The sequence below is a fragment of the Leucoraja erinacea genome, chromosome 27 (genome assembly GCF_028641065.1).
Source record: "Leucoraja erinacea ecotype New England chromosome 27, Leri_hhj_1, whole genome shotgun sequence".
NCBI classification, from domain to species: Eukaryota; Metazoa; Chordata; class Chondrichthyes; order Rajiformes; family Rajidae; genus Leucoraja; species Leucoraja erinaceus.
The window spans coordinates 7,342,200-7,403,147 of NC_073403.1; the positions used below are offsets into that span (position 1 = coordinate 7,342,200).

General features: G+C 45.8%; 1 protein-coding gene across 1 annotated transcript; it reads left to right on the forward strand.

Moving 5' to 3' along the window:
- Positions 1-2,050: 2,050 nt before the first annotated feature.
- On the forward strand, positions 2,051-50,628 carry tbx21 (T-box transcription factor 21). The gene is made up of 6 exons (XM_055656958.1): positions 2,051-2,921; positions 33,351-33,505; positions 42,532-42,653; positions 45,372-45,530; positions 47,352-47,413; positions 49,777-50,628. The coding sequence occupies exons 1-6, from the start codon at positions 2,395-2,397 to the stop codon at positions 50,471-50,473; spliced, it is 1,722 nt and encodes a 573-aa protein (XP_055512933.1). The 5' UTR covers positions 2,051-2,394; the 3' UTR covers positions 50,474-50,628.
- Positions 50,629-60,948: the final 10,320 nt, after the last annotated feature.

A 60,948-nucleotide genomic window follows, 5' to 3' on the forward strand; every position in this document is an offset into this window, starting at 1 on the left:
AGCGGTGGGGAGGAGAAGAAAACAAATTCTCCCCACACTCATGATACAAAGTATAACGAAAAATGTTCGACACTAACCCGGCAGATAGACACAAAATGCTGGGGTAACTCAGCGGGACAGGCAGCATCCCGAGAGAGAAGGAATGGGTGATGTTTCGGGTCGACACCCTTCTTCAGACTCAAATTATAAGATGTCGTCGATTTTTTTAGAAAAGTCTTCATTTCGAATTCGAACACATTTTTGTCCAATGGTTAAGACGTATTTGATGTGGGGTGCTGCACTATATACCAATATTGCTCATTTCCTTCATCTTAATCATTAATGAGATTTAGTACTACTATCTACAAGTGTGTTCCTTACAACATACAGATTGCCAATCGACATGTTGGTGGCAAATGTGAATGGGGGTTTCATGAGCAATTCGTTGATCCAAAACATCTCCAAGTTCAAGAGAGCTGGAGGAACTCAGCAGGTCAGGCAGCATCTGTGGAGGGAATGGACAGACACTCCTGGGGTCGGGAGAAGGGGCCCTGACCCAAAACATCGCCTGTCAACTCCCTCCGCAGATGCTGCCTGACCTGCTGAGTTCCTCCGGCACTTTGCGTTCTGCTCAAGATTCCAGCATCTGCAGTTCCTTGCGTCTCCATCTCATAACCAGTAGCTGATCTACATTGTTAATTAGTATAACCTGAATCACTTTTTCCACCTTAAGCAGAGTAACAGTCTATCTTTCCGTAGATGCTGTGTGTTTCCAGCATTTCTTGTTTTAATTCACATGTTCAGTATCTGCTCTTTAAAAAAAAAAATATTCATCCACTTTTTAGTCGATGATTTATTTCCAACCCCACCCCTATTATGGCGACCGTTCTGTCTCTTGTTAACGATGGCTCTCTGCTTGTAAATTCATCTGTATTTCTGTAAACGCAGCCGGTGATGTTCTGTATGTTGCTGCTTAACATTATCCCAACCGACCGGGTCACACACAGGTGGAAGTTGATATTTTCCAAATTCACTTCTGATTTTTTTTTTTTTTGGTGTCAATTAAAATCCAGAATTGATATTTCCATTGTATGGAAGTTATTGTGGCATTTACAATTGCAAGTAGAATTTAAGCATTTCAACGTCTAAGAACAGTCGGAACTAAAGCGCTTAAGAAGGAACTGCAAATGCTGGAAAATCGAAGGTACACAAAAATGCTGGAGAAACTCAGTGGGTGCAGCAGCATCTATGGAGCGAAGGAAATAGGCAACGAAATCCTTCGCTCCATAGATGCTGCTGCACCCGCTGAGTTTCTCCAGCATTTTTGTGTACAGTCAGAACAGGCCGACTGGGGAATGTTAATGAAACACGAGGAACTGCGGATGCTGGTTTACAACGCCAAAAAAGACACAAAGTACTGGAGTAATTCGGCGAATCAAGCAGCATTTCTAGATAGACGGCGTTTCGAAAAAGGACCCTTCTACATAATTCATGCCCGGTTGAAGTAAAACCGATAACACGAACATCCTGGGTTGGGATTGCCAACATGGGGTGATCTGACTTGAGATATTCAGAGTCAATTCCAGTTTTGATACACGAGTCGGCCGTAGACACAAAAATGCTGGAGTAACTCAGCGGGACAGGCAGCATCTCTGGAGAGAAGGAATGGGTGACGTTTCGGGTCGAGACACTTCTGAAGTCTGAAGAATGGTCTCGACCCCAAACCAACACCTATCCCTTCTCCCCAGAGATGCTGCCTGACCCGAGATGCTGCTGAGTTACTCCAGCTTTTTGTGTCTATCTTCGGTTCCTTCACACACTTTTCCTCGCAATAATCAGAACCTCTTTTTTCCTTTTTCATGAAGCCATTTGCAGGGTAACGTTTTACAGAAATAAAAATAGGATTAGCCTTAAATTCATGTCCAAACGTTTTTTTTTAAAATTCCAGTAGACTGGAGTAACTCAGCGGGTCCGGCAGTATCTCCGGAGAGAGGGAATGGGTGACGTTTCGGGTCGAGACCCTTGTTCAGACCTGTTTTTTTTAATCGAAATTCATTCGAGGTTTCCTCTCTACTTCGCGCTGGGCGTGGTCTGAGTAAATCTGCCGCGTCTGTACATACGGCGTGAGCCTAAACCAATGAGACAAATACTGCTATGACTACACCAGAGCTACACCAATCGTGTAGAAAAGACCCCGAGGCAGGAGGAGTGTGATCTTTAATAGGAGCTGGTACCTGGGAGATTGAGACAACGAGTCTTTGAGTAACCTGATGGACATTATCACACCTTGTGGTCGCTCCAACAAACTTTGATCGTTTCCCATTGTGTGTGTGTGTGTGTGTGTGTGGGGGGGTGGGTGAATTTTTTTTTTTTTTTAAGTTTACATTTTCTACCCCCTCCCTCTCTGGACAGTCCATGGGAGGAACGAGTCCAGACTCCGGCCCCAACTTTCCCATCGCTATGTTGAACCAGCCAGAGAGCAGCGAGAATTTCAACAAAGACGCCGAGAGGAATAAGTCGATGCAAGACTACCAGGACCTGAGATATGGGATGCAGGATAGGTTCTACTTAATGGGAGACCAGTGCCAGGGTTCCCCGGACTCTGTCCCTCTCCCTTACCCAAGCCAGCACATCTCGGCCGCCGGGATCACCGTGGGCAATGCCAGCAGGTATTTGACACCGGCCTTGTCTAATTGTCCCTACCCCGGCAATAGACCGCAAGTCGCCGGGGTGCCCAGCTACCCGAGCCCAGGAACTGAAGTCTACGCGGCAGGCACCGACTCCTTCTCTGCCCCCTACCCTCACACCTATCAACGGACTTCACTCTGCGCGGTGCCGGGCTTGCAAGCATCGGGGAAGGTGCAGATTATGCTATGCAACTACCAACTCTGGTCTAAATTTCACAAGCATCAAACGGAGATGATAATCACCAAACAGGGCAGGTGAGTGACTGGTTTCTCCCATTTCCCCCAAGATAGACACAAAAACGCTGGAGTGACTCGGGCAGCATCTCTGGAGAGAAGGGATGGGTGACTTGTTTCGGGTCGAAACCCATTTTCATCTCTCCCATCTCGTTTCGGCTTCAATTGCAACGGTTTCAGAGAAATAATGTATTAAATGCCCAAATTATTGCAGAACGTTCGGATATAAACAGTAGGCAAAATGCAGAATATTACTGATATAAACTAGAAACGCCAACTGGCTTTTGCAACGTGAGGAAGCACATTTGCAAGAGAAGGGGTTTCAAGACATTGGATTTCAGGGCGAACGCTAACCGAATCCTGCCTTGTCCCCGCGTTTATTTAACTGTAATGTTTCCAATTACTTTTGAAAACGGCTGAGGTTAAACGGGGACTGATTATAAACCAACCCCAAGGGTTTCAGAATTACACTGCGTTCGTGCGGTTTTCAAACTTGAAAATCTCTTCCGCTTTTTTTTTTAACATTATAGAGATCTTTTTTTGTTTCTTTCTGAATTATCTTGTGGATAAGAACATTTGGGGCAACGAAAAGAAAAATCAGTCACGTAAAGTTTGATCTGATACCACACCCGTCAGAACATTTGGAGCCACCACTTACTCGTTTCCGGGTGGTATTTTTACAGAGTGTTAAACACACACCCTTCCTTATACAGTGTATATATGTATATATATATATATGTATTATATAACAGTGGTGATAATGTTGTTTTGGGGAGAGAGAGGTAGAATTGTTATATATATATATATATATATAGATAGAGAGAGAGAGAGAGAGAGACAGAGAGATAGAATTGAGATCTATATATATAACAATTGAGATATATATATAACAATTCTCTCTCTCTCTCCCCCCACAAGGATATTGACACCACTGTTTCTATTAACATGTGTATCATGTATAGCAGGACGGTTAAACCCACGTCGACAAATCCAGAATACATTGGTTTAAGGTGAGGGGAGGAAGGTTTCATAGGAACCTGAGGGGTCACTTTTTTTGCATACAAAGGCTGGTGGGTACATGGGACGAGCTGCCAGAGGAGGTGGGTACACAAAATTGCTGGAGAAACTCAGCGGGTGCAGCAGCATCTATGGAGCGAAGGAAATAGGCGACGTTTCGGGCCGAAACCCTTCAGAGGAGGTGGTTGAGGCATGTGTAGGAAGGAACTGCAGAAGCTGGTTTACACCGAAGATAGCCACAAAGTGCTGGAGTAACTCAGCTGGACAGGCAGCATCTCTGGAGGGAAAGGGTGGGTGACGTTTCAGGTCGAGTCCCTTCTTTCAGGTAGTTGAGGCAGGTTCTATCGTTGTGTTCAAGAGACATGTGGACATATATGGGTTAAAGCGCCGGCAGGTTAGACTGGTGTAGATGGGGCATGTTGCCTGGCGTCGGCTAGTTGGGCCGAAGGGCCTCTTTCCGCGCCTGTGACTCTGACCCGAAGTCCAACGTTCCCACCCTTTACTCCAAGACCATAACGTCTTTGACCCTGCAAGTTGCCACTTGGTTAGCGTGGGAGTCACAATTCACTTCAGTTAAATACAAAGCGCTGGAGGTGATCCCCCCCACAGATGCTGACTGACCCGCCGAGTTTCTCTGGCATTGATTCCAGCATCTGCTGCCCTTTGTGTGTCTTCGACTTTAATTAGCGGGGAACATGATGAAGAGCACGTCAAACTTGCAATAATATGATGCAATATCTGGATGGAAGTTTGAGAAACATTTCCATAGAATCCTATCCCTTCCACTTATTTATTCCCCGTTGTTATCGATCTAAAGTCAGCTGAAAAAATAACTAGTTTTAATTAAATTTTGGACTGGGAATAACTACCCCACTCTTTCAAGTAATGCCAAGAATGGGGGGTTTCCACACCTTCCAAGGGTGGGGGAGGGGGGGTTAGGGGTCATTAACAACCCCTAATTGAAAACGGCCCTTGTGTACATTTTGGCTTTGAAATTCGCACTGATTCCAATACAGCGCGCATTAACAGCCCGGGCAGCGAATTGGGGTTATGGTGTTTAAGAGGGAACTTGTGGACAATCGAAGGTTTGGCTTTGAAATTCGCACTGATTATGGAGCGAAGGATATAGGCAGCGCGCGTCCCGAAACGTCACTATCCCAGCTCCAAGCAGGACGGGCCGCGACAACATTTTTTGTGTAACATGGTTAGCGCTTGGCGGGGCGAGTCGGCGACAGTTCCACCCAGTTGAAATATGTGAAGCAGTTTTGTTTGAACGTCGAAGGATGGTTTCAGAAGTTGCAGAGACTCTTCCCCCACAGCACGGCTTCCAAAACCGCCCCCCCCCCCCCCCCCCCCCCCCTGCCAGTCTTGTTTACAAAACCGTTCTCGCAGCAGGTGGTGGCTTATTCCTGTTCTAGTTTCTCACGTCATCTTGTCGAGAAATCAGTCTGAAAATGTGTTTATAGACGGGGGGAGAGAAATGCATGATATTGACACCTGTGCCGGGATTACAGAGGCAGCGAATATCTTGTGATCGAGGATAATTTTAAAGTAAGGGGCTGTTAGTTCCAAAACCGTTTATAAACGAATATTATATATAAATATATATCAATATTCGTTCATACCACGTAAAATAAAAGTTTATATTTATATATATTATATTCAGACGACTCGAAACGTCACCCATTTCTTCTCTCCAGAGATGCTGCCTGTCCCGCTGAGTTACTCCAGTTTGATTTCTATTTTCTTTATATATGTATATATATATATATACACACACACACATGGTGCTGGAATTCTGAAACATAAAGCAGAGAATACTGGCGACATTCAGCGGGTCGTCTGGGGATAAACGGTTAACGTGTTAGTTCGATAATCTTTCAGCCACGCTCTGCCTGGCAATGGGTCAGACACATCTAGCTACTGTAGGAGGGACACATGCACTCGGTAATTCAACGTTCACCCGGTTCCGCCATTGACGGAGTCGGGGGTCAAAGTCTGTATGAACTTTAGTAGAAGTTTGTAAAATGTAATCAGTCGCTTGATTAGCCGGAGTAAGTGTTCTGACGAAGGGTCTCGACCCGAAAGGGTCACCCATTCTTTCTCTCCAGAGAAGCTGCCTGTCCTCCGCTGAGTTACTCCAGCATTTCTGTGTCTATCTTAAGTGTTTCATTGTTCGTAAGTGTTCTATTGTCACAGACAGTTTGTACATGTATACGGTCTACACGTGGGTTTAAGATTGAGTGTCTTGTGATGAATGGACTGGTACTAGATTCGGGGGGGGGGGGGGGGGGGGAGTAAACGAGAGAGAGAGAGCGCTGGAGTAACGCAGTGAGTCGGGCAGCATCTCTGGAGGATAGGCGGCGTTTCGGGTCTTCAGACTTTGAGTCAGACTGAAGAAGGTTCCTGACCCGAAACGCCACCAGAAATGTTGCCTGGACCGCTGCGAAAAAAAAGTTACTCCAGCACTTTGTGTTTTACACAAAAACCCAGCATCTGCAGTTCTTTCTATCTACAGGGCCAGGGGAGTCAGGAAATGACAAAAGGGGTAGACACAAAGTGTTGGGAGTAGCCCAGCGACTCAGGCAGCATCTGGGTGCGAGGTCGAGGCCCTTCTTTTAAACCGGGTTAGGAACACATGGGTTTCTTGAAGAAAATAAACACGTTGAACGTACAGGAATTTCCAACACCTGCAGGTTTGTTGTCGAGTTGGTTTCATGTCCCCTTTGATCAGTGTTTTCACTCCTTGCACTTCCATATCTCTATATGTCTCCCTCTCCCCTGACTCTCAGTCTGAAGAAGGGTCACCCATTCCTTCTCTCCAGAGATGTTGCCTGACCTGCTGAGTTTCTCCAGCATTTTTTGTCTACCTGCTCCAAGTCTGGTGATCAGACAATGGTACAGATTAAGGCTAACCATAGCAATAAGTTTCTATCTAGTTTCTGTCAATGGGTTTGAAATATCTCGGACACAACAGCCCCCAAAGAGTTTGGGGAACCAGAGATTGCTCACCGATACTTTTTCACTCATACTGTAGTTATTTGGATAGCTGATAAACAATTCTCAATTCACTATATGGATACCATATAGACAGGTACACGGATAGGGCAGGTTTGGTGCGATATGAACCAAATGTGGGCAGGTGGGACTAGTGTAACTGGGACATTGGCCGGTGTGGGCAAGTTGGGTCGAAGGGCCTGTTTCCGCGCTGTATCACTCTTTGACTTCTATATATTTTAAGACACTTCTCCATTCCGTTTATAGTCTTGGGCACAATTTAGATATCTCAGATCAGTGACATTGTGCGGAAAAGATAAATTACAGGCGCTGGAAAGCTGAAATTCGAGGGGAAAAAGGGGAAATTTTGGAAACACCCAGCAGACAAGGCAGCATCTGTGGAGAGAGAAGAAAGGTTAATGATAACAGTTCCCAGACCAAGAGTTTCCGATCTGAACTGTTCAAACTCTTCTCTTTCCACAGATATGTTGACCTGTAACGAACGTGACATGTAAAGTTCCAAGACTTTAAACGCAGAATAGGGGAGAGAGTTTAGTAAGAAGGAACTGCAGATGCTGGTTAATAATAGACAGTAGACAATCGGTGCAGCAGGAGGCCATTCGGCCCTTCGGGCCAGCACCGCCATTCAATGTGATCATGGCTGATCATCCCCAATCGGTACCTGAGGGGTAACTTTTTTATATACGAAGACTGCTGGGTATATGGGGCAAGCTGCCAGAGGAGGTGGTTGAGGCATATGTAGGAAGGAACTGCAGAAGCTGATTTACACCGAAGATAGACACAAAATGCTGGAGTAATTCAGCTGGACAGGCAGCATCTCTGGGGAGAAGGGTGGGTGACGTCTCGGGTCAAGCCCCTTTTTTCAGGTAGTTGAGGCAAGTTCTATCGTTGACAGTCCCGTCATCCCGGGAATTAACCTGGTGAACTTACGCTGCACTCCCTCAATAGCAAGAATGTCCTTCCTCAAATTAGGGGACCAAAACTGCACACAATACTCCAGGTGTGGTCTCACTAGGGCTCTGTACAACTGCAGAAGGACCTCTTTGCTCCTATACTCGGCTCCTCTTGTTATAAAGGTTGTTATAGACAAAAGGGAAACAGAGTGCTGGACTAACTCAGCGGGCCAGGCAGCATTTGTGGAAAAATGTGGGCCGGTGACATTCAGGGTCGAGGCCCTTCTTTTTCCTTTCCCAACTTCAATCCACCCCCTCATTAGACATCACAAGTAGAACTTGGCATGTTAGTCCAGTCCCTAAGGAGTCTTGATCTATCTCCCCCCCCTCCCCATCCTGAGATGGAAGGGAGAGCGATTCTACATGGAGTTGTTTAGAAGAAGGGGTTATTTGTGCCAACTCAGCAAACATCTGGATATAAACTGGGATTTGAAGTTACCAATAACACCAATACAAATTTATTGTCGCTCCATAGATGCTTCCTCATCCGCTGAGTTTCTCCAGCATTTTTGTCTACCTTCGATTTTCCAGCATCTGCAGTTCCTTCTTAAATACTAATTTATTGAATTAGTCTGAAGAAGGGTCCCGACCTTCAAAGTTGCCTATCCATGTTCTCCAGAGATGCTGCCTGGCTCTCTGAGTTACTGTTGGATTTTACCAGGTTGCTTGCAAAGCAATGAATTTCGCTGTACATAAGTACATGCAACAATAAAGTCCATAGGTTCGAGAAGCAGAATTGAGCCATTCGGCCCATCATACCTATCACGGCAGATCTATCTTTCCCTCCAAAGCCTAATCTGCCTTTTTCCTATAACTAGATCCCCGTACTAATCAATGTATTGTTACTCCTTCACTTTTGTGTTTTGCTCAAGATCCCAGCATCTGCAGTTCCTCGTTTCACCCATTTATTCTTGTGCATATTGTTTTTCAAAATATATATATTTGAATTTATAATGGAATTTGAATTTCGGACTTTGTAACCCAGGAAGTAGAGTCATAGGTGGTACCATGTAAATACAAGTTGTCATATAGCAAAGGCAAAGATAGACACAAAATGCTAGAGTAACTCAGCGGGACAGGCAGCATCTCTGGAGAGATGGAAAGGGTGACGTTTTGGGTCAAGAAGGGTCTCGACTCCGAAACGTCGCCCATTCCTTCTCTCCAGGGATGCTGCCTGTCCCGCTGAGTTACTCCAGCATTTTGTGTCCATCTTCGATTTAAACCAGCATCTGCAGTTCCTTCATAGAGATGTAGCAAAGGCGATTCACTTGCAAGGAAATAAAATGCTGGCAAAAACGAAAAGCACCATTAAGTTATTTATTGGGAGATATATTCTAGATAATGAGCAGAGTGCATAACAAATATAATACATTTCTTCCTAGGCTGATTATTATCAGTAATAAAGATTGCCAGCCTAGATTGCTTAGATTTTCAATTTCAATTTTAGTGAAATTATTAATGCTTGGTTACATAGAAACATAGAAAATAGGTGCAGGAGTAGGCCATTCGGCCCTTCAAGCCTGCACCGACATTCAATATGATCATGGCTGATCATCCAACTCAGTATCCCGTACCTGCCTTCTCTCCATACCCCCTGATCCCTTTAGCCACAAGGGTCACATCTAACTCCCTCTTAAATATAGCCAATGAACTGGCCTCAACTACATTCTGTGGCAGAGAATTCCACAGATTCACCACTCTCTGTGTGAAAAAATGTTTTTCTCATCTCGGTCCTAAAAGATTTCGCCCTTATCCTTAAACTGTGGCCCCTTGTTCTGGACTTCCCCAACATCGGGAACAATCTTCCTGCATCTAGCCTGTCCAACCCCTTAAGAATTCTAAGATTTTTTTTTGAAAGTTTAATCATTGCGTTTGTTTTAAATTCAGTCAACTCAAGAATCTCAGTTTTGGGGAAAGTTAATTATAGGCATCTATGATGACTAACAGCGACAGGTCTTTGTGACAAGCCGCATACATGGTTTCTTATAAAATTGTTTATGGCACTGGATTCGTCATCCATTCAAATAAAAAATATATACAAGACAAGGGGCTGAAATAAAGGTTGCATGCAATGTCACCAGCTCCCCATTTAGACAACGCACCTGCTTATAGGTTACCCCCAGCAAAACATTTGGGAGAAACATTCAACAGCTTGACATTGCTCTCGCCTGCCGCTTCCTTTCTCTCTCTCGCACTACACTATTTCCTCTAAGAATGTATTTCTCTTCCTGCCTGCGTTTTGCTCTCTGCGTGGATATTTATATACATTTTCCCCACCACACCCTCTCTTCTCTCTCTGTTTCCTCTTTGCACCCGCGTTTTTGTGTTGTGTGTACCACTGATATTTTCTTTCCCTAACTCGGGGCCATTCTGCTATACTTTCCACCCCCTCTGTCCGAGATACTGTTTTCTTACTCTGCTTAAAGTTTCCTCTATTTCTCTCCACCCCCACCCCCTCTCTCTCTCTGTTTCCCTCCATCTCGCTCTATCTACCCCCTTTACCATCTCACGTATTATTCCCGAGCCTGCTTGGCTGATTCCTTGTGTACGAATGAATGAGTGAGAAAGAGAGAGATAGGTGCATCAATTTACTCCACTAGAATTCCTTGCTATTTTGTTGTAGTCTCGACATAAAAACGTGTTTAAAAACTAACTCTTGTTCTTTCATCTTCATATTACGGAAATGAATATTAAAACCGCAAGTTAAAAAAAAATAATTGCTTGCAGCCTCTTCAGCAGAGTGTTGCTCTGTCTCCAAACATGTCTCTCTGCTGCAGCAGAATGCAGGAACCGCTGACAACCGCGCCTCCCAGCGAGTAAGGGGGTGGGTAGGCGGAGGAGAGGTGGGGGGGGCAGAGAACGAGTTTCTTCGGACAGTGCATCGGCAAACTGGTGAGGAATTGTTTCTGAAAAGCAAATCCCCGGGGGCCGGGGAAAGAGATCAAGTTGAAATGAGTAACCAGGAGGTGATTCACTGAACTGAGATCATATTTTCTTTAAAACGTAGGAGTTTATTTTAATCCTCTCCTCTTCAAAGAAACCGCCCGTCATCCGATTCCTACAGAGCCGCCTCAAAGTTTTAAAATAATGCTCTGTAGAAAACTCTTTTCAAAAACAACTCCTTCTCAGATTTGAAATTTCCTCTGTTTTCTGAAAAAGTGCCATTTGTCAGAATCCAATGCAGAAACTAAAGACCCATCATTTATATATATATACACACACACACACATATACATATACACACACACACACACACACACACACACACACACACATACATATACACACACACACACATATATGTATATATATATATATATATACGCGCGGACACACACACACATATATATATATGTACACACACCAATGCACACACACACACACACACACACACACACACACACACACACACATGTACACACATATATATATATATATGTATATACACACACACACACACACATATATATAAATTTGGTTTCTTGTGTTCAAGGCAAATTCATTCAGTAAAATTATCTGGCAGTTTTCAATGAATTGAGTGCAATAGTGTCTGGAGAATGGTCTCGACCGAAAACGTCACCCATTCCTTCTCTCCAGAGATGCTGAGTTACTCCAGCATTTTCTGTCTATTTTCAGTTGCAACCAACATCTGCAGTTCCTTCTACACATTGGAGTCTCCTAGTTCGGCTTTAAATAACTTTTAAAAATTAGACAGTATATTCTTTCAAATTGGCTGCGCTTTTCCCAAAATTATTGAACAATTTTGGGTGGTTTGACACTTCACAAGCCGCCTGTTTCGCCTTGTGAGGTTCCATGATGTTAAAACCTACTTGAAAACAAATATGAAGAAGGGTTTCGACCCGAAACTTCGCCTATTTCCTTCGCTCCATAGATGCTGCCTCACCCGCTGAGTTTCTTCAGCATTTTTGTCTACCTTGAAAACAAATGAGGCTGATTATAATCCACAGCGCTATCATAACCAAACATCTTCCACTGAAAAGAGGCAGAAAATATCACTCTCTTTGATCGTGGCAAAATGATAATTTGATGTTGAACTTATGAGTTGCACACATCGATCTTCAGGAGAAAGACACAAAACACTGGAGTAACTCTGCGGGTCAGGCAGCAACTCTGGAGAGAAGGAATGGGTGACGTTTTTTGCTCGAGACCCTTCTTCAGACTTGTCGGAAGGAATTGCAGGTGCTGGTTATACAGCCGAGATAGACACAAAAAATCTGGAGCAACTCAGTGGGACAGGCAGCATCTCTGGAGAGAAAGGCTGACCCGAAACGTCACCCATTCCTTCTCTCCAGAGATGTTGCCTGTCCCGCTGTGTTACTCCAGCATTTTGTGTCTATCTTTGGTGTAACCTAGCATCTGCAGTTTCTTCCTACTCAGATCTTCAGGAGTTTGTCGATAAACAACAGAACTTGACTTCCAAGGGGAAGTCTTTTAGGACTGAGATGAGAAAAACATTTTTCGCACCGAGAGTGGCGAATCTCTGGGATTCTCTGCCACAGAAGGTAGTTGAGGCCAGTTCATTGGCTATATTTAAGAGGGAGTTAGATGTGGCCCTTGTGGCTAAAGGGATTAGGGGGTATGGAGAGAAGGCAGGTACAGGATACTGAGTTGGATGATCAGCCATGATCATATTGAATGGTGGTGCAGGCTCGAAGGGCCGAATGGCCTACTCCTGCACCTATTTTCCATGTTTCTATGTTTTTCCAACTCTTTATAGCACAGTCTAAGTTTGCTTGAAGCGTTTAAATTATTTTAAAAATGTCCTATCCTGAAAACAGTTTTGTTTAGTGTCATGTGTACTGAGGTGCAGAGAAAAGCTTTTGTTGTATGCTATCCAGTCAGCGGAAAGACAGTACATGATTACAATCGAGTCATTTACAGTGTAAGTAAGAAATGTTGTCGTAGGAGTAGAGATTGAAGAGTGTGGAGCGATTGTGATATGTGATTATAGAGCTGCTTCTGTAGCTAGAATGCCAACAGTCTCCGGGGTTATATCTGACCTTCATGTTCTTGCTCCTGAATCCATTGGCACATCGGGGTCTCGCTGAGTGCACAGGATAAGAGACTTTGGGTGTCTGAGGTCCTGGCCAACAGGGGAAACAGAACAACTAGTTATCATTATGGTGGCTTGCACCTTGCTCTGCACAAAATGGTGGCCAAACCCACCCACAGCAACAAATGTAATGAGTTGGACTTGAAACCGTTACATTTCTGCTAGGCATGGTAGAGCATTAATCAAAATGGAAATACTTTCCAATAACATCAAGAAATACTGCCTCTTATTTAATGAATGCAGGAAAATTGTTCCCGATGTTGGCGGAGTCCAGAACCAGGGGTCACACACAGTTTAAGAATAAGGGGTAGTCCTAAATGGCCTACCCCTTGTCCAGAACCAGGGGTCACACACAGTTTAAGAATAAGGGGTAGGCCATTTAGGACTGAGATGAGGAGAAACCTTTTCACTCAAAGAGTTGTGAAACTGTGGAATTCTCTGCCACAGAAGGCACTGGAGGCCAATTCACTGGATGTTTTCAAGAGTGAGTTAGATTTAGCGTCTGTGCTAAAGGAATCGAGGGGTATGGGGGAAAAAGCAGGAAAAGGGGTACTGACTTTGTATGATCAGCCATGATCATATTGAATGATGGTGCTGGCTCGAAGGGCCGAATGGCCTACTTCACCTATTTTCTATGCTTCAATGAATCACGTAGAATTTACAACATGGCAACTGGCTTTGGTCCACCAAGAGGTCCTTATTTAAAGCTGATTCTAATTGTTTGTGCTGTGTTTTTTATTTTTCTCTCATCGTCACCTATCAGCAGTTTCCACCTTTGGGGGTCAGTGTTGCCCAGGTGCTGGATAGTGTGATATGACTCGGTTATTTCTGTCCCTTGCAAGAGGAGTTCATGACGACATTTGTCCATTCAAAAAAATGTATTTTAAATAATCCATTTCTTTCTAGTTTACAGGGGCATGGCAGCATATAACTGTGCCCTAATGGCTGCATCATTTTGAGATCACCAATGTTTTATTCAGTTTAGTTTGGTTTATTGACACGTGTACTGTGGAACAGTAAAACGATTTTTGTTGCGTGCTAACCATTCGGCGAAAAGACTATACATGATGGCAGTTGTGCCGCTGCCGATCGGAACGCCTAGTGATGTTTAGTAGAGTGTTAATTTGTTCATGATATATGTATTTTTATTTCTATTTATTTTTTAATGCACACTGAATGGACACTGGTTGAGCAACGTTTTTTTTGTTTCCTCCGGGTATGTGAAATGACAATAAAGATATACTATATACAATTGATCTGTCCACAGTGCACAGATACAGGATAAAGGGAATAGCGTTTACTGCAAGATTAGTTATTTAAGTTATGACATCGGGTGGAAGCTGCATACCAAATCTCGTTGAACTTCTGTGCAATGACGATAAAATTTATTATTATTATTATTATTATTATTATTAAGTACAGTAAAGTCAGATTAAATGTCGTCAGAGGGTGTCATTTGAGGTAGATGGCTGCCTAGCTGGAGATAGGATGGTTGCCTTGCCCGACAACAGCTGGGAAGAAACTCCCTAGATGTGGAGGGGTGTGCGTTTTCACACTTCTGTGCCTCTTGCCTGATGGGAGAGGGGACACAGCACCCGAGGTCAGGATTGAACAATCCCGTGTCTCTGGCGCCGAGAGGCAGCTTCCCTACAGCGGTGCCACAACGATCAAGTCTGGACAGAAGCATCAGTGGGTATGAGCATCAACATTCACACATAGGCGACTTCTGACTAGGATTAGTGGGTGGGAAATAAAGAGCAATGTAGTTGGAGAAGGTGAGGGCAAATTCAGCACCCGTGGCTCTGACCGTCGTGGCCTAGTGGAGCACCAGCCAGGAATTCAGCCTTCCGCTGATTCCTAAGTCCTCTCAATGATATAGCAGGTAGACATAAGTGCTGGAGAAACTCAGCGGGTGCAGCAGCATCTATGGAGCGAAGGAAATAGGGAACGTTTCGGGCCGAAACCCGTAAGGGTTTCGGCCCGAAACGTTGCCTATTTCCTTCGCTCCATAGATGCTGCTGCGCCCGCTGAGTTTCTCCAGCACTTTTGTCTACCTTCGATTTTCCAGCATCTGTAGTTCCTTTTTATACACATCCTCTCAATGATATGATATTTTGACCGATTATTAGTAATGATGGAATTACCCCAAACTCAGATGGAACAATGGTCTTTTAGGAAAACTGCACCTTCTACATATTACTTCCCGGATGGAGCTTATTGCAATTTACAATCCTATTTCTGTGACAATTTTCAATGGGTGTCCTAATGCTTTTGCATCTCGCCTATGTCCAGTGGGGGGGGGAAGAATGAGGGTTGCCCGTATATATTTGGAATTTTATTCAAAGTAATTCTCCTTTTGTTTTTTTTTTGTTTTTTTTTAAATATTTTATTTTATTAGAAGTAAGTACAGTCATATGGCACCAAAGTGCCTAATATATATTTTCATAATACATTTTATGTACAATTTTTTTTTTTTTTTGTTACATTGAAAAAAGATGAGAATAAGAAAAAGAAGTTTGATAGTAAAGGATAGAACGATGTGAAACATATAGTGTGTGAAGAAAGAAAACGAGTAAACGAAGAAAGTTGAGAGAGAAAATAGAGAAAAGAAAATAAAATAAAAAAGAAAAGGAGATGATTATTTATAATCTTGACCAACCCTCGTCCAGTCCTGAAACAGTTATTTTTTACAATTGTGTTGCACCATATGATTCCAAAAAAACGACGAATGGAGACCAACTCGTTATGAATTGGTCTCCTTTTGCTTTTGAAAATAAAGTGATTTTTTTGTTTTGTTATTGTAAGTAAAGTAACTAACAAAGTCTTTGCAATTGTAAGTATTAACTTATGACTGGCGACCAATGTCACTTTCATTTGAAAACCCGAAGTTGCAACAGATTTAGGTTGAACGAGGAGGCCTTTGGATTTTTGGTCAACTCAGCACACTGAAATATTTTGTCGGAAGAAGCACCTGTTTGGCCAGCTTGCCTAAATTTTAATTAAATGCCATGAAAGGTTTTCATGTGCTGAAAGCCTCCAGTCAGCTTATCATTTTGACCTATTAGTCTGTGCAATGTTGGTGTATGTTGTAGGCAAGGTGCCGTTTTAATTATCCCCTTTCATATCTTGGCACACTTTGCATTTAATTGTTTCTGCAGTATCTGGCTCTGAAACCATCCTCCATGTTATCAGTTCAGTTTAGTTTACTGCCAGGTATACTGAGGTACAGTGAAAGGCTTTTTTATTTATGGAATCTAATATAACTTGCTAAATCTGGATCATTCCTGTTGCTTCTCTACCATAAGTTCCAGATCCATGCACACTTTAAATTGTTGGTACAATTCACACACTTAGATTTATACTTCTTGAAGAAAGGCAGATGTGGAACGCGAGTATTTACGCCAAAACATGATAGTTTCCACATTTCATCACTCAACAGGAAATGCACAATTTAACTTGGCGAACATTTTGGATGTCCTTTGATTCTCAAATGTTTACGCTGCCTTGTAAGATACGTACCCGCTGCTATCTAGTCGCAGTAGTTTCTGCTGATTTCAGGTTCCTAGGATGTCCCACCACACCCTTCAGCTCCGCTCAGCTTCCCCCTTTTATCTCTCGTTAATCATACGAGCGTTGCTTGTGAATGAAAGAGAGGGAGAGAGAGATGATGCGCCGTGGTGTATTGCTGGAGACCTCAGTGTTTATGATTCAAATGCCAAGCGTTCAGGCCATGCCCTTCCCCTTGGCCTCACTCAGATGCTCAGTAGTAGCACGTGTCGGTGTTGTACTGGAAGCAGTTGAACTCTAAGTTACCCCGAACGCTGTCAGGAGACATGTTTATAAACCTGTTCAACGAGCCACAGTACAGTCGGCCCTCGAGCTAGATGTCTAGCTTCTTAGAAGCAACATTTCCCCGAGCTGCATTAAATATGAAATAAATCCCACTTTAGCTGGGCAAGATCTCAAACGACAAACTCCAACGACATTTGATAGTGGTGTGTTTTAAAAGCCGCACATTACACAGCAGTTTGGAAAGTGTAGACTAGATCACACACACTCGCACACACAAAAATAAAATGAAACGTGCTCTTTTCACTATTATTTCTTGCCCAAGAAAATTTCTAAAATGTTGTTGGGCTGGGGAATACCACATGAGTCAGTTTGTGAATTCTGCTACAGTTTTGAAACATGCTTGAATTCTAATTTTGCATCCACATTCTTGAACAGAAATCGACGTTCAATATTTGTTTCCAGTGACCTGCTAACGAGTCACAAGGATTATCGGCGATCTTATATCTGATCATTTCAATAAGCGGCTCAAAATGTTTTTTTAAAAAGTGGGCGTAAAACTGCACGTCATGTTTAGGATGGATGATGGAGTACGGGGAAGTGAATTGCCCAGGAGATAACAGCTGACTTGCAATTGTAATATCTAAATGTGAAGAGATGCTTGAAGACAAACCTTAAGTGTTGTTAACCCTGCATGCTAAAATATTGTGGTCCATACATGCTTTAAAAACAGGAAATTGACACACAAAAAATGCCAGAGTAACAACGGGTCAGGCAGCATCATCTCCTCCTGGAGAAAAGGAATCCCAGACGCTGGCACGGTGGTGTAGCGGGAGAGCTACTGCCACGAGAGCTGGGTTTGATCCTGACTACGACTACTTGTCTGTACGGAGTTTGTACATTCTCCCCATGAGCTGCATGTGTTTCCTCCCACACTCCAAAGACCAATAGGCTTGTTATTTTAATTGGCTTGGCATGAAAATGTAAAATTGTCTTTAGTGTGCGTGGGATAGTGTTAGTGTGCGCTGGTCGGTGTGGACTTGGTGAGTCAAAGGGCCTGTTTCCGCGCTGTATCTCTAAACTAAACTAAAGTAAACTAAGATACTGCCTGACTCACTGAGTTACTCCAGCATTTTGTGTCTATCTTCGATGTAAACCAGCATCTACAGTTCCTTCCGATGTACATGTGTGGTGATGATGATATTTTATTGACACTTGGACTGAGCTAGGTGCAGAGAAATTCTTTGTTTTTGCATAAAAAGTCACCGCAGAATCGCTGGTTGTACAAAAAGTGCTGAGAAGGAATGAACCGCAGATCCTGGTTGTACACCATAGATAGACACAAAATGGTGGAGTAAATCAGTGTCACAGGCAGCGCCGGTGACCCGGGTTCGATCCCGACTATAGGTTTGTACGTTCTCCCCGTTTCCTCCCACACTCCACAAAGACGTACAGGTTTGTAGGTTAATTGGCTTGGTGTATGTGTAGATTGTCCCTAGTGTGTGTAGGATAGTGTCGGTGTGCAGGGATCGCTGGCCGGTGCCGACTCTGTGGGCCGGAGGGCCTGTTTCCGCGCTGTATCTCTAAACTAAACGGACGTCACTGGACCATCATTGCAATTCAGTGCAGGAGGAAGTTATGGAGTCTGCACTGACTCTTAAGTGAAGTACAAATGGGACCTGTGCACGACAAGTTTGACCTGCAAACCGTGGGAGATTGATGACTTCATCAGACGGTGAGAGGAGGTGAGAGGACAAAGCCTCTGGTGTAAACAGCAGATAATCGTATTACTCACCTGGGAAAATTACCAAGTTCCGTAGCATCTCTTTGGGCTCAGATGGAAAGACTTATCTGTTCAGTTTAGTTTAGAGATACAGCGCGGAAACGAGCCCTTGAGCCCGCCAAGTCCGCGCCGATCAGCGATCCCCGCACATTAACACTATCCCACACTAGGGACACTTTTTACACTGACACCAGTCCAATGAACCTACAAACCTGCACGTCTGTGGAGTGTGGGAGGAGACCGAAGTTCCCGGAGAAAACCCACGCAGGTCACGGTAAGAATGTACAAACTCCGCACAGACAAGCACCCGCAGGCAGGATCGAACCTGGGTCTCTGGCGCTGTAAGGTGGCAACTCTACTGCTGCATCACTTATGTTTGCAGATCTATATACTTTCAGCTAAGCTGCTGAGAAAGTTAATGTTCTACAGTTGCAGCAGTGGTGAGGGTATTAAAGAATCGTCCAGCATGTAAACTTTGGATGAAATTCCCTGTCCAGTATCAAGATGTTTTACTGATCAAAGTTAGATCTCAGTCTTAAAAGGCCAAATTGGCAGGTTATAGGAACTACACACTTTCGCAATTACAAACACATGGGAGCCAACACAAACACACACTTCTCACACTGTCATTGGGCTTCGGAACGGGGTACAGTCCCGATCCTCCAACCAACCTCATTGCGGACATTGGACTTTCTTTTGAACTGTTACGCTGCAATGGGTAGGAAAGGAGGGGATAAAGGGGAAGGTAGACACAAAATGCTGGAGTAACTCAACGGGACAAGCAGCATCTCTGGAGAGAAGGAATTGGTGACGTTTTGGGTCAAGACCCCTCTTCAGACTGGTTGGGGATAAGGGTGCACAGACTGGGACAGCGCTTCGTTGGATGGTTGTGACTGTGCGTAAAATTGCAGTGGCTGATAAAGGAACTGAGGGGTTCCGGGATGAGAGTGATGTAAGGGGGGGGGGGGGGGGGACAGGGGGCAGGGGGGACTGGGAGGGTGGGAGCAATGGATGTGGGTGGGGGGGGGGGGGGGGGGGGCACAGAAAAGAGTCAAGAGTGTTTCATTGTCATATTTGAACATAGAACCATAGAAAATAAGTGCAGGAGCAGGCCACCGCCCCTTCGTGATTGTTCATTGTGATCATGGCTGATCGTCCCCTATCAATAACCCGTGCCTGCCTTCTCCCCATATCCCTTGACTCCACTAGCCTCTAGAGCTCTATCTAACTATCTCTTAAAAATCCATCCAGTGACTTGGCCTCCACTGTCCTCTGTGGCAGGGAATTCCATAAATTCACAACTCTGGGTGAAAAAGTTTTTTCTCACCTCAGTCTTAAATGGCCTCCCCTTTATTCTAAGACTGTGACCCCTGGTTCTGGACTCGCCCAACATTGGGATCATTTTCCCTGCATCTAGCTTGTCCGGTCCTTTTATAATTTCTCAGGAAGAACAATGAAATTCTTACTTGCAGCGGCACAACAGAATATGTAAACATAGAACACTGTAAAACATTATAATAAACAAGAAGATAAAAAAAGAAATGTGGGATTGGCAAGATGTTCCTCGCAGACATCAGATTTATAGGACAGTGTAGAAGGAGGGTTTCGGCCCGAAACGTTGCCTATTTCCTTCGCTCCATAGACGCTGCCTCACCCACTGAGTTTCTCCAGCATTTTTGTCTACCTGTAAATTGGTAACGCTGTTTGTACATGTAGACAACGATAATGATTTTTTTGAGTGAGAAAGAACTGCGGAGTCTGAAGAAGGGGCTCGACCCGAGATGTCTTACCTATTCCTTCTCTGCATAGATGCTGCCTGTCCCGCTGAGTTTCTCCAGCATTTTGTGTCTACCTAAAATTATTTTTTGACAGGCACCAAAGGGACACTATGAATCTTGGCTTGGTTTTTGTATTGTATTGTATTCAAATTTATTGTCATTGTCTCAATTTGAGACAACGACAATACTCCCTTACAGGCAGTATCATAAAAATAAAAAAAATAAAAAATAAAAATAAATTAAAAAAATCATTAAAAAAAAATTTGGGATGGGAGCTGATACTAAGTATAAATAATGAGTGGGATGCGATGGGGTGGGGTGGGATGACAAGGCTTAGACAGAAGGGAGTCGTGGGAGATACTGTTGTACTACTGTACTGATCATATTCAGGTCATCCGACCTCAATACCTCTCATCCCCCCCCACATATGTATTTACACATTTTAATCATCAAGACTGCTTCTATCGGCAATGCGACCACATCAGAGAAAGTGTTTAGTGCTGATAGACGGCTAAATAATAATCTGTTAACGCTGCAAAAATACGTTTTTAAAAGAGGAAGGTGGTTGCAGACTAATAATTCATCTTGGGGAGTTCCGGGACCGCTGGGCTCCGCAGGGTGTTGAATGTATCCTCAATAAGGATTTATCATAATTGCATAATAGTTTATTATGGATATATGTTTGTATTGTCTTTATGGTGGTGGGTTCTGGCTTGTTTTATTGTAGTGTAAATATTATTTTTTAATAATTTAATACATCTTTTGGGGGGGGAAATAAAGAAATAAATACATAAAAATAAAATAATTCATCTTGTGAAAAATGTATCCAAAGCATTCAACAGTCTTACGTAAATCTTAACAACGTACCGTTTAACTTCACGGAGTCCCAATACTGTTCTAGCAGTCCAGAGCCTGAGAATGGTCTGAGTGGGGTTTGCACGTACTCCCTGTGACCAGGTGGGATTCTCCCAGGCGCTCCGGTTTCATCCCACATCCACAAGGCATGAAAGGTGGAAGGTGGACAAAAAAATGCTGGAGAAACTCAGGGGGTGAGGCAGCATCTATGGAGAGAAGGAATAGGCGACGTTCCGTCGCCTATTCCTTCTCTCCATAGATGCTGCCTCACCCGCTGAGTTTCTCCAGCATTTTTTTGTCCACCTTCGCTTTGTTCCAGCATCTGCAGTTCTTTGTTAAACATGAAAGTTGGAAGGCTGACAGACCACAGTAAATCGGCATTAGTGTGTAGCTGTGGTAGAATCTGGGGAAAGGAAGTTGGGAAGTGTGGGGAAAATAAAACGGGATTAGAAACATAGAAACATAGAAAATAGGTGCAGGAGTAGGCCATTCGGCCCTTCGAGCCTGCACTGCCATTCAATATGATCATGGCTGATCATCCAACAGTATCCTGTACCTGCCTTTTCTCCATACCCCCTGATCCCTTTAGCCACAAGGGCCACATCTAACTCCCTCTTAAATATAGCCAATGAACTGTGGCCTCAACTACCTTCTGTGGCAGAGAATTCCACAGATTCACCACTCTCTGTGTGAAAAATGTTTTTCTCATCTCGGTCCTAAAAGATTTCCCCCCTTATCCTTAAACTGTGACCCCTTGTTCTGGACTTCCCCAACATCGGGAACAATCTTCCTGCATCTAGCCTGGCCAACCCCTTAAGAATTTTGTATGTTTCTATAAGATCCCCCCCTCAATTAGTGTCAATGGGCACCTCAGAGGTTGGCAGGGGCTTGGTGGGCCAAAGGGCCTGTTTCCATGCCGAATGGGAGATAAGATGGGACGTTCTTGTAGTTGCTTGATTCTATCTCTCCTTGACTCTTGCTTCCTTCCCTCCAGAGATGCTGCCTGTGTCCCCGCTGAGTTGCTCCTGCATTTTGTGTCCACCTTCGCCTTAAACGGGAGTGCAGCGTAGGTTTACAAGGTTAATTCCCGGGAGGGCGGGACTGTCATATGCTGAGAGAATGGAGCAGCTGGGCTTGTACACTCTTGGACTTTAGAAGGATGAGACGGAATCTCATTGAAACATATAAGATTGTTAAGGGCTTGGACATGCTAGAGGCAGGAAATATGTTCCCAAAGTTGGGGGAGTCCAGAACCAGGGGCCACAGTTTAAGGATAAGGAGTAAGCCGGCATTTAGAATGGAGACGAGGAAACACTTTTTCTCACAGAGAGTGGTGAGTCTGTGGAATTCTCTGCCTCAGAGGGCGGTGGAGGCAGGTTCACTGGATGCTTTCAAGAGAGAGCTAGATAGGGCTCTTAAAAATAGCGGAGTCAGGGGATATGGGGAGAAGGCAGGAACGGGGTACTGATTGGGGATGATCAGCCATGATCACATTGAATGGGGGTGCTGGCTCGAAGGGCCAAATGGCCTACTCCTGCACCTATTGTCTATTGTCTAAACCAGCATCTGCAGTTGTTTCCTACACAAGCTGTTTGATGAATCTGGTTACCTCAATGGTTTAAATAGGGTAGAAAATGCCACAGGCAATGCTGGTCCAGTTTTATACAGCCATCATAGAGTCTGTCCTCACCTTCTCCATCATGGTCTAGTTTGGCTCAGCCACCAAGCATGACATCCGGAGGCTGCAGCGAATCGTTCGATCAGCCAAGAAGGTTATTGGCTGCAACTTCCCCCCCCCATCGACGAACTGTACGCTACTAGGGCCAGGAAGTGAGTGGGCAAGATCATCTCTGACCCCCTCTCACCCTGGCCACAAACTCTTTGAACCACTTCCCTCTGGAAGGCGACTATGGACTGTCAAACCCACCACAGCCAGACATAACAATAGCTTTTTTTCCACGAGCAGTCGCTCTACTCAACAGCCAAAAGTCTGTAGCCTCTAGCTATTTTATTTCATTCTTCACATGTTTAAATTATAATGTTTTATTTGTAATTGTCTACTGTATATTGTGCTGTTACTTGCGAGCAAAGCACCAAGGCTAATTACTTGTATGTATACATACTTGGCTAATTAAATTAACTCAATTCAATTCAAAATAATACCACAAATGCAGTCACCAGAGAAGTCAAGTCGAGTCAATTTTATTTCTATAGCACATTTAAAACAACTCTCGTTGACCAAAGTGCATTACATTGGTGGAGGTACTAACATGCTACATACAGTGGTACATAGATCTAACAATACATACATACAGCGCTCCCTCAGAGGACCTCAAGAGACGCTTGTGAGTAGAAATAAGTTTTAAGTCTAGACTTAAAAGAGTTGATGGAGGGGGCAGTTCTGATGGGAAGGGGGATGCTGTTCCATCGTCTAGGAGCTGCAACCGCAAAGGCAACCGTGGTCGCCCCTGAGCTTATGCCTAGACCGCGGGATGTTCAGTAACCCCAAGTCGGCCGATCTGAGGGACCTGGAGGTGGTGTGGAGGGTTAGCAGATTTTTGATGTAGGTGGGGGCAAGCCCGTTAAGGGCTTTGTAAACATAAAGGAGGAGCTTGAAATTGATTCTGAACCGCACAGGGAGCCAGTGGAGAGAGGCCAGAATCGGGGTGATGTGGCCCCTTTTTCGGGTGCCCGTCAGAAGTCTTGCTGCGGCGTTTTGAACCAGTTGCAGGCGGGACAGGGAAGATTGGCTGATGCCGGTGTAAAGGGAGTTGCAGTGATCAAGGCGGGAGGAGATAAATGAGTGGATGATCTTTTCGAGGTCGTCAAACTGGAGGAATTGTTTTATTTAAGTTATTGTCTGAAGCTGGAAGAAGCTCGCTTTTACCACGGCATTGACTTGTTTGTCAAATTTCAACATTGAGTCAAATATCACACCAAGGTTTTTGACGTGAGGTTTGAGTAAGGGGGTACGGCTACCAAGGCTGCCTGCTATTGTTTTGATGGAGTCCGAGGGGCCGAGAAGGATGACCTCAGACTTGCTCTCGTTTAGATGGAGGAGGTTCTGGGCCATCCAACACATTATATCCTCGAGGCAGTGCATAAGGCTGAGTAGATTAGATCGGTTGTTGGGGTTCAGGGGGAGATAGAGTTGTGTGTCGTCTGCACAGCAATGGAAGGAAATGCTGTGCCTTTGAATCGCTTGGCCTAAGGGGAGCATATACAGGGAGAAGAGAATGGAGCCTAGGATGGAACCTTGTGGAACCCTGCAGCAGAGGCTAGCTGGGGAGGAGAAAGAGTTGCCTATGTTAGTAGAGAAAATCCTATCTTTGAGGTAGGAGACGAACCAGCTCAGGGCAGTGCCATCAATACCAACCCCGTACTGGAGACGGGTCAATTAGGATGGTGTGGTCGACTGTATCAATTACTGCGCTGAGGTCAAGAAGGAGCAGGATTGCACAGTTGCCGGAGTCAAGTAGGTCGTTATGTACCTTCAACAAGGCAGACTGCATGCTGTGGTGGGCCCTGAAACCTGATTGGAAAGTTTCCAGGATGGTATTTTGGTGAAGGTAAGGCATAAGTTGACTTAAAATTACCTTTTCAAGGACTTTTGAGAGGAAAGGCAGTTTGGAAATAGGTCTGTAGTTGCTAGGCAAGGTGGGGTCGAGGTTAGGTTTTTTTCAGGATGGGCTGGACCACCGCGTGCTTGAAGCAGGTAGGAACAGCTCCAGTGGCCAGAGAACTGTTGATGATGGCAAGAACTAGAGGGCACAGCTTTAAGGTGAGAGGGGAAAGATTAAATTGGAACCTGAGGGAAACTTTTCATTCAGAGTGGTGGATGTATGGAAGGAGCTGCCAGAGGAGATAATGGAGGCAGGTGCACTTGGACAGGTACATTAATAGGAAAGGTTTAGAGGACCAGGGGCCAAATGCAGAGAAAAATAAGATTAGCTTAGATGGGGCATCTTGGTTGGAATGGACTAGTTGGGGCTGTTTTTGTGCTGCTTGACTCTATGCCTAATTGGTCAGAAGCTAATATCAGAACCCATAGATTGTTAAGGGTTTGGACACGCTAGAGGCAGGAAACATGTTCCTGATGTTGGGGGAGTCCAGAACCAGGGGCCACAGTTTAAGAATAAGGAGTAAGCCATTTAGAACGGAGACGAGGAAACACTTTTTCTCACAGAGTGTGGTGAGTCTGTGGAATTCTCTGCCTCAGAGGGCGGTGGAGGCAGGTTCTCTGGATGCTTTCAAAAGAGAGCTAGATAGGGCTCTTAAAAATAGTGGAGTCAGGGGATATGGGGAGAAGGCAGGAACTGGGTACTGATTGGGGATGATCTGCCATGATCACGTTGAGTGGCGGTGCTGGCTCGAAGGGCCGAATGGCCTACTCCTGCACCTATTGTCTATTGTCATACTTTGTGTAACATGAATTGTTGATGATATTGGCAACAATATCGTTAGGATTTGGTTGAAACCCAGAACATTCACTTCCATAAACGGGACATTTGACAGTGTATGTAGAGATGCTTGAGGGATTCTCAGTTGGCTGGGCTGCTGCCTGACAAAACCAGAGACCCAAGTCCAATGCTGACTTTGGGCACCGTCTGCACCGTCCCCCTGTGACTGCAGGTGCTGGAAGAACCCAGCGGCTCAGGTAGCATTCGCGGAAGGAAATGGATAAGACGATTTTTAGAGCCGGGACTTTTTCAATCCGAACCCATATCGTCGCCTATCCGTTTCCCTCCACGGACGCTGCCCTGACCGGCTGAGTTTTTCCTCCAGGGTCATGTTTTTTGCACTTACTTTGGTCAGGATGGAGACGCTGCAATCTTTCACAAACCCAATGAGATGGTGGTGAGCTTCCCATGGTGGGACTGTGAGAATTCTGCGGCACAAAAAAAATACTGCAGATGCTGGAAATGTGGAATAAAAGCAGATACTCCGCAAGTCAGGCAGCAATGACAGTGACGGCTGGTACAGCTGTTGCCTCACAGCACCAGGAATCCAGGTTTCAATCCTGAACTCTGCTGCTGTCTGTGTGGAGTTTGCCTGTTCTCCCTGTGACCGCGTGGGTTTGCAGGTTAATTGGCCTCTTGTAATTTTTTTTATTTTTTTATTGCCCTTGTAAATTGCCCCAAGTATGTGGGGAGCGGATGAGGGCCGGGTTAGGGCGGTCACGGTGGCGCAGAGGGAGAGTTACTGCCTTACAGCGAATGCAGCGCCAGAGACCCAGGTTCGATCCCGACTACGGGTGCTGTCTGTACGGAGTTTGTGCGTTCTCTCCGTTACCTGCGCGAGTTTTTCTCCCAAGATCTTCGGTTTCCTCCCACACTCCAAAGACGTTCAGGTTTGCAGGTTATTTGGCTTGGTAAATGTAAACATTGTCCCTAGTGGGTGTAGGATGGTGTTAATGTGCGGGGATCGCTGGTCGGCACGGATCCGGTGGGCCGAAGGGCCTGTTTCCGCGCTGTGTGGCTCTATGACCCTGTGACTCTATTAGTCCTAACCTCTGCACTACACATTCAGTAACACAACTTGTGTGTGTTGCCATACCCCTTTGTATCAAGGTAACTGTATTTTCCATAATTGCAGGCTATCCCCCTCCCCCCACCCCCCTTAAGTAAATTCCCTTCCTGACCATATTTTTCTTTCCTTCTGAACCACTTGTAATTTTCCACGTCGAGCTGCATCTGCCAACTCTTGGCAGAAGTCTCATGTTGATTCAAATCCACCTGTTGCTGTTCTTGGCCTTTTTTTTGTCTCTGCCTAGCACTTGCATTAACTTTTGAGTCACCCATCAATGAAGCCCTTGCACTTGTGACTTAATATCTCCTGATCATCTACGAGGATAATAAACAAAAAGAAGTGCCAGGATTCCACTGCACGGACCAGACAAATGATTCACCTGCAATACACGTGACCCACCGCAGTCTTGGAGCTGAAACCTCAAGTACAGAAACCCCCTTGTGCTCTCTGCCCTTCCATTTTTTGAGTACTTTCAACTCCTGTGTGCCTTCAATTAAAACAGTCTGAGTCTCTGGAATTTCCTTCCCTCTGTTTTTGTCTACTTTTAGACACGTACTAAAACACTAGAGCAGCACGGTGGCGCAGCGGTAAGAGTTGCTGCCTTATAGCGCTTGCAGCTCCAGAGACCCAGGTCCGATCCCGACTACGGGTGCTGTCTGTACGGAGTTTGTTTGTTCTCCTCCGTGACCGTGTGCGGTTCCTCCGAGATCTTCAGTTTCCTCCCACACTCCAAAGACGCACAGGAAAAGAAAATCAGCCAGGGAGTTGCGAATCTGTGAAATTCTCTGCCACAGAAGATAGTGGAGGCGAATTCACTGGATGTTTTCAAGAGAGAGTTAGATATAGCTCTTAAGGCTAACGGAATCCAGGGATATGGGGAGAAGGCAGGAACGGTGAACTGATTTTGGATGATCAGCCATGATCACAGTGAATGGCGGTGTTGGCTCTGCCAAATGGCTTACTCCTGCACTTATTTTCTATGTTTGTAGGATAATTGGCTTGGGGTTTGTATACTTGTCTAAGTGTGAATTGTCCCTCGTGTGTGTGTGTGTGTGTGTGTGTGTGTGGGATAGCGTTAATGTGCGGGCATGGTTGGTGTGGACTCATTAATGATTAATATCTCTTCAGCAAGTGACATCGCTTTCTCATTCCTTTTAAATGCAAAGCCTACAAAAGAGGATGTGGCCACAAATACTGCTGTGAAAAGCTTTTGCTGCGTGCTGTCCAGTCAACAGAAAGACAATACATGATTACAATCGAGCCCTTTGCAGTGTATAGATACATGATAGGGGAATAACGTTTTAGTGCAAGGTAAAGCCAGCAGAGTCCGATCACGGAGAGTCCGAGGGTCATCAAACAGGTAGATAGTAGTTCAGCACAGCTCTCTGGTTGTGATTGGATGATTCCGTTGCCTTATAACAGCTGGGAAGAAACTGTCCCTGAATCTGGAGGTGTGCGTTTTCACACTTCCATACCTTTTGCCTGATGGGAGAGGGGAGAAGAGGGAGTGGCCAGGGTGCAACACGTCCTTGATTATGCTGGTGGCCTTGCCGAGGCAGCGTGATGTACAAATGGAGTCCAATGAAAGGGAGGTTGGTTCTGCCAATGTCCGCACAAGTCTGAGAAATATTCTTTTGTCAGACTGCACTAGGAAAACTGGAAACTGGGTCAATACAATAAATATAACACCTAGTGGCGCAGTAGTAGAGTCACTGCCTTTTACAGCACTTGCAGCGCTGGAGACCCGGGTTCGATCCCGACTACAGGTGCTGTCTGTACGTAGTTTTACGTTCTCCCCATTACCCGCGTGGGTTTTCTCCAAGATCTCTAGTTTCCTCCCACACTCCGAAAACATACAGGTTTGTAGGTAAATTGGCTTGGTAAAAAAAATGTAAAAAATTGTTCCTAGCGTGTATAGGATAGTGTTACTATGCAGGGATCGTTAGTCGATGAGCCGAAGGGCCTGTTTCTGCGCTGTATCTCTAAACTAAACCTGAATCTTTTATGATTTTTTACATTCATTTATGTGACAATAATCTAAACTAACTAAACTATTACTTTCAAAAAAAACGCAACGTGCTCGAGCATCTCAGCATCTGGGGGGAACGTAGGTTGGGTGATTTTCGAATGTGATTGTTAAAGATGTGGGTCTCCCCAGCAAGATCATCATGCCCAATTTCCAATTGAGACGGAAATGGTGAATTAGCTTCTAGAAACATCTACCGCCACTCTGTGACCTCCGTCACATCGCAGAGACATAGAGTTCTATGAATTAGATCTTGTGATGATAAAGAAACAAACATAGTCATGAGTCCGGGCACTCCGTGATTTGAAGATAGTTACAGTTCCGTGTGGCCTTGTCCTTTTAGTCGCTGGAAGCTTTGAATTGGGAAATGCTCATTTCCCTGGTGTGCAGGTGATCAGTAGATTGTGGAGGTGAGGGTGGGTTGATGGCAATGCGGGGAGAAATAAAAAAACGGTAGTAGCACAAGATTAGTATAGAAAGATGGCAGCCTCAGTGGGCCGAAGGGCCTGTTTCCATGCTGGGTGACTTTATTGGTTTAGTTTAGAACTACAGCGCGGAAACAGGCCTTTCGACCCACCCCGTGTCTGCACCAACCAGCAATCCCCGCACATTAACACTATCCCACACACACACTAGGGACAATTTTACATTTACACCAACCAATTAACCTACAAACCTGTGCGTGTTCAGAGTGTGGGAGGACACCGAAGATCCCGGGGAAAACCCACGCGGTCACGGGGAGAGCGTACGAACAGCACCCGTAGGCGGGATTGAACCTGGGTCTCTGGCGCTGTGAGCACTGCAAGGCAGCGACTCTACCGCTGTGCCACCGCACCACCCCTATAATCTCCTGTCTATGATCTCCCATTTAAACATCCTAATGAGCCTGTCCCACTTAGGTGATTTTTTTAGGCAACTACAGGCGACTAGTTTGTCGGCACATGTTCGCCGGCGGTCTCCTCATTCGCGCAAAAAAATTGTAGCGTCATTCTGCTCGCCGCTCAATTTTCAACATGTTGAAAAATTGTTCGGAGACAGTGGGTTTAACGCCAATGAGCGTAGCTTGAGCTCCTGACGTGGGTGCTGTCGTAGGTTGTAGCCAGGCTGACGTGGGTCGTCACCGGTTTTTCTGCGACCTGCTACAACTATGACGGTCACTGACAGTTGCCCAAAAAATCTCCAAGTGGAACAGGCCCAGAATGCAGGAAAGTCAATTGCACAACTAACTAAACATCAAAAGCATCCGCTGTTCCTTGTTTCTACGTTCAAATTATGTCAACGTTTACTACTGACAAAGATGAATTCCTACTGGGTCTGTCCCACTTACGCGACTTTTTCGGCAACTGCCGGCACCCGCCGTAGGACGTTGCAGGTCGCCGGAAATTTACAACGTGTTGAAAATTCAGCGGAGACCAGAAAGACGCTACGACTCTTTGGGCGACTGAGGAGACGACTCACGACCATACAGGCGACACCATGGCGACATGTGGCGGGGTGAAGCCTGTACGGTCGTGAATAGTCACCCAAAGAGTCGTACCTTGTTCCGGTTGCCGCTGGATTTTCAACATGTTGAAAATTCTCGGCAACCTGCAACGACCTTAGATGGGTGCCGGCAAGTCGCCGAAAAAGTTGCGTAAGTGGGACAGGCCCTTTACCCCGGTGAATTTTACAATACATAATATCTGTGCAAAATAAGCTACGAAGGTGCTGGAGCCCATGAATAGTTGGGAATACTGTGAACTTCAGTGGTTCCTGTTTTCGCAGAGAGTTGGGTGTTTAGTAATGCATTTCGTTGTCTCTGTACTGTACACTGACGAGGACAATTAAAATTGAATCTGAATCTTAGGACTGACTCCAGTATTTGTGGACTGCTCGCATATTTAAATCGAATGAGTAACTCATCCGCATCACAATGGGGGAAATATATCAGCTTCCCCACCATTGCTTCAGCAGCTTCTCACCTCCATTCCCTAAGAGCAGCATAAAATCAGATGGTCTAAATCTTTAACACCTCGTATCGTTTCATAATAAATAGTCCTACAACATCTATGGTTAAACAAGTGTCTTGATCTCATTGAAGCTTGGATCCACAACTCCTTGCAAGGTATTTTCCATTGACATCATTGACTGTGTCATGGTTTTGAGATATATGGAAATCAAATTGCTGGCCTTGTTTCATTGCACTGAAACATTTGACTGCACGCTACAAGCATTTGAGGACTCGCTAAGGTATGGACAGGCTCTCCGTCCAACATTGTATTTCTTTCTTTAGAAGAGATGGCCCAGTGATTAAGAATTCTCCTGCTATGATATCTCAGGTAGCGACTCACCTCTCCTACACATTAGAAGGGAAATCTTAAGAGTTAGATTGTTGGTCAGGCAAGACTTGCTTACAATTTTGATCCCGGTTTTGACAAACGTTTTTATATAGAAATATACCATTGCATGTTCAAAGAGAATGGTGTATGTGTTTCTTTCAAATCTTCAGCATCCGTCTGTATCATTGTTTGATTTGAAGTAAGTTGACTCAAAAGTGTAGGCAATTCTGAAAAGAAATTCAGCCAGTCAATCTTTAACTTGTTGTGCTGTTTTGTAAAGTGTAATGAGTCTGACACTGGGAATGTGTGTGTAAACCATTAGGTCAGATAAGATAAGACACAATATGCTGGAGTAACTCAGCGGTCTGAAGAACGGTTCCAATCCGAAGGGTCACCTATTCTTTCTCTCCAGAGATGCTGCCTGACCCGCTGAGTTACTCCAGGCAACAACCTACATTTCAGAATTAAACGCTGGCAATTACATGGATAGGATAGGTTTATAGGGATATGGGTTAAACGCAAGCAGGTGGGACTAGTGTAGATGGGCCATGTTGGTCGGTGTGGGCAAGTTGGGCTGAAGGGCTTGTTTCCATGCTCTATCAATATGACTCTTTTGCAACAGTGAAAGTGCCTCACGTTTGTCTAAACCGAGATCAAGATTTTAACCAACAATCCAACTCTTAAAAATATATTATTTTTCATGTGTAGAAGGAGAGGTGAGTCACGACCTGAGATATCATAGCAGGAGAAATCTTTATATATCACTGGGCCATCTCTAATTAAAAAAGAAAATACCATTCTGGAGAGACTGTCCATATCTTGACCAGCCGTCAAGTGCTTGTAGCACATAGTCAAATGATTTGGTGTAAAAAGCGAGGCAAAGCAATTTGGTCACCACTTCAGATGGTGATGTTACAATATTCAGATTACACAGGGAGTGTGTACGTATTCAGATTCAGATTCAGATTCAATTCCCTGTTTCCTCCCACACTCCATAGATGTACAGGTTGCTAGTTTAATTGGCTTCGGTAAAAAATTGTAAACTGGCCCAAGTGTGTAGGATAGTTGCTAGTCTACCGGCTTATCACTAGTCGGTGTGTATACGGTGGCCTGAAGGGGCTGTTTCCACCCACATTCGAAAGACCTGCAGGTGTGTAGATTAATTGGCTTCTGTAAATTGTCTCTAGTGTATAGGATAGCACTATTGTAGTTCATATATAGTACATGGGTAGACACCACAAGCTGGAGTCTCTGGAGAGAAGGAATGGGTGACGTTTTGGGTCAAGATCCTTCTTCAGTACATGGGTAATTGCTGGTCAGTGTGGACTCGTTTGGCTGGAGGGCCTGTTTCCACGCCTGTTTCCACGCTAAACTCAACTCACTTATCTCAACTGAATTAAATCCATGACCTTTCATTAGAATTGATGTATTACAGCCTGAAACTAAGTCTAAACTCTGACCAATTCTCATGAATGCACTGGAAAGTCTATTGTCAAACAGTTCATTATCTGAATGGTGGCCGATTAGGAAAAGGGGAGATGCAACGAGACCTGGGTGTCATGGTACACCAGTCATTGAAAGTAGGCATGCAGGTGCAGCAGGCAGTAAAGAAAGCGAAAGGTATGTTAGCATTCATAGCAAAAGGATTTGAGTATAGGAGCAGGGAGGTTCCACTGCAGTTGTACAAGGTCTTGGTGAGACCACACCTGGAGTATTGCGTACAGTTTTGGTCTCCAAATCTGAGAAAATACATTCTTGCCATAGAGGGAGTACAGAGAAGGTTCACCAGACTGATTCCTGGGATGCCAGGACTTTCATATGAAGAAAGACTGGATACACTCGGCTTGTACTCGCTAGAATTTAGAAGATTGAGGGGGGATCTTAAGAAACATACAAAATTCTTAAGTGGTTGGACAGGCTAGATGCAGGAAGATTGTTCCCGATATTGGGGAAGTCCAGAACAAAGGGTCACAGTTTAAGGATAAGGGGGAAATCTTTTAGGACCGAGATAAGAAAAACATTTTTCACACAGAGAGTGTTGAATCTCTGGAATTCTCTGTCACAGAAGGTAGTTGAGGCCAGTTCATTGACTATATTTAAGAGGGAGTTAGATGTGGCCCTTGTGGCTAAAGGGATCAGGGGGTATGGAGAGAAGGCAGGTACAGGATACTGAGTTGGATGACCATCCATGATCATATTGAATGGCGGTGCAGGCTCGAAGGGCCGAATGGCCTACTCCTGCACCTAATTTCTACGTTTCGATGTTTTCCCAAGATACTAAGTGCTAATATTTTTCTCCCCTTCTTCCAGGCGGATGTTTCCTTTCCTGAGTTTTAACATCACGGGCCTGGATCCTTCTGCCCACTATAACATTTATGTGGATGTTATCCTGGCAGACCAACATCACTGGCGATACCAGGGAGGAAAGTGGGTGCAGTGCGGCAAGGCAGAAGGCAACATGCAAGGTCAGTGTACAGCAGACGGAAGCAATGTGCATTCATTGAATGGTTACTGAGGGAATGGGCTTGCATGGGGAGAAAAGTACCTACCGGCCTCTGGCCCATGTACACGTATCTACTGCCTTGTCTGGAGTTTATAGGAGGCAGTAGATGCGAGTGCATGGGTCAAGATACATTCATCATCCTGTAGTCCCTACTATGCAGGATACAATCACATTTTCCTCAGCAATTCCACTATATATTTTATTGTAACCAATAATCTATCTAGTTCTACCCAAGATAGACACAAAATACTGTAGTAACTCAGCGGGACAAGCAGCATCCCTGGAGATGAGGAATGGGTGATGTTTTGGGTCGAGACCCTTCTTCAGGTCTGATTCTCTTGCACGATTCCCCCCCCCCCCCCACCATGTTTTGTGATCCGGACATAATCTAAGGACTGAATCGGCCCATTCGTGGGGCCTTTCAGCGCCCGGCGCGGCTTCAAATCAAACTGCTACATCGAGGCGACCGATGCTCCCAATGTTGAAGCCCCCGCCTGCCGATGAAAGACCCGGCGTGAACGGGCCGATTCAAGCCCCACGATTCGGGGAGGACGACGCTGCCGTTGCTGGTGTTCGGAGTCGGTCACCAACCGGGTCAGCTCCCGATGTTACCGTCCACAGGGCCCATGGCCGAAGCCTCGCGTGTGGGCGCAGGGGTGCGGTGCCAAGAAAACGTGTCCCGTCCCCCCCCCTCCCCCGCATGTTTTGGCAGCGATTTCCGTGCCTGTTCATGTGACCAGAAATCACATGGGCGGCACGGTGGCACAGCGGTAAGGTTGCTGCCTTACAGCGCCAGAGACCCAGTTCAATCCCAACTACGGGTGCTGTCTGTATGGAGTTTGTATCTTCTTCCTGTGGGTTTTCCCCGGGTGCTCCGGTTTCCTCCCACACTCCAAAGACGTACAGGTTTGTAGGTTAAGTGGCTTTGGAAAAGATTGTAAATTGGCCCTCCTGTGTAGGATAGTGGTGGTGTACGGGGTTGCAGGTGGACGTGGACTTGGTGGGCCGAAGGGCCTGTTTCCATGCTGTATCTCGAAACAAAACTAAATCTCGATCTTGGTATCTCGTTCTCAATCTGTATCGATTGAGATTAGATATAAGTATACGCGACCCCCCCTCTGATTGTATGAAAATAACTGCAATTAACTTAATTTAGAGATACAGTGCGGTAACAGGCCCTACGGCCCACCGAGTCCGCGCTGCCCAGCGATCCCCGCACACCTACATAGAAACATAGAAATTAGGTGCAGGAGTAGGCCATTCGGCCCTTCGAGCCTGCACCGCCATTCAATATGATCATGGCTGATCATCCAACTCAGTATCCCGTACCTGCCTTCTCTCCATACACCCTGATCCCCTTAGCCACAAGGGCCACATCTAACTCCCACTTAAATATAGCCAATGAACTGTGGCCTCAACTACCTTCTGTGGCAGAGAATTCCACAGATTCTGTGTATGAAAAAAATGTTTTTCTCATCTCGGTGCTAAAAGATTTTCCCCCTTATCCTTAAACTGTGACCCCCTTGTTCGGGACTTCCCCAACATCGGGAACAATCTTCCTGCATCTAGCCTGTCCAACCCCTTAAGAATTTTGTAAGTTTCTATAAGATCCCCTCTCAATCTCCTCCCCATACACACTGGGGATAATTTACAATTTTACCCAGCCAATTAGCCTCCAAACCTGCCTTCGGAGTGTGGGAGGAATCCAAAGGTGTCGGAGAAAACCCGCGCAGGTCATAGGCCGAACGTACAAACTCCGTACATACAGCACCCATAGTCAGGATCCAACCCGGGTCTCTGGCACTGTAGGTGCCGCTGTAAGGCAGCAACTCTGCCACTGCTCCACCGTGATGCCCTTCTTATGGAATAACTTACACAAATTGCTAACTTTACCCCGTTATATATTCAACACCAGCAGAATATTTCTGCAGTCTGGGCAACTGTTGTAATGTAGAAAATACAGAGCCAGTTCAAACCAGTGTGTTACCACAAAAGGAAACTTTATTCGGCAAAATATTTTGCTCTCAATTTTGTTGGGCGAGAGAGAAATCGGGGGTGATGTTTTTATTTAAGTTGGTTCAGTTTGACATCACAAAGCGATGCCTCTAACAGTACCTCACTACAGCGATGGAATACCAAGCAAGGTATTAAAGAGGTTTTGTGCTTGCATCTCTGCAACCTGAAACCACACCCTTCTGAGGTGACAACAGCACGCACTGAGGCATGGTTAACACATAACCTGCTGAGCAAACATGTATCAGAGGAGCAAAGGTTTGCAGATGGCCTGAGTCAGCATTCGGCATTGTCAAGTGATGTGGTGAGAATCCTAGAAATTACTGAGGCTGAATATGTCGCACGGCTGATTCTGTTGCCCCAACGGGTTGGTTCTAAGGGGCAGGTGGAATCATGGCAACTTTGTCTTTCCGCTGACTTGATAGTGTGCACCAGAAACTTGTCACTGTACACAAGACAATAGAGAAACCGAAGGTAGCCGGTTCGAATCCCGCTTGGAGTGCATACTGTCGTTGTGTCCTTGGGGCAAGACACTTCACCCACCTTTGCCTGTGTATAAATGTAATGTAATTATGTGAAGCACTTCGGGGTCAATGCAAGTTGACTAAAAATGTGCTATAGAAATAAGATTATTATTATTATTATTATAGAGATGACGTGGCTGGCTGTCTGTTGTTCTGAGGTGAACTGCATTCAGCTCGAGTGAACTGCATTCATTCTTTACAGTAGGATCATAAAACTGGTGCTTTAAATCACATTCCTGGATGTTAACGACTTGTTAATGGTCCCATTAACAGCCAGCCAGATATCCCATTCATCAGATCATTAACAAATGAGCAGCACATCTGGTGTTGGTTAAGTTTGTGGGTAAATCAGAGGTTGATTTGTAACGGTTGAAGTCCCCCTTTCAAGACGGCAAAAAACGTTGTTTGTTCTTGCGTCAAATTCACGCACAGTGTATAGCTGCACCTGTGACTCCTCTAGTGAGAGTATTAAACGGCTTGCCTTGGTACAGCACTTAATTGCAAGCCTAGGCCATCAGAGTCATAGAGTGATACAGTGTGGAAACAGGCCCTTTGGCCCAACTCGCCCACGCCGGCCAACAATGTCCCAGCTACACTAGTCCCACTTGCCTGCACTTGGTCCATAACCAAGAACTCTCTGCCACAGAAGGTAGTTGAGGCCAGTTCATTGGCTATATTTAAGAGGGTTTGATGTGACCCTTGTGGCTAAAGGGATCAAGGGATATGGGGGAAAAGCAGGAATGGGGTACTGAGTTGGATGATCAGCCATGATCATATTGAATGGAGGTGCTGGCTCGAAGGGCCGAATGGCCCACTCCTGCACCTATTTTCTAAAAAAAATAAATAAAAATAACCCCCTCCAAACCTGTCCTATCCACGTACCTGTCCAACTGTCTCTTAAACAATGGGATAGCCCCAGCCTCAACTACCTCCTCTGGCAGCTTGTTCCGTACACCCACCACCCACTGTGAATTCTATTCTGGTTTACCACAGTGCAACATTTTTGCAATGTACCTGCTGATCGAATGTGTGAAGCACAACAGCTGAGTTGCACACAGCAAGTTCTCAAGCACGGTTAGGTGCAATGGCCGGCCGACCTGTGTCAGTGAAGTTTGGTGGAGGGTGAATATTGACCTGCATTTGGAGATAGCGAGCTCTTCTTTGCGATGGTGCTTTGTACCACCTTTCACCAACACCTGATGAAGTGAACAGTCAAGCACCTTCAGCATCTCAAACTTAATCAATCTCAAACCAACTGAAGGAGCAGTGAAAGAAACAGAGAAAATAGGTGCAGGGGTAGGCCATTCGGCCCTTCGAGCCAGCACCTCCATTCAATATGATCACGGCTGATTATCTAAAATCAGTACCCCATTCCTGATTTTCCCCCATATCCCTTGATTCCGTTAGCCCTATGAGCTAAATCCAACTCTCTTGAAAACATCCAGCGAATTGGCCTCCACCGCCTTCTGTGGCAGTGAATTCCACAGATTCACAAATCTCTGGGTGAAAACGTTTTTCCTCATCCCAGTCCTAAATGGCCCACCCCTTATTCTTAAACTGTGACCCCTCCCTGGTTCTGGACTCCCCCAACATCGGCAAATATTTTTCCTGCATCTACCCTGTCCAATCCTCTAAGAATGTTATATGTTTCTATAAGATCCACTCTCGTCCTTCTAAAGTCCAGTGAATACAAGCCCAGTCGACCCATTCTTTCATCATGTGTCTGTCCCACCATCCCGGGAATTAACCTGGTCTAACGTTGGTACGGTTCCTAACAATTCAATTCTCCGGCAACATGTTAGGAAGATAGACGCAAAGTGCTGGAATAACTCAGCAGGTCAGGCAGCATCCCTGAAGGAAAATGATCAACGGCGTTTTGGGTCAGAGATGCTGCCTGACCCCACGCTGAGTTACTCCAGCGCTTTGTTTCTATCTATGGTATAAAGCAGCATCCACAGTTCCTTCTTATAAGGGCGGTCACGGTGGCGCAGCGGTAGAGTTGCTGCCTTACAGCGAATGCAGCACCGGAGACCCAGGTTCGATCCCGACTACGGGTGCTGCCTGTACGGAGTTTGTTCATTCTGCCCGTGACCTGCATGGGTTTTTTCCGAGATCTTCGGTTTCCTCCCACACTCCATAAGACGTACAGGTTTGTAGGTTAATTGGCTTGGTATGAATGCAAATATTTTCCCTAGTGGGTGTAGGATAGTGTTAATGTGCGGGGATCGCTGGTCGGCGTGGACCCGATGCGCCGAAGGGCCCGTTTCCGCGCTGTATCTCTAAACTAAACCAAACTAAAGTAAACAAGGGAGGACTATGAGTAAGATTTCCGTTGTAAAGATTCTGGAGCTGCAGAATTGGCAGAGTCGGAGGTCTCTACACACGGGGAAACATGGCTCTCATCTTAAAGCTGTTTCATGCACGAGGCAGAACGGCCCATCTATAAAAGGGTTTAGAATGGAATTCACCCCCACAACACTTATTCCACATGCCCACTCCTGGAAATTGTGCAGTTACTGGGTTTCACTGTCCACAGACCTTTAAACAAACACTTTCCATGGCTCATGTCATGACTTTTCCAGCAGCGATCAGGTGTCCTGGTGCTGAATGCACTGTAATATTTTCCAACCAGTTTTACTTTATAATAATCCAATACTACACCATCTGGGCCTCTGCACATTATCCACTAGACCCCTTGTCTGCTAACATTCCTGCCTTCAACCCCTTGATTTTTCAGGCTCAAACTAGGATGTGAGTGTTTTTTAAAAACAACTTCCTTTATTTGCTCTGTGGAGTTTCAGAGGCTGAGAGCTGATAGAAATATATAATATGGGAGGATAGACACAGCAGGGCGGGCAACATCTCTGGAGGGAAGGAATGGGTGACGTTTCGGGTCGAGACCCTTCTTCAGACCATAGATAGGGTAGACCCTTGTTCCTCGGGTGGAAATGTCAAAGACTAAAGGGCGTAGCTTTAAGGTGAGAGGGGCAAAGTTTGAAAGGAGATGAGAGCGGGCAAGTTTTTTACACAAGAGAGGGGTGGATGCATTGAATGCGATGCCAGGGGTGGGTGGCAGGGATGGATAAGATGTTGGCATTGAAGGGAATATTGGAGCAGCACGTGGATAGTCGACAATCAAGAGTGCGTTAGTTGCCACATAAGCAACTGCAGAGTGAAATTCATTTTGCATTTATTACACATACGGGCACTGCCATTAAGATGCAAGGAATGGAGGGATATGGATCGCGTGCTGATAGAGGAGACTCGTTTAATTTGGCATGGTGTCCAGCATGGACACTGTGGGCCGAAGGGCCTGTTCCTGTGCTGTTCTATGTCCTGTCTTCTAGCACGGGCTTTAGGAAAGAGTTTAATAGATGGTTCGCAGAGGGAAGGAACAATTTTCTGCCTTCCTCTAGCAGGAACAGTGTCGCCCTCAGCTACCTATCTCCCCGATCCCCCCCCCCCCCTTCAACCGTCCAAAGGGATTTCCAAAGTTTTGAGTTGGATAAACTCAATGTTGCTGCAACGTTTGCTGTCCACAGAGTTGAGTGATAGTGCCCTCCACTGGTTTCGGATATCATTACAACAAACCTCTCTGAGCCCCCACGTAAGCCATCAGTCTGAATGATGGTTCCACCCTGAAAATCTGCCCATTCCCTCCGCAGATGCTGCCGGACCCGCTGAGTTACTCCAGTACTTTGTGTGTTTTGCTGTCTTTAACTACCTTTTAGTTTTGGGGCTGGCAATGCACGATGTGATCAATAGCATCAATAATTGATTATCCAAGTCAAGTCAAGTTTATTCATCAAGATGTGCAGTGAAATGAAAAGTGGCAATGCTCGCGGACTTTTGTGCAAAAAAAACTAACAAACAAACAACCAGACAAACTACAAACATCCACCCACTGATCTGTGCATAGTCCTCTGTGTGTTTGCTGCAAGACAATAGACCGTGTCGAGCGGCTTTGTAGCGCAGCGGTAGAGTTGCTGCCTCACAGCGCCTGAGACCCGGTTTCAATCCTGTCTACAAATGCTGTCTGTGCGGAGTTTGTACGGTCTCTCTGTGACCTGGTGGGTTTTCTCTGGGTGCTCAGGTTTCCACCCACACTCCAAAGACGTGTAGGTTTGTAGGTTAATTGGCTTCTGCAAATTGTCCCTGGAGTGCAGGATAGAGCTAGTATACGGGTGATCGCTGGTCGGGGTGAACTCAGCGGGCCGAACTGCCCGTTTCCACGCTGTATCTCAATTAAGACAGTAGATTCTGCCAAACCTATAGCGGGCCGAACTGCCCGTTTCCACGCTGTATCTCAATTATGACAGTAGATTCTGCCAAACCTATTGCTTCAAGACACAAGGAGACGAAAGGAACCACAGATGCTGCATTCTTGACCAAAGCACAAAGTGCTGGAGGAACTCTGCAGGTGAGGCAGCACTGTGGAAGAAATGTACAGGCAATGTTTCGGGTTGGGATCAAACACCAGTTTGAAGAAGGGCCCTGAGCCAAAATGGCATCTGTCCATTTTCTCCATAGATGCTTCCATGACCCATGTTGGTCTTCCAGCAGATAGACACAAAATGCTGGAGTAACTCGTCGGGACTAGCAGCATTCATGGATAGAAGGAATGGGTGACGTTTCGGGTGACCGCCCTTGAAGGGCCTCATCCCGGAACGTCACCCATTCCTTCTCTCCAGAGATGCTGCCTGTCCCGACGGGTTACTCCAGCATTTTGCGCCTATCTTCGATTTAAACCAACATCTGCAGTTCCTTCCTGCAACATTAGTCTTCCAGCAGTTTGTGTTTTGCTCATGAGGTCCTTGTGTCTATAAAGTTTTCTGACTCGTTCTTAAAAACATCCAACAGTTTCATCACCTTTTGTTGTAGCGAATACCACGGCTCTCCAGTTTCTCTGTGAATTCATTGCTCTTCATTTTAGTACTAAGCCTGACACTCACCGTACATCAAGAGAAACTCCATCACACGAATAAGCCACAGTTGTTTTTTTAAGTTAGGATTTTGTAGGTTTTAATTAAATCCCCTTTCATTCTTGTAAACTCTAGTAAACTGGGACTAGAAACATAGAAATATAGAAACATAAAATAGGTGTCGGACGGTGGGCCATTCGGCCCTTCAAGCCAGCACCGCCATTCACACGCCGTTGTTGTAACAGGAGAGGAGCCATTTGGCCACCTGCTTGCAGTTCTGGTCGTCCCATTACAGGAAAGATGTGGAGGCTTTAGAGAGGATATGGAGGATGGTTTAAGGGCCTGTCCCACTTTGGTGATTTTTTCAGGCGACTGCCGGCGTCATTGACTGATGTATCTGGGTTGCCGAAAGCTTTTGAACATTTCAAAATCCAGCGGCGACGAAAACAAAATGTTCAAGACTTGAGGAAACTCCGCGGGTCAATACATCGTCATGCCGTGACTTTCTCGGTGACCTGCTAGGTCAGTCAATGATGCCGACAGTTGCCGAAATAACGCCAAGTGGGACAGGCCCTTTACCAGAACACTGACCAGATTAGAGGGTTTCAGCAACAGGGAGAGGTTGGATAGCCTTGAATTGTTTGTTCTTGAACGCTGGAGTTTGAGGAGAGATTTGATATAAGTATATAGAATTGTGAGAGGCACTGATACATAGAAAACATAGAAAATGGGTGCAGGAGGAGGCTATTTCCTGCACCGCCATTCATTATGATACGTAGACATTCTGAATCTTATTCTCAGGGTGGAAATGTCCCATCACTGGAGGACATGTGTGTATGGTGAGACAGGGAGTTTAACGGAGATGTGCGGGGCAAATATTTTTTAATTTAGAGATACACCACGGAAACAGGCCCTTCGGCCCACCGAGTCCATGCCGACCAACAATCCCCGTACACTAACACTCATCTAACCACTAGGGACAATTTACAATTTTACTAAGCCAATTAACCTACAAATCTGTACGTCTTTGGAGTGTGGGAGGAAACCGGAGCAATCCCTGGAGAAAACCCACGCAGGTCACGGGGAGAAATACAAACAAAATACAGACAGCACCCGTAGTCGGGATCAAACCTGGATCTCTGGCGCTGTAAGGCAGCAACTCTACTCTGCACCACCCCGCCGCCCTTGCAGAGAAAGTAATGGGGGAACTGGAGTGGTGGTGGAGGAAGGTACAAGAGTGGCGTTCTAAGAGGCTTTTAGACAGGCACATGGCATTGTAGCGAATAGATGGGATAGGGATCATGTGCAGGCAAATGAGATCAGTTTAACTTGGCCTCACGTACAGCACAAACATTGTGGGCCGAAGGGCCCCGTCCGTTCCTGTGCTGCACTCTTCCATGTTCTATGTCACAGTCAATTCCCACATACAGCAAGAGTTGGGATCTGAAACCATTCCTCATGGTCGGGTTGGAAGTGCAGTGCATCTATCTGCCTGACTTTGTGCTTTGGACCCATTTATGCCATTGCAGGAAACCGGATGTACATGCACCCGGACTCACCAAACACAGGAGCCCACTGGATGCGGCAGGAAATCTCCTTTGGGAAACTCAAGCTGACCAACAACAAAGGAGCATCCAACAACGTCACCCAGGTAAGTCAGGTCTCCCCGTTATTGCAGCGAGGCATCTACTTTAACAAAACAGGACCTACCTCCCTTCCTAAACCACTGGCCCTCAACATCTGTGGAGATATGCAGAAGATCCTTACCCAGCGCTGGTCTTGTTGACTATCATTGTGAGCCCCCAAAGGAACAGGTGATGCATTGCTCAATATTCATACAACGCTTTTCAGCCAACCTTTCTTATTTAATATCCAATCCTTCCTTAGAAAGAAATAAGAGGTCGGCCATTTAGGACTGAGATGAGAAAAAAAAAAAAAAACTTTTCACCCAGAGAGTTGTGAATCTGTGGAATTCTACTGCCACAGAAGGCAGTGGAGGCCAATTCGCTGGATGTTTTCAAGAGTTAGATTTAGCTCTTAGGGCTAAAGGAATCATAGAAACATAAAAAATAGGTGCAGGAGTAGGCCATTCGGCCCTTCGAGCCTGCACCGCCATTCAATATCATCATGGCTGATCATCCAACTCAGTATCCTGTACCTGCCTTCTCTCCATACCCCCTGATCCCTTTAGTCACAAGGGCCACATCTACTGTAACTCCCTCTTAAATATAGCCAATGAACTGGCCTCAATGACGTTCTGTGGCAGAGAATTCCACATTCAAGGATCAAGGGATTATGGGGGCAAAGCAGGAACGGGGTACTGATTTTAGATGGCCAGCCATGATCACATATGAATGGCGGTGCTGGCTAGAAGGACCGAATGGCCCACTCTTGCACCTACGTTTCTATGTTTCTTCTCAGCGGGAGTAGTGCTCTGACTGTCACCCATCTGTACTTCGAAGTTCAAGCCCATGAGATGAGGCAGAACATGACCCTGGAGTGGACCCAATCTCAGCTGGGTCTTGACTGTCAATTGCGCTCTAAGTTGGCGATGAACATTGACCCACTTGCTGGAGGGCGCGCGGATCTACCTCAAGGATCAAGGAAATGTAATATTCCCCCGAGAGTTTCTAAGAAAGGATTGGTTATTAAATAAGAAGTTTGGCTGAAAAGTGCAGCATGAATATTGAGCAATGCATCTCCTGATGTTTTGGGGGTGTGCAATGATCGTCAATGAGACCAACACTGAGAAAGGATCTTCTGCAGAACACCACAGAGGTGGAGCAGAGTAGAGGCGGGCAACTGTTGGGCGAGCAGGGCACCTGCCTACAATATGTGGCAACATGGACCATGCTTAAATGCAGTGTTTACATTGCCAGAGCTCCTCCATGTTGAATCATGCTCCTGCCCTCCACTGCCCCCTAGCTTCCCGCCCCTAACTACTCAACATTGTATTCATTGTTGTCATAGACAATACACAATAGGTGCAGGAGCAGGCCATTCGGCCCTTCGAGCCAGCACCGACCGCCATTCAATTTGATCATGGCTGATCATCCACAATCAATTCCTGCCTTCTCCCCATATCCCGCGACTCCTCTATCTTTAAGAGCCCTAGCTAGCTCTCTCTTGAAAGTATCTAGAGAACCGGCCTCCAGTCATATCTGGTAAGAAAATAGAACATTAAAAAAGCACAGCGCAACAACAGGCCCTTCGACCCACCATGCCCGTGCAGAACATGATGCCAAGTAAACTAATCTCCTGCACGCCTGCACGTGATCCCAATCCCTCCACATCCACGTGCCTTTCTCAAAGCCTCTTAAAATAACACTATCATATCTGCCTCCACCACCGCCCACAGCAGTGTGTTCCAGGCTCCCTCCACTCTCTGTGTTGAAAGATTGCACGGCCCACCTCCTTTTAGTGGCGCAGCGGTAGAGTTGCTGCCTTACAGCGAATGCATTCGCCAGAGACCAGGGTCTGATCCCGACCACGGGTGCTGTCTGTACGGAGTTTGTACGTTCTCCCCATGACCTGTGTGGGTTTTCTCCGATATCTTTGGTTTCCCCCCACACTCCAAAGACGTACAGGTTTGTAGGTTAATTGGCTTGGTAAATGTAAACATTGTCCGCAGTGGGTGTAGGATGGCGTTAATATACAAGGATTGGTGGGCGGCACGGACCCAGTGGGCAGAAGGGCCTGTTTCCACGCTGTATCTCTAAACTAAGCTTTACCCCTTTCACTTTAAAGCTATGCCCGTTAATCTTTGATTACTTGGATAAGCATTCCATTTTATAAGGCCATCAGTTATAGGAGCCGAATCAGTTACACTGCCATTCAATCATGGCTGATCTATCTTCCCCACTCAACACCACTTCCCTTTCTTCTCCCCATCACCTTCCTAATCAAGAATTTGTCAATGTCCACTTTAAAAATACTTGATGATTTGGCCTCTGCTGCTGTCTGTGGCAATGAATTTCACATCACCACCCTCTAAGTACTAAGTGTTGTCCATCAAAGGTCAAGAAATTCCTCCTTGTCTCCTTTCTAAAGGTAAGTCCTTTTAGTCTGAGTCTGTGCCCTCTGGTCCTCGACTCTGGAAGGCAGACCATGACTTTGCCTATTTGGTCTTGAACTTGTGTGTGTTTTGAGGTTCCCCTGGCACCAGTTACCCTCTGGTACCTTGGCAACGTACTCAGTCTTTGGCACTAGAGTGCAGAGGGTGGAAATCAGCAGGAGATCCCCGTAGCATGACGTTTTGAGCCTTGGCCGGCGCCCATGCTAATGCTACACCGCGTGTCGTTTAAACTGGGCAGCGTTGTAATCGTTGGCGTCTCCTCCCCTCTCGTTGACGTGTGGGATTGTGTTACAGATGATCGTGCTGCAGTCGTTGCACAAGTACCAGCCGCGACTTCACGTGGTGCAAGTCAAGGAGGACGGAACCGAAGAGCCGTACCTCACGTCAAAGATGCAGGCGTTCACGTTCCCCGAAACGCAATTCATCGCCGTCACCGCCTACCAGAACGCTGATGTGAGTTACAGTCCGTCAATGTTTCAGCCGATGATACGTTTCTGTTGGTCGGGGCGACACTCTGAATGGATTGCTGGAGTAACTCAACGGAACAGGCAGCATCTCTTGAGAGAGTAAAGGGCCTGTTCCACTGTACGAGCTAATTCAAGAGCTCTCCAGAGTTTCCCCTGATTCGAACTCGGAGAATTACGGTAATAGCCGCCCGTAGGTACTCGGGGCTCCTGTGGACATTTTTCACAGTGCTGAAAAATCTTCACGAGTCTTCCCGAGCTTACCGCGTTTCCCGAGTACCTGCCGTTAGCGTTACGAGCCGTTAAGAGACGTCCCTGATCTCCGACGTACATTCTACGTGCTTACCACGAGTTTGATTTTTTTTTTTTAAACTCGGGAGAGCTCTTGAATAAGCTTGTACAGTGGGACAGCCCCTTCAGAGTTTTCAAGAGAGTTAGATGTAGCTCTTGGGGCTAAAGGAATCGAGGGATATGGGGAAAAAGCCGGAATGGGAAATGATTTTAAATGATCACATTGAATGGCGGTGCTAGCTCGAAGGGCCTAATGGCCTACTCCTGCACCTATTTTTCAATGTTTCTAAGAAACCCTGTCCTGCTGAATTACTCCAGCATTTTGTGTCAAATCTTCAAGTTAAACCAGCATCTGCAGTTCCTTGCTACACTGAATGGATGACTGTGTTTGTTTCTGATGGAGAATCGAGCTGCTCCCACAACCCTTTGATCACCCAAGAAATGAAAAGGTGATCAAAGGGAGAGAGAACCTATGTGGACTGGTGGGAGTGGGGAAGGAACACAGGGTGTGTGGGTGACCTGGGGTGAGAGTGCCCCATGCTAAATATGATGCTGTGCTAATCTAACCTCGACCTGTGCATAATCCGTATCCCTCCACTCCCTGCAAATCCATGTGCCTATCCAGAAGCTTTTTAAATGCATCTACCATATCTGTCTCCACCAGCGTTCCAGGCGCCCACCGCTCTCTTTGTAAATAGACTTGGCACACACATCTCCTCTCGCCTTACCACTATGCCCTCTAGTCTCTGACATTTCCACCCTGATGGAAGATTCAAGATTCAAGAGAGTTTATTGTCATGTGTCCCTGATACGACAATGAAATTCTTGCTTTGCTTCATCACAAAACACCATAGTAGGCAAGAGACAAGATACAAGATACATTTAATTGTCATTTGGACCCCTTGAGGTCCAAACGAAATGCCGTTTCTGCAGCGATACATTACAAACAAATAGACCCAAGACACAACATAATTTACAACATCCATCACATCGCTGTGATGGAAGGCCAAATAAACTTATCACGACTATGCTTGTGATCGTCCTTGCAGCCATGTCATGGATGAGCCTGGAGTGGAATCCTTCCCTACACTGCAGGACATTCCCTGATTTTATGAATGATGATTGAAGAGTTGATTATCCTCGCCGACCCAAACTGAGAATTAGACCTAAACTGAGCAGACAGGGTTTTCCGGGGCAGCGAGCTCTTGAGTGGAAAGGAAAAGCATATTCTGCTGTACACTGGGTAAGCGCAATGTGCTGGAGTAACACAGCGGGTCAGGCAGCATCACTGGAGAAAAATTGGATATGTGACTTTCCAGGTCTGGACCCTTCTTCACACTAGCCTATCTATTTTCTCCAGAGATGTTGCCTGACCAGCTGAGTTGCTCCAGCATTTTGTGTCTATCTTTGGTATAAACCTGCATCTGCAGTTCCTTTTACATGTTAAACCAATTTGTGAGTAGTTTTTGGGGGGGATTTCTACCTCTGGTTAACCACATTGGAATGCTTTCTTTTTCAGATCACCCAACTTAAAATAGACCACAACCCTTTTGCAAAGGGCTTCCGAGATAATTTTGACTCGTAAGTATATTTAATGATGCGAGATAGACACAAAATGGTGGAGTAACTCAGCGGGTGATGCAGCATCTCTGGAGAGAAGGAATGGGCGACGTTTTCGGGTCGAGACCCTTTTTCAGACTGATGTCAGGGGAGGGGGACGGGACAAAGATAGACTTGTCAGTCTCCCTACCTGCTTCCTCTACCTGCAACCTCCGGCAACCACCTGCAACCTCCGGGAACCGCACGGAAACCTTGGGTGGGGCGCAAAGTCTCCAGAGGTTTCCGTTCAGGTTTCCTAAGTGGGACAGGGGCATAAGACTAGTGGGAGAACTGGACAGGGGAATGGGAGGGAGAGAGAAAGCATGGGCTTTTTGAAGTTAGAGAAGTCAATGTTCATACCGCTGGGGTGAAAACTACCCAAGCTAAATATCAGGTGCTGTTCCTCCAATTTGCGCTGGGCCTCACTCTGACACTGGAGGAGGCCCAGGACAGAACTCCCACACAGGGCGTGGATTATTTAAATTATTTTCCACGCACGTTATTGTGACTTTTTCTTAACCCCAATTTATCTGCTTCCAACATGGCCAGCTTGGGGTTTCAGATACCCAGCCTGATCCCCAGGATAGTGGGTATATACATGAGAGGAATTGCATCAACTCGGCTTTTACTCCCTAAAGTTTATTATAAAAGGAGTGAAATCTTCACAGAAGGCAGTGGAGGCAGATTCACTGGATGTTTTCAAGAGAGATTTAGATTTAGCTCTTGGGGCTAACGGAATCAAGGGATATGGGGAGAAAGCAGGAATGGGGTACTGATTTTGGGATGATCAGCCGTGATCATATTGAATAGTGGTGCTGGCTTCAATGGCCTACTCCTGTACTTATTTTCTATGTTTCTAGGTTAATTGGCTTGTGTTTTTATACTTGCTATAAGGGTGAATTGTCCCTAGTGTGGGTAGGCTTGTGTTAATATGCGGGGGGTGTTCGGTGCAGACTCGGTGGGCCAGAGATCCAGGTTCGATCCTGACTACGGGTGCTGTACTTGTGGAGTTTGTACGTTCTCCCTGTGACCGCGTGGGTTTCCTCCAGGTGCTCTGTTTTCCTAGAAGTTCCCAAAGATGTTTGTTGTTGATTGGGCCTCTGTAAAATTGTCCCTAGTGTGTAAGAAGTGGATGTGAAAATAGGGTAATGGAGGGCTGGCATAGACTCGGTGGGCTGAAGGGCCAGTTTCCATGCTGCATCTCTAAACTGCAGCAAGGAATATTAACTGTAAAGCATGAGATAGACACAAAATGCTGGAGTAACTCAGTGGGTCAGGCAACATCTCTGGAGAAAAAGGATGGGCGACGTTTTGTGTCAGAACACTTCTTTCAGTCTGAAGAAGGGTCTCGACCCGAAATGACAGCCAGCCTTCTCCTCCACAGATGCCGCCTGACCCTCCAAATTACTCCAACACTTTTCAATCTACAGTGGCTTGCAAAAGTTTTCATACCCCTTGAACTTTTCCACATTTTGTCACGTTACAACCACAAACGTAAATGTATTTTATTGGGATTTTATGTAATAGACCAACACAAAGTGGTGCATAATTGTGAAGTGGAAGGAAAATGATACATGGTATCTTTGGCAGTTCCTTTCCGCTCAGTCTGTGGAATTCTCTGCCTCAAAGGGCGGTGGAGGCAGGTTCTCTGGATGCTTTCAAGAGAGAGCTAGATAGGGCTCTTAAAAATAGCGGAGTCAAGGGATATGGGGAGAAGGCAGGAATGGGGTACTGATTGGGGATGATCGGCCATGATCACATTGAATGGCGGTGCTGGCTCGAAGGGCCAAATGGCCAACTCCTGTACCTATTGTCTATTGTCTACTCAACAGCCAAAAATCTGTAGCCTCCCTTTGATCTGGTATTTTGTTGGTACACATGCCTGATAGAAACATAGAAACATAGAAATTAGGTGCAGGAGTAGGCCATTCGGCCCTTCGAGCCTGCACCGCCATTCAATATGATCATGGCTGATCATCCAACTCAGTATCCCGTACCTGCCTTCTCTCCATACCCCCTGATCCCCTTAGCCACAAGGGCCACATCTAACTCCCTCTTAAATATAGCCAATGAACTGGCCTCACTGGCCTCAACTGATCAATGGTGTTTTATCATTAATGTGTTATTATTATTAATATTTAGTGTTTTCTGAGTTATTCGTAACTGTCACTATGTCATGTTGTCACTTGTGGGCGGAGCACCAAGGCAAATTCCTTGTATGTGAATACTTGGCCAATAAACTTACTTACTTGCTTACTTGTCTATTGTCTATTAACTGCCTCAGGAGCGATGTTTCTGCCTCAGAAGTTTAACCCTCCCCTGCAATTGTGTGTGTTTTTTTCCAGAATGTACACCACTTCGGAAGGAGACCGCCTGACTCCCTCTCCGCCCGACCAGCAGAACTGCCAGCAGATAGTGCCTGGCCCTCGTTACCAGCCTTTCCTTCACGACCAGTACATGAATGCCCTGCCTCAGGGCAGGTACTACAATGGGGAACGGACTATGTCCCACACGTCCAAGCACAGGGAGGACATCACAAACCCTCACCGCTGGTTCATGTCCCCAGTCCAGCAGTCCACCGCCAACCGGCTGGATTTCAGCACGTACGATCCCGACTACTCGGGGAACGCGTTTATGACTTACAGCATGAAGGGGTTCCCTCTGCAAGCAAGTCCCCATGCCCTTGGTTACTACCAGGATCATCCATTCAGTTCGGGCAACACCTGGGGTGCCAGGGGAACGGCCGGCCAGTACCACCACGGCAAGCCTGGCTCAGCTCTGACCTGGTACAGACCGGTTGGTGAAGCCAGGCCAGCGCTGCCCAGCCTGGAGGACAAAAGCAAGGAAGCGGAGGACTCCTCCTGGCTCGAGCCCCCCTCTGTAAAGTCGGCCGACTCCTCCGACTCGGGACTGTACGAGGTGGAGTGTAAACGGAGGAAGGTGTCTCCCTACAACTCCAGCACCGAGAACTCGCCCCCCAACCAGAGCAGCGAGAAGGAAAACGGCAGCGATACTGGCTACTACAGTTTCTACGCCAACTGAGTCACTCCCCGGACAGCAGCGGGCGGGCAAGACCCTGGCCAGTGATATGTGTGTGTGCTGCAAACTCACTCTGCTACCAACTCCTGAGACTGGCCACCACCCCTGTGTCACACCCCCTCAACACCAGCCCAGACAGTGGGCAATGTCCCTTTAATATCCATCACCTTACACTCAACTTGTCCTGAGAGAAGGGGGGGGGGGGGGGGGGGGGAGAGGGTGGGGGAGTCGGTGAGTATGAGTGAGTGAGTGGTGAGTGTGAGTGTGAGTGTGTGTGTGTGTGTGAGTGTGAGTGTGTGTGAGAGAGGGAGTGTGTGTGTGTGTGTGTGAGAAAGAGTGACAGTGTGAGAGAGAGAGAGAAAGAGTGAGAGGGGGGAGAGTGCATGTGAGAGTGGGTGTGAGAGTGTGTGTGAGTGAGTGTGAGTGGGAGAGGGAGTGTGTGTCAGAGAGAGTGAGAGTGTGTGCGAGTGTGAGTGAGTGTGTGTGTGTGAGAGAGAGAGTGAGTGTGTGTGTGTGTGATAGAGAGTGAGTGTGTGTGAGAGAGGGAGTGTGTGTGAGAGAGTGAGAGTGTGTGCGAGTGTGAGAGAGTGTGTGAGTGTGTGTGAGAGAGAGTGAGTGTGTGTGAGAGAGAGAGAAAGAGCGAGGGGGAGAGTGCATGAGAGAGAGAGAGAGAGAGTGGGTGTGAGAGTGTGTGTGTGAGTGAGTGTGTGTGAGTGAGAGGGTGCATGTGAGTGAGTGCATGAGAGAGGAGAGAGAGAGGAGAGAGGGAGCATGAACGTGTGTGTGTGAGAGAGAGAGAAAGCTTTGTGGAATGAAGGGGTTTTAAATGCCCTCTGATACAAACAGATCTAACTACAGAATGTTGAGGCTGTGCTGCATGAAGTGTTTATATTGAAGGCGGCTCCTGTCGTTAATGTGATATAAAGGGGTGTCGCAAGGAAATTAAAACATTACATTCAGGCACAATGTTATCATTCACTGGTGAAACTTCATGCCCGGAATATCTCCCTGTCGTGTAGGATACTGGACACTGTATCTTACAGCTGCAATAGAATACAGAGGAGAAACAGATCATGAAATAAGATACACTTATAGATCATTTGAGGAGTCTGATGGTGGCAGAGTGCAGAGATAAAGTATGCTTTTAATATGCGTGTATGTTTACTGTGTTTAAAGATGTATCGTTTTACTTTAAGAATGTGTTTTTCTAATTCAGTGTTATTTTTTATCAGGTTGCCAGTGAAAGTGGCAAGTCCATTGCTGGCAACTTCATCACAATAGCAGGGACCCCTCCCCTCTTGGTGAGAGAGGAACGCACAAAACAGGGGCTGTGATGCTGTTGTCGGTGAGGCTGGAAGTAGAGCAAGCTTTGATTTTTTGGGGGGGGGGGGGGGGGGGGGGGGTTTCAACAAAAGATTCTTTTATTTCTCAACAAAAACAAATTAAATGTTCCGGGAAAAAAAGAAACAGCTGTGCTGGTAATATTTGTCTTCGCTGGAAGTCTGCATCCCTACCACATACTGACCCCGTAATGCTACGAGACATAGGAGAATCAGGCCATTCGGCCCATCGAGTCCGCTCCGCCATCCGATCATTGCTGGTCTATTTTTCCCATCTCAACCCCCGTTCTCCTGCATTCTCCCCATAGCCTTTGCTGCCCGTGCTATATCAAGAACCTATCAATCTCTGCTTTGAAAATACCCAGTAACTTGGCCTCCACAGCCGTCTGTGGCAATGAATTCCGCAGATTCACTGGTTAAAGAAATTCCTCCTCATCTCCATTCTAAAGGTATGTCCATTGATTCTGGGGTTGTGCCCTCTGGTCCTAGCCTAGACTCACCCACTGGTGGAAACATCTTTCCCACATCCACGCTATCCAGGCCTTCCATCATTTGGTAGGTTTCAATGAGATCCCCCCTCATTCTTCTAAACTCTGTAAGGAATAAGAGTGGATACCACCCAAATCCATCTTGTCTTTTTCTCTGTTCCCTTGTTCCCTTCGACCCAGTCCACCAAACTCAATCCCACAGTCTCTCCCATGACACCCGTTCTAATCAAGAATTTGTCTATCTCTGCCTTTAAAAATATCCACTGACTTGGCCTCCACAGCCCTCTGTGGCAGTGAGTTCCACAGATTAACATCTGACTAAAGAAGTTCCTCCTCACCTCCTTTCCAAAAGAGAACCCTTTAATTCTGAGGCTGTGACCTCTGGTCCTAGACTCTCCCACCAGTGGAAACGTCCTCTCCACACCCACGATACCTTTCAATGTTTAATAACCATGAGTTAGCTACCAGCTATCAACGCAAGGATATTCGGCATGGCTCCAGATGGTAAAATTAGCAACTGAGACGGGGAGAAGGTCTCAATCTGAAATGCCATCCATTCCTTCTCTCCAGAGATGCTGCCTGTCCCTATGAGTTATTCCCAGCATTTTTGTGTCTATCTTTGGAGAAGGAGACAGCTGTTCTATAACTGCACAAAGATCGTATGTGGAGGTTGCATGTAAATATATTTTATGTAATTATTTTGGGACCAGTTGTAAATGGCTTCGATGATGGAGAATGTAAAGGCTTTGCGACCAACCAACCTTGTTACTGAATACAAATGTAACTTAAAAAATATTAAGGTGCACAATAAGTTATATTAAAAAAAAAATGCTCCTCCCGTGTCAGTGTTAAATATGAGATCTTTCTTGAGTTTTATTCCTGATTAATTTATTCAAAAAACCTTGGTGTACATTACTGGTTTTGTACAGGTTACTGTAGTATATATTAAATAAATGTACCTCAAATATCGAATGGCTGCAGCTATTTCGTTTTTTAATAAAAAAAAGAAAAAAGAAATATTGTGCTGGAAGTTGTTTTTAAATCGAAAAGACTCATTAATATTCCACTTTTTCTTAATCTAAGGCCATCTCAAAGCACATTTATGAAGCACTTTTGAAATGCAGTTGTATAGGGCTCTGGTGAGACCACATCTGGAGTATTGTGTACAGTTTTGGTCTCCTAATTTGAGGAAGGACAGCCTTGTGATTGAGGCAGTGCAGCGTAGGTTCACGAGATTGATCCCTGGGATGGCGGGACTGTCATATGAGGAAAGATTGAAAAGACTAGGCTTGTATTCACTGGAGTTTATAAGGATGAGGGGATATCTTATAGAAACATATAAAATTATAAAAGGACTGGGCAAGCTAGATGCAGGAAAAAATGTTCCCAATGTTGGGCGAGTCCAGAACCAGGGTCCACAGTCTTAGAATAAAGGGGAGGTCATTTAAGACTGAGGTGAGAAGAAACTTTTTCACCCAGAGAGTTGTGAATTTATGGAATTCCCTGCCACAGAGGGCAGTGGAGGCCAAGTCACTGGATGCATTTAAGAAAGAGTTAGATAGAGCTCTTGGGGCTAGTGGAGTCGAGGGATATGGGGAGAAGGCAGGCACGGTTTATTGATAGGGGACGATCAGCCATGATCACAATGAATGGTGGTGCTGGCTCGAAGGGCTGAATGGCCTCCTCCTGCACCTAGTTTCTATGTAGCCACGACTAACACTGTAATGTTCTGCGGCTAATTTGCTTGTACTTTGTAGACAATTCAAGTTCATACGTTATAGGAGCAGAATTAGGCCATTCGGCCCATCAAGTCTATTCCGCCATTCAATCAAGTCAAGTCAAGTCAAGTTTATTTGTTATATACACATATGAGATGTGCAGTGAACTGAATGTGGCAATGCTCGCGGACTTTTGTGCAAAAAGACAAACAACCAAACAAACTATAAACACAATCATAACATACATATTCTTTTACATAATAAATAATGGAAGGAAAAAAAAACGTTCAGTAGAGTTAGTCCCTGGTGAGATAGGCGTTTACAGTCCTCTGGGAAGAAACTCCTTCTCAACCTCTCCGTTCTCACCGCATGGCAAAGGAGGCGTTTGCCTGACCGTAGCAGCTGGAACAGTCCATTGCAGGGGTGGAAGGGGTCTCTCATGCTATTGTTGGCTCTGGAGTTGCACCTCCTGTTGTATAGTTCCTGCAGGGGGGGGCGAGTGAAGTTCCCATAGTGTGTTCGGCCGAACGCACTACTCTCTGATCTATCTTTTCCCTCAACTCCATTCTCCTGCCTTCTCCCCATAGCCCACACATTGTTCAATTCAATTCAATTTAATTTATTTGTCATTTGGACCCCTTGAGGTCCAAACGAAATGCCGTTTCTGCAGCCATACATTACAAACAAATAGACCCAAGACACAACATAATTTACATAAACATCCATCACATTGCTGTGATGGAAAGCCAAAAAACTTATCTCTCCACTGAAAAATGCCCGATGTCAGAGTCAAAGTCAAAGCCCCCGGCTGGCGATGGCGATTGTCCCGCGGCCATTAAAGCCACGCCGGGTGGTGCAAGGTCGCACACCGGGTCTTGGTGTTAGAGCCCCCGGCGTGGAGCGAAGGAGAGTAGGTAAGCGTTAAGGCCCCGCTCGGAGCTCTTCGACGAAACCTGCAGAGCTGGTTTAAATGCGACCCTTGGGTTTCGACCCGAAACGTTGCCTATTTCCTCCTACCCCCCTCTGACACCATAATTGGATACTGTTCTTTGAACAGAGAGATGATCAGATTTGATGAGATTCGCCCAGCTGGTAGGTCTGCTGCCTCATAGCACCAGAGACCTGGGTTCGATCCTGTCCTCTGTGTCTGAAGTTTACACGTTTACAAGTTTACACAAAGTTTACACGTTCTCCCTGTGGCCATGGGGGTTTCTTCCGGCTGCTCCCATTTCCTTCCACATGTGCGAGATGTGCGAGTTTGTCGGTTAATAGGCTTCTGTAAATTCCCCTCCCCTTAGTGTGTGGAGAGTGGTGGCAAAAGTGCAATAACATAGAACTAGTGTGAAAGGGAGATCACTGGTTCACAACATCCAGTGCAGCATACTGGGCTGAAGGACCTGCCTCTTCCAATCTTTTAATCAAAAAACATATTTTATTTGTTCATAGAAACATAGGCAATAGGTGCAGGAGTAGGCCATTCGGCCCTTCGAGCCTGCACCGCCATTCATTATGATCATGGCTGATCATCCAACTCAGTATCCTGTACCTGCCTTCTCCCCATACCCCCTGATCCCTTTAGCCACAAGGGCCACATCTAACTCCCTCTTAAATCTAGCCAACGAACAGGCCTCAACTACCTTCTGTGGCAGAGAGTTCCACAGATTCACCACTCTCTGTGTGAAAAATGTTTTTCTCATCTCGGTCCTAAAAGATTTCCCCCTTATCCTTAAACTGTGTGACCCCTTGTTCAGGACTTCCCCAACATCGGGAACAGTCTTCCTGCATCTAGCCTGTCCAACCCCTTAAGAGTTTTGTAAGTTTCTATAAGATCCCCCCTCAATCTTCTAAATTCTAGCGAGGGATAAGCCGAGTCTATCCAGTCTTTCTTCATGTGAGAGTCCTGACATCCCAGGAATCAGTCTGGTGATCCAGTGCACAACATATTTACAGAAGTAGAGTCTTTAAAGGTCGTTAGTGTGTGCTAGCCCATAAAATGATATGCGACATTGATTCAATTCATGCAGATGTTCTACCAACCGGTGGTAGCCAGTGCCAACGTCTTCGCTGCCGTGTGCTGGGGCAGCAGGGCGTAGGCCGCGGACACCAACAGGAATCACCGTGGCCACGGGGCTGTGAAAGTGAAAGACTTGGATAGAGTGGATGTAGAGAGAATGTTTCCACTAGTGGGAGAGTCTAGGACCAGAGGTCATAGCCTCAGGATTAAAGGACGCTCCATTAGGAAAGAGATGAGAATGAATTTCTTTAGCCAGAGGGTGGTGAATCTTTGCCTGTGGAGGCCGTCTGGATATATATTTTTTAAGGCAGAGATAGATAGATTCTCGTGTTTAAGAAGGAACTTCAGATGCTGGAAAATCGAAGGTACACAAAAATGCTGGAGAAACTCAGCGGGTGCAGCAGCATCTATGGAGCGAAGGAAATAGGCAACGTTTCGGGCTGAAACCCTTCTTCAGACTGAAGTCTGAAGAAGGGTTTCAGCCCGAAACATTGCCTATCTCCTTCGCTCCATAGATGCTGCTGCACCCGCTGAGTTTCTCCAGCATCTTTGTGTACCTATAGATAGATTCTCGATTAGTATGGGTGACAGGGGTTATGGGGAGAAGGTAGGAGAATGGGGTTAGGAGGAAGAGATAGATCAGCCATGATTGGATGGCGGAGTAGACCTGATGGGCCGAATGGCCTGATTCTGCTCGTATTACATGACCTCAAAGGGGACATCTAGAACGTGGAAGTGTGGCTTGAGAATAAGGGGTAGAATTAAAGAGCTGCAGATGCTGATTTATACCAAAGATAAACACAAAGCTCTGAAGAATGCTCCCGAACCAAAACATCACCCTTCCTTTTATCTCCAGCATTTCCATTTTGCCTTTCACAAGTTCAAATTGCCTTGAAAAACTTTACAGCTAATGAACAAATATAATGTGGGGAATGTGGCCGATTACAGAATTAAGCCGTTAACGTTTGACTGAGAATATATCATTAGCACAAATTCTGCATGTCACACCTCTTGAATTTGGGGCTCAATGAGCTCTGCCCTGGCATGCAGTGCCATCTACTGGTTAGCTGGTTACTGAGGCAGCAAGTGGTAGGTTGCAGTGTAGACCATCTACCTCATCTGATCGACACAAAGAACTGTAGATGCTGATTTACAGGAAAAAAAAATACAGAAAGTGCTGGAGTAACTCAGCAGGTCAGCAGGCAGCATTTCTGGAAAACATGGATAGGCGACGTTTCGGGTTGGGAAATGTTACATATCCCTCTTAGAATAAAGGGAAGGCCATTTAAGACTGAGGCGAGAAAAAACTTTTTCACCCAGAGTTGTGAATTTGTGGAATTCCCTGCCACAGACGGCAGTGGTGGACAAATCACTGGATGGATTTAAGAGAGTTAGATAGAGCTCTAGGGGCTAGTGGAGTCAAGGGATATGGGGAGAAGGCAGGCACGGGTTATTGATTGGGAACGATCAGCCATGATCGCAATGAATGGCCGTTCTGGCTCGAAGGGCCGAATGGCCTCCTCCTGCACCTATCTTCTATGTTTCTATATCCATGATCTCCAGCGATGATCCCGACCTCATCCAGCACTTTGTGCTTTTTTTTTGGTAAAGGAGCATCTGCAATTCCCTGTTTCTACACGTTATTGATGTCTTCCTCTGTCATAACAGCATATAAAATGCAGAGAGACCAAAACTCGAGGGATGTGATGTTCATGAGGTACAGATATTGAACGTGGAAGGGAAGTTAGCTCTAAGGCAGGGGGTCCCCAACCTTTTCCATCCCGTTTACCCCCAGGCAACTTTAATAGCACACAACAATGTTATTTTCATTTATTTCTGAACAACTAATGATACCGGTATACCAGAACCAAACACAATCAGTCGATGAGAACAAATATATACAAATCCAGAATCAACAAATTTACCCCCCTGGGTAGACAAAGTTTACCCCTTGGGCGTAAATTTACCCCCGGTTGGAAACTCTTGCTCTAAGGGCTAACGGAATCAAGGGATATGGGGGGAAAGCAGGAATGGGGTACTGATTCTGGATAATCAGCCATGATCATATTGAATGGCGGTGTTGGCTCGAAGGGCCGAATAGCCAGCTCTTGCACCTATTTTCCATGTTTCAAACTCCCTGTACTGTACATACACACAGCTAGCGCCTCTCACCTAGAAGGTGAAGTGAAAAAACGAAGACTCGGATGTTTGACACAATTATATATTTAATAAAATAATAAACATTCTTTAAGAACAAATCTATAAACATCTTATCATTCTGTGCTTCAAATGGAGGTTAGATTTGATGTTGACATGACAGAGAGGTCCTGATGACACAAGGTCTACAGTCATGTTCCTAAAACAATACCAAAACTTTTCTAAAATTCGTCATTGAGACAGGTTGACATGTTTGTAACCATCAGCTCCAGACTTGCCGCAATGTTGCTTGTACCGATGTCATGTCCACGAGTTGCTTGTACCGGAGTCAATTCAGTTTTGTCCAAATTCAACACATTAGGAACCAGTGCCAGACCCAAGGTTACGGGCGGCACGGTGGCGCAGCGGTAGAGTTGCTGCCTTACAGCGCTTGCAGCGCCAGAGTGACAGGTTCGAACCCAACTACGCGTGCTGTCTGTGCGGAGTTTGTACGTTCTCCCCGTGACCGCGTGGGTTTTCTCCGAGATCTTTGGGTTTCCTCCCACACTAGAAAGACCACTCGAAAGACGTACAGGTTTGTAGGTTAATTGGCTGGGTATGAGTGTAAATTGTCCCTCGTGTGTGTAGGATAGTGTTAGTGTGCGGGGATCACTGGTCGGTGCGGATTCGGTGGGCAGTAGGGCCTGTTTCCATGCTGTATCTCTGAACAAAACAAAACGCAGGTACCACACACACATCTAAAGTGGGCAGTGGATTGTCACTTGGACGGAGATGCAGTGTGAATAGGGTGCCCGAACGGTATACTCACATTGACACAGTGATGTGGGGAACCTATTGATATGGAGTGTGTAGGAAGGTACAGACAGCACCCGTGGTCATGATCGAACCCGGGTCTCTGACGCTGTGAGGCAGCAACTCTACCGCTGCGCCACCCTGCCGCACTGAAAAAGCTGCTATATATCCACCAACTCCCTCACTCCCACCCCAATGGGACAATGACTGTTTTACTGCACGTACTGCAGAAAGAATGCAATGCTACACTTGCGGTTCCAGTCCTGCTGGAATAGTGAATAGTTTTAATAGTAAAAATGCGCTGAAGGGTTTAAGCTGCAAGAGACATTGTAGGATTTGACCTTTCTCTCCTCGAGGGGTGGGAGTAGGATGAGGAAGTCCTAATGGAATTCCATGGGGGTGTCTAATTACTTAGTCCTTATTCTCCGGAAGTGGCCGAGTGATCTTGGGACAGTGTAAACTCCACAGATTACTGGAGGGGGTGGGGGGGGGAGGGGAGTAACCAGCAAATTGACTTCCACACTCCCCATGTTTAACAGTGAAGAAATCACCAATACTGGAACAACTGGACTGAGCAAGGCACGGAAACAATGGTAACGCACCTTCACTGGTCAAATCCTCTCGCCTTCCCTCAGAGAGTAGCATCGAATAACCTCCAAAGTCAAATCGGCTCCATGTGGAATTTTACATTCCAAGGAGGAAGATGACTGGAATTTATTGCCTCCCATCCCAGTGGGTAACGTTGATTCCACTGTGGGGTGGATGTTTATGTTAAACTCTATCGGGTATTGTGTTCTTTTTATTCGTATAGCTGTGCGGTAACTCAAATATCACTGTACCAACTGGTCCGTGTGACAATAAATGTGAACTTCAAACCCAATGTCCATTCCCTCGTGACCAACACACAAGGTTTACTCAGAGAGGGTACACGGTGGTTGTGGGCACTGATACATCACTCACCTGGATATCAGGTAAAATCAGGAAGGATTTGTCAAAACAGAAATCTCCAATTAAAAGCTCCAATTTGTTAAAAAAAAAAAAAAAAACTTTCTTTTGACTGTGATTTTAAAAGAAGTCAAGAGTAAATGTATCTTCTTTTTGGTTGCAACATCAGCCTTCACTTTGAACTGTCCCCTAGTCAATTAACTGTGCAATGGATGGGATACAGATTAAACTCGGATATCTCAAAATCGTCGTAGTCACTTGGAATAATGGAGATTGCAGCAAATTTAATCTTTCTCTCCAAGGAAGGCAAGGCCAGGTCTTTATTCTCTGGAGCGCAGAAGGTTAAGGGGGGACTTGATAGAGGTCTTTAAAATGATGAGAGGGATAGACAGAGTTGATGTGGACAAGCTTTTCCCTTCGAGAATAGGGAAGATTCAAACAAGAGGACATGACTTCAGAATTAAGGGACAGAAGTTTAGGGGTAATATGAGGGGGAACTTCTTTACTCAGAGAGTGGTAGCGGTGTGGAATAGCTTCCAGTGGAAGTGGTGGAGGCAGGTTCATTGGTATCATTTAAAAATAAAATTGGATAGGCACTGGATGAGAAGGGAATGGAGGGTTATGGTTGAGTGCAGGCAGGTGGGACTAAGGGGAAAAAACATTTGTTTAGCACGGACTTGTAGGGCCGAGATGCCTGTTTCCGTGCTGTAATTGTTATATGGTTATATGGTTATTAGTTGACAAGACTACAGAACTATAGAGATCGTAAATCGGTTCAATGGAAAAGAAAGAAGAAAAAAAAGTCAACTTGAAACAAAAAATCTTTCCATTATTTCCCAATTGAATCTGCAGTCAATGATACTTATTGAGAACAGGAAAACTAGCTTAAAAATTCCCAGGAGCAACTTTTAATCAAGGGGTAGTGATGCTTTCACGATTGGATTGAGACCATTAGAAAGGGGGGGGAGCTCAGACGTACCTTTAGTTTAGAGATACAGCAGGGATACAGGCCCTTCGGCCCACT

Bases quoted from the DNA above. Each gene is read 5' to 3' on its own strand.
- tbx21 (XM_055656958.1), top strand. From the start codon at position 2,395: ATGGGAGGAACGAGTCCAGACTCCGGCCCCAACTTTCCCATCGCTATG. The intron at 33,506-42,531 runs GTCAGTGTACAG...ATGCCATTGCAG, and splicing joins GGCAGAAGGCAACATGCAAG to GAAACCGGATGTACATGCAC. The intron at 47,414-49,776 runs GTAAGTATATTT...GTTTTTTTCCAG, and splicing joins TTCCGAGATAATTTTGACTC to AATGTACACCACTTCGGAAG.